General features: G+C 51.7%; 2 protein-coding genes and 2 long non-coding RNA genes across 9 annotated transcripts in view; 3 read left to right on the top strand and 1 right to left on the bottom strand.

Annotated features, from left to right (window-relative positions):
* ARFGAP3 (ARF GTPase activating protein 3) overlaps positions 1-4,551 on the top strand; it is a 53,356-nt gene extending 48,805 nt beyond the window's left edge. For all 3 annotated transcript variants that reach the window (XM_027107879.1, XM_027107880.1, XM_027107878.1), the window contains 2 exons: positions 2,141-2,262; positions 3,466-4,551. In XM_027107879.1, the coding sequence (XP_026963680.1) occupies positions 2,141-2,262; positions 3,466-3,483 (140 nt within the window). In that variant the 3' untranslated portion in view covers positions 3,484-4,551. The remainder of the gene's footprint in view (positions 1-2,140; positions 2,263-3,465) is intronic.
* A 22,492-nt stretch (positions 4,552-27,043) lies between these two features.
* On the top strand, positions 27,044-50,771 carry A4GALT (alpha 1,4-galactosyltransferase (P1PK blood group)). Its single transcript, XM_027107877.1, has 6 exons — positions 27,044-30,569; positions 31,364-33,941; positions 34,237-34,271; positions 39,190-39,350; positions 47,992-48,133; positions 49,550-50,771. The coding sequence occupies exon 6, from the start codon at positions 49,593-49,595 to the stop codon at positions 50,655-50,657; it is 1,065 nt and encodes a 354-aa protein (XP_026963678.1). The 5' UTR covers positions 27,044-30,569; positions 31,364-33,941; positions 34,237-34,271; positions 39,190-39,350; positions 47,992-48,133; positions 49,550-49,592; the 3' UTR covers positions 50,658-50,771.
* A 2,401-nt stretch (positions 50,772-53,172) lies between these two features.
* On the top strand, positions 53,173-55,358 carry LOC113621117 (uncharacterized). The gene is made up of 2 exons (XR_003433035.1): positions 53,173-54,305; positions 55,118-55,358. It is a non-coding gene; the product is annotated as an uncharacterized LOC113621117 (long non-coding RNA).
* A 6,403-nt stretch (positions 55,359-61,761) lies between these two features.
* Positions 61,762-66,392, bottom strand: LOC113621115 (uncharacterized). 4 transcript variants are annotated; one of them, XR_003433033.1, is made up of 4 exons: positions 66,288-66,392; positions 65,974-66,087; positions 65,296-65,426; positions 61,762-62,975 (listed from the first exon to the last, which is right to left on the bottom strand). It is a non-coding gene; the product is annotated as an uncharacterized LOC113621115 (long non-coding RNA). The 4 variants fall into 4 exon arrangements; XR_003433032.1 differs by having other exon boundaries at positions 61,762-62,008; positions 62,845-62,975; positions 65,974-66,336; XR_003433031.1 differs by having other exon boundaries at positions 65,969-66,336.
* Positions 66,393-69,672: the final 3,280 nt, after the last annotated feature.

Here is a 69,672-nt window from a genome sequence, read left to right as displayed (position 1 = left end):
GTCCCTGCCGTCACTCCAGAGCAGGGTCGGTTGGGGGACGGGGGACGGCCATCGCTGGGCACTGCCTCCGAGGGAGCCACTCAGGCTCAGAGGGAACCAGATGACAGAGCAGAGGTGGCTTTGTTCTTTGTTGAGAGCAGTGTCGGAACAGAAGAAGCTGGAAACCCAGCTTGCCCCTCTGGTGCATTTCTTTCCAAAACCTGGTCCTGATCTTTTGAGTCTGAACGGGGCCACCTGGGAAGCCCAGGGCGCTGCGGACGGACACCTCTGTCCGGGCTCGGGGCGCACTGCCCAGGGTCGTAGGGGCTCCTGGCGCGTTTGCTGTTGTCCCTGGGTCTCGAGGCTCCCTGGAGGCACCTCGGCCACTCTCTCCTTTCCTCCTGGCTCTGGCCCGGGGTCCAGGAGCCTGGCCTCTTTGGGCCTGTCGGCCTGCAAAGCACTGACTTCAGTCGGCCGTCGGGCGGTTTTGTTTGGTGATTTGCTGAACATATTTGTCACACGTCACAGCTGTGCGGTGCTGTCGCCAACCAGGTTCAGTTACACAAACCGGAGTCTTGTCAACCTGAGCGAAAAGAAGGGGCGTCTGTGCGCCCGAGTGGAGCAGCCACCGCAGCGCTTTGCCTCCACGTTAAACCTCCTGCCTCAGCTGTGCTCCCTCCTTTCTCAGCGTTTCTCGAGTTGGAAGCCTGTAAGTGGAGGCGCTTCTGCTGAGGTCACGTCCGCTGACCTCTGGGGCACAGCCCCCTCGCCGCTCCGGACCTCGCCACGCCATGGAGCAGCTGTGACTGGCCCTTTGCGCCCAGGATGTCACACTAGCTCTTCATTTCCTCTCAGATTCATCTTACCGGCTGGTAGCACCCACCGTGCTGGGCTTTGAACCCAAGTCCCGTCACTGGGCTGGGCTAGGCTGTCGCTCTGTCATTGGCAAAGGGCTACAAGACTCTAAAATGTCACGAGGGGCAGAGAGGAGAAGCAGCCGCACCTGTGGCCCCTCCCCGAGTGCTGGGCACGGGATGGCGCTGTGGGAAAGACACACTGTCTCTCCGGGGTGGCGTCCGTGCCGGAGGGTAAATGCGTGCCTCCTATTTGGTTCTTGGAAAGGGACCTGGCTTCTGCTGCTGCTTAAGGGGCAGGCGGGTGTAGAGTGACCTGCGGAGCCGAGGGGCAGCTGGGCTGGCTCCCTGGAGGCTCTGCAGGGTTGGCGTTCTCTCACAAAGTCTCTGAGCCCCTCCGGCACCTTTTCACAGCTGTGTGACAAAAGTGCGCCACAGAAGCCCATCTGTCAGCTCTAGGGACCCCTTTATGTGTGACACCTCTGATGCGCTTCACCTGTGTGCAATATGCTGCTGTGCTGGGACAACCAAAACTTCAGCAGCAGAAACCCAGCCCACAGCGGCCTCGGGGAGGGGGAGGGGTCGGCCGGCCCTGCTGAGTCGGCAGACAGCCCCACCCACCCCTCTGCCTTTCCTCCTGGGGTGAGCCTCCTCCCGCACTGCCAGAGGCTTCCTCCTTCCCTCCTTGAGGAGGGAGTGGGAGGGGGACAGCCCTAGTCACAGACAGCTACAGCGTCGCCTCGCCCCCACCACTAACCCCAGAGCAAGCAAACGGCTCCCCTCCCTTGAGAATGCGGGAATCCAGGAAGGCTCTGATTGGCTAGGTCTGGGTCACGTGCCCATGCATGGTTTAGGGGGCTGGGGGAGAGACCTCCCGCAGAGGAGGAGGGCTTTTACCAAAAGGGGGAAGAGATGCTGAGTCCAAAAAACCCACAGATGTCCGCCCATCTGCCATTTACTGAGTACTTCTCTGTCAGGTCTTGTGTTAAGTGCCTGGAGGAAACGGGCCCAGAGAGGGTAAGGAACCTCTCCAAAGGCACACAGCTTGGAAGTGGCAGTGCCAGTATTTGAACCCGTGGTGGTCTTAAGACCTAGTGCTGCATCTTCTCTCACCGTGGGGTCTTGCAGCTGCTTCATGGTAGGGCTGGCGCTGAAACCCACCGCAGGCTCCTTTTCCCTTAACCACAGCTGCTGCTTATGGGCAGCTGGAGGGGAGGGGAGCCGAGTTCTCCAAAGCCATCGGGTCCCTGGGCACTGGCTGTGCCATCCCTGCGGTAGTGACGAGCCAGTGTCTGCTCTGTGTGCAGGAAACTACAACCTCACGAGCATGCTGCCCACGGCCCCCGACATGGCCCAGTTTAAGCAGGGAGTGAGATCCGTTGCTGGAAAGCTCTCCGTCTTTGCTAACGGAGTCATGACTTCGATTCAGGTTAGTGAAACTGGGATGACGTTAACTGAGTTTGATGGTGGGTTCATAGTTTTGAAAATGAGATTCGGACCACTCTTCAACTGCTGGAAAGTCAGATTTTATATTATTGATTTATATGTTTGCTACAGTGTAACCCAGGACACCATGAAAACCAGAAATTATAATTTCATATTTGTTTAAATTTTCTACGTTATGACTCTAGAGGAATTGTTACAGGAATTGTCATGATCATGACCTACTCTTTTCCTCTATTGAAACAGAAATATTAAGAAGAAAATAAAAAATTACCCATAACCCCCCCTCCCAGGGCAGACTTCCGTTAACATTTGGCTTATTCCATGTTGATTCTAGGTTTCTGTGCAGATACCTGTTTAACATTTGTAAAGGATTATCTTGTGTCTGTGGTTTTGCACCCTCTTTTTCCTTCATGATGTTTTGTTATGAGCACTTCCGTGTAGTTAAAAAGTCTTCAGAAACCACATTCTGTTGAGTGAAAATAGATGTAATTTATTTAAATATTCCCCGAGTTGGGTACTTAGATTGTATTTCAGTCTTTTAAATGAGGCAGGAGTGGAACGTGCTCACGTATAATGCTTTAAGGCCGGCTCTGATTATACGAAGGCGACTTTGTGAACCTTCTTGCTTACCTCCCGTTATTTTAGGACGCTATTGATAACGTGAAACATGGCTGTAGGGAGTAGGACCTAATCGACGTGGACTCTGCTGCCGCTAAAGGGGGCTCCCGGGTTGGGGAGGTGCCCCCACTGTGGAGAGCTCCGCGGCCCTGGGGCTCCTGCTGTGGGTGACACAACCTTTGGTTAGAATTCGCAGAGCTCTTTCGCGTCCCTTAGGGCAGCCGAGCCCACACAGTCCTTCCGCGGAGGTGACATCCCTATTTTTTATAAGTGGTCATCCCCAGTTTATGGATTGAAAAACAGAGGCACAGAGAGTTTAAGGTGCTCCTGCAAGATCCCTCCGCTGAACCAGAATTTCAGGGTTCCTCTGTCCCCCCATCACACCTGGCCCCTGGAGGGCTCACCATGGGGCCCTGCAGCCCTCACCGTCCTTCCCACAGCCCAGGGGCCGCAGCGCAGGCGCCAGGAGCTCCCGGTTCCCACTTCCTCGGGTGCGGGTTCCCGTCGCTGCGGCACCCGTTTTGGTGACGCTGATAGTCGTAAACTTTCGTGTTGGTTCTTTCTGTAGGATCGCTATGGTTCTTAATACTGACGTTGCGATATGTATTTCCTGGAGAAATTCCTCTTTAAATGAACCAGTGACCACATCACAGACTGCAGTGAAGACCAGCCAGTTTTGTGGATTGTTTTGCTACTTTTTCACAGGGTATACATACATTCCTGATTTTTAATATTTCTTTTGAGAAATTGTTATTTTTGGTGTAGTAGAAGCTTCCCTGCGATTTCTGTTTTGCGTGACTTCCTGCACACACCTTCCTTCTGGCATATCCGTGCACACCCCTGCTTAATTTCCTTGGACTCTTTGGTTCCAACAGCTGGGGGTCTGGAAACAAGGGCTCCTCCACCTCTCCTCGGGGGCGGGGGTGGGGGGGGGTCTCAGTGCTGTGAGGCTCATGGGCTAAGGGTTACCAGCATCAGCTGATAGGAGGAGGGCCTGGAGAAACAAAATTCACGACATATATTTCATTAAAAAGGGAGCAAAGAATAAAAACAAAAGACCAAAAATGGCTGGTGTCTAATTTGAGATTGCTTCGTTTATATTTCCACATGTTAAGGTGATTTCAAAATCATGTTTAAAGGCGTCTGTCCCTTTGAAATTGTTTATTTTGGATGATCGATAAATTTAAAAATAATTTTCAGTGAGTGCTTTTAACAGCCTAAGCTTCTGCACTGCCAAGCAAATTAATCTTTTGACAAGGCGTTGCTGTTTGAATTTATGAGAAATGTAAGATGAGAACTCCCTAAGTGCATTTATAAATCGTTATAGTGTACAGAAGTAAAAATGAATAAGGTAAGAAGACACACCCACAGAAAATATTCCAGTACATGGGAAAATAATCATTGTAATTGGGTAGTTTTCTTAACATTTTTTATCTTAATCTTGGTTTTCAAAAAATTACAGAATGTGTACAAATGAATAAAAGAAAAATAATTTGGCTGTGTTTTAGACAGCATTAGAATATATTGTTCAGCACATTAAAATATATTTGAAATTTGATGAACCAGAAATGTGGTTTCAACTGAATATTTTGTGAATTTTTCTTAAAAGCTCAAATTTGTAGACTTCTAAATATAATAAACAGTTGTGGCAGATCGTGTTGCCTACTTTTTTTTTTAACGAAAGCTTTCTTGATGAATCATAAATCAGGGCTCGTGGTGTAACATTGGTGCGCACTTGATTAGCTCGTAATTCCAGATGGATCTGTTTTTAGTGTGTGTGTGAGGCCTGAGGTGCAGCTGTCCTGAACTGAGGTGTTGTCCGTAGCGCCGGAGCAGGGCGGGAGCCCTTGTTGGAAGTGAGGTCACCTCCGCTGACCTCTGGGGCACAGCTCCCTCGCCACTCCCTCGCAGAGTGGCATCTTTCAAGCCCAAAACGCTGCTCTAACAAGGTGCCACAGCCCAGGCAGCCTAAACGGTGGAATGTACTTTCTCACAGTCCTGGAGGCGAGAAGTGCAGGCTCAGGGTGGCTTTGGAAGGGACTCTTTCCCGGGCTTGCAGACACCTGCCTTCTCTTCTGTGTCTCATCCGGCCTTTCCTCGGAGAGAGCCAGAGTTCCCTCTGTTGTTTCTTCCCCTTATTATAAGGGCACAGTCCTGTGGGATCTGGGCCCCTTTAACCTTAATTATCTCCTTAAAGGCCCCATCTCCAAATGCAGTCATGTTGAACTTTAGGGGGACACAGTTCCGTCCATAACAGTGTCCATGAGACGTTCCCACACTGAGTTAGCCCTGCTCCAGGCTGGGGCCTGGGCTCAGTCCACCTGCAGGAAAACCTCTGAGCAGGTTATGTTCCCATTTTACGGAGGGAGCGAGTGAGACTCAGTGAAAGGTCCTACCCCCGACTCTGAATGTGGCCTTGCTTTTCTCCATCATTGAACTTCTTCACACGAAGGGCCTCTGGACCGCAGGGCCGGGGCTGGCAGGAGCCCCATCTGGGTGGGCTCGCCCCACGTCACAGCACTACCCGCCCCATGGTGTTTTGTTTCGTAATCAATTTGCATGAGTTCTTCAAATAGTAAAGATGTTAGTTAATAATTGTTCTAACAAATCACATTTGGGATCTATTGATTAAAAAAGAAAATGGTGGGCTTCCCTGGTGGCGCAGCGGTTAAGAATCTGCCTGCCAATCCAGGGGACACGGGTTCAAGCCCTGGTCCGGGAAGACCCCACATGCCGCGGAGCAACTAAGCCTGTGCGCCACAACTACGGAGCCTGCACTCTGGAGCCCGCGAGCCACAACTACTGAGCCTGCGTGCCGCAACTACTGAAGCCCGGCTGCCTGGAGCCCGTGCTCCACAACAAGATAAGCCACCGCAATGAGAAGCCCGCGCACCGCAACGAAGAGTAGCCCCCGCTCGCCACAACTAGAGAAAGCCCGCGCGCAGCAACAAAGACCCAAAGCAGCCAAAAGTAAATTATAATTTTTAAAAAAAGAAAGTAAATGGTGATATGACAGTCCAAGGACCTGAAGGAAACTGGCCGAGACTGGACTGTAGGGTTAAGCAGTGGTGCTTTGTAAAAGATATTTATTATGCTTTTGTTCTTGAGAGCAAAGCCAGTGAGGGCCAGGAATTTCTGTGCAATTGGGAAAAGCAAAGGGAGAGACAGGGGAAGGGGAACGGGATGTTTTACCAGAACAAGCTCTCTGTGAAAATGCAGCATTTTCTGATCACCTTAAAGAGCTGTTGGGAATGTAGGTGCTGCCTGGAGGGGGCTTTCCCAGTGAGCTTGAGCACAACAGTGAGACCATGGGGCTCCCAAGGGGGTGGGGAGCCTGGGGTACCTGGGTGGTGCTGGGGGCCCGAGCAGAGCCTACCCGAAGGCCTCAGACGGATGCCAGGACTCCGGCCAGACTCCCCCCTCCCACTTGCTCACAGGCAGTTTGAGGCTTCAGGACACCTGTGTCCTTCTCGCCTCTGGACGCTCAGCCTGAACACCTGGCTCCAATGTGACTCTCCCCCAAATCGTGCCACGCCACCTCGGGAACCCGGGGTCTCCTCGCTGGCCCCTTCCAGCTGTCAGCGCCTCCCCCAGACCTCCACTGTGCCGGGCCCCTCTCGGACCTGGGCCGGCCTCCTGGGTGCTGGCCAGCGTGCCCCTCCTCCCACCTAAGGCCCCATCCTCAGGTCTTCTTCCTTCTCAGTGACCCCGATCTCCCTTCTAGAGATTGCAGCCCTCCCCCAGACACTTCTGATGCCCCAAGTCCTGCTCTCCTTTCGCCTTTTCCCGTAGTTCCCTCCCTCGTCCTGTTTATTGCTTGTGTCTTCCCAGCACTGGTAGAACACAAGCGCCCTGAGGACAGGGTTGTTGGTCCATCTGGTTCACGGGTTCTGCCAGTGCCTAGAACCGTGGCTGGAACACATTTTGAGGGAACGGATTCCGTCTTCCCAGCCCCGCCCTGCAGAGGGTGATGTGCTAGCGTGACAGGAGATGCTGCAGCAGGAGCTGGGCCGGGCCTCAGGCAGGACGCTGGGGCTCGAACCCTGGACAGACTTAACCCGGCACCACTAACCCTGTGCCGCAGTCCCTCTTTTAGGCACATTTTCCAGCCATCTCTTTCACCACCACTCGTTTTGGTTTGTTCATAACGCTTTACCTGCCCACACCCCCAAGAGCCCGGCGGGCCCACTGCCATAAAAAGCAGGTTGCTAAGGTGGGCAGACGGGTGACAACCGCCCAGGACACACGGCGGGCAGCGGCAGTGGCATAAGAGGATTCGGGAAGCCCGGCGTCAGGGTCTGGGTCTGCCACTGGGACTCAGGGTGACCGTGACCTCCCAGGGTCAGGCCCTGAGGCCCCAGCCCTCCCCCAGCGGTGCTCCTGCGCTCAGGATGTGGTGTCACTGACCTGCCTCCCAGACCCGAAAACTGCTGTGCTCTCTGTGGCTACGTGGCTCAGACACCCTTGTTTGCACTGAGTCACGTGATCCATTTACAAAGCCACCTGTGCTTTCTCCCGTCCCTTCCATTCCGGGTCCATTTTCCTCTATTTGTAGTTCTTATCATTCTGCCCACCCAGGTCATTTGTCTTGCTGAAAACAACAGTGCAGTGGCAGGGGCGCCAGCCATGGGCCCGGCCTGGACAGATGGATGGACAGACGGACAGAGACACCGGTGGTATCTCTGACCACACAGGCTCCTCCCCTGGCCGCCACCCTCTGGGCTGGTCCCTCTCCGGGGCCCGAGGCGCCGGGTCATGGGGGCCCCCTGCCTGCTGCGTGTCCCAGCTTTGCCCTGAGGATTTGGTGCTGACTCCCCACGCCTGGGTCACCCTTTTCCTGCCCCCGTCCCCACCCTGCTGCCCTGCACCAGACATGAGCTCAGTCTGCTGAGCGCCCAGTTCCTCTCTTGCACTCTCTGACCATCCTGTCGGCTGGGTCACTGCGCCCTCGTCTGCCCCACATGCCGCAGGTGTGGGCCCTGGCCTCCCTTTCAGCGGCGCAGACGGCCCCGGGCTGCACGTGGGGCTCAGGCACCCAGGGCCCCGCCTGAGTTTAAGTGAACCCTGCCGGGCATTTGAGTCAACCCTCCTCCCTCACACCGGCCCCTGCGACCCCTCGCCTCCCCAACGCACCCGCACCTGGTCCTCCAAGGACCACCGGGGCCTTGGTGAGAGCCACCTGCCAGGCCCCTGCCCCGCTGCTCTGGCCGCCCTGCCGCCGCTCCCACCTTCCGCGTGCGGAGAGCTAGTGCAGAGCCTCCTTCCCACGTGTGCCCAACCCCACGGCCTCCACCGGAGCTGGCCCCAGCTGGCCCCGGCCGGGGGGACCCTGCAGCCCCGGGGGCCCCTCCTCCAGCTGCTCACTTGCACACAGAGGCCCTGCTGTCCCCCCAGCTCGCGCCCCCCGCCAGCTCCCTCAGAGTGGTCCACAGACCCCTCGGGTCACCCCCCTGTCAGCCCCCCGCGGGCCCAGGGGCAGCCAGGCTCTGTCTCTCCTCCGGGCCTTTCCCCAGCGGCGGCCTCTGCTGGGAATAACCCTCAGGGGTGGTGGTTAAGAGCTCGTTCAGGAGGTTAACAGGCTACGAGGGGCGATGACAGTTTCACCGCTTCATCGTCCAAATGGGGACGAGAGCAGGGCCCACCACCTCGCGGTGGGAGGAACGATGGGAGGAACCACAGGAAGTGCATGAGGCGCCTAGTGGGGCCCCCCTGCACACAGTAGGCCTGCGGCTTGGGCCCTTGGGTGAGGCCCCCGAAGGTAGGTAAGGCATCCCTGCCTTTCTTCACGGAGAAAGCATGGAGGCACGGAGTGTGCCCAGGATGTGCTCAGGTCACATGGGTAAATGCGGGTATGGGGGGGTGCCAGCCTGGGGTCCCCCTCTGCGGGGCGGCCTCACTGAAGTGGTCTCACTCCTTCCTTCACTGAAGCCCCCGCCGTGTGCTCTCAGCACACACCCGAGTGACCATCACCCAGCACCCAGCAGGCTCCCTGTGCCCTTTCTGTCCCTGTTCAGGCCTCTGTCCTGCCCCCTCCCCGAGTTCCTCAGGCTTTGGAGGGGAGGCTGAGAGAGGCCCAACCTGGCTTCAGTGTAGTAAGTATAGGGGCGGGAAAATTCTTTTTCCTTCTACCCTCCTAGGTTCTCTGGCTGGGGCCCTGTAGAATTAGACTGACTAAAGGCAGATTAACAAGAGAAAAGCAAACACAAGTGTGTTAACACGTGTATCGCACATACACATGGGAGCACCCGTGGTTAGGACCAAGGTTTCTATAGCATCTTTTTTTTTTTTTTAATAAATTTATTTTATTTATTTATTTTTGGCTGTGTTGGGTCTTGGTTATGCGCGCAGGCTTTCTCTGGTTGTGGCGAGCGGAGGCTACTCTTCGTTGAGCTGTGGAGGCTTCTCATTGCAGTGGCTTCTCTTGTTGCGGAGCACGGGCTCTAGGCGTGTGGGCTTCAGTAGTTGTGGCGCGAGGGCTTAGTTGCTTCGCGGCATGTGGGATCTTCCCGGACCAGGGCTCAAACCCGTGTTCCCTGCATTGGCAGGCAGATTCTTAACCACTGCACCACCAGGGAAGTCCTGGATTAGTGTTTGATCGAATAGCTGGGTGCTATAGCCCAGCCACATTGACATAAGACTGACCATTGCAGGTTCCAGTCAACCCCGATGGCCTATCGAATTTTCCAGTTTAGTAGCAATGAAGAATCGGGAACCAACATGATCTAAGGCTTGATATGCATCGTAAATCTGGGGAAAAATGCATTTAGGAAAAGCTGTCAACCCGTCAGCTTTCTCCTGGGGACAGGATCTGGAGTTGGTTTTTAAATTATTACGGTTTCTTTTTTAAAGTAAGTTCTCGAATTAAGTATTCCATGACTACAAAGATACACACAGCAGACTGGATTTTCACAAGTGATGCCCCCATAAAACCAGCACCAGAAAGTCTCCTTGGGCCCTTCCCAGTCACTGTCTCCCATCGTGAGGTCTTCTCAAACCGCAGTCAGCGCTGCTTGCTTTGTTCCTTTTTGTGGGTCTGCATTTTCTCACTCAATATTGTCTTGGTGGCTTTGTCCACGCGGTTGTTGTGATTTGCTCATTTTCAGCGCTACTTTTCCATTTTGTGAATCCACCACGGGTGTGTATCCGTTCTCTTGTTGAGACTTCTGAGTTGTTTCTGGTTTGGGGTTATTATGAATGAAGCTGCTATGAACGTTCAGGTATGAGATTTGGGGGGGAACATCTGTGCACTTTCTGTCGTATGTACGTAGGGGTGGAACTGCTAGGTCATAGGGTGTGTGTCTTCGGAAGATATTGCCAAAATGTTTTCCAAAGAGGCTGTAACCATGGGCACACTCACCAGCAGCGTGGGTGTCCCAGTTCCTCCCCCTCCACAGTCTCGCCGGCAGTGAGTGGCATCTGTCTTTTCACTCGAAACCTGCTGGCAGGTGAACAGTGCTATGATATCGCAACACACCTTTAACCTCATTCCTTGATGACTAACATCTGCACGTCCACGCTTTTATTACTGACCTTTTCCAGATCCTCTTCTGTGAAGTCATTCGCTCCTGTTTTGATCTTCTTTATCATATTGACTTGTAGGAGTTTCCTATATATTCTAGATACAGACCTTTGTCATAAATTTATATTGCAAATATCTTTTTTCTTAATTTATTTATTTATTTTTGGCTGTGCTGGGTCTTTTTTGCTGCACGTGGGCTTTCTCTAGTTGCAGCGAGCAGGGTAGTGCTAGTCTTTGTTGCGGTGCACGGGATTCTCATTGCAGTGGATTCTCTTGTTGCGGAGAACTGGCTTTAGTTGCGTGAGCTTCAGTAGTTTGGCACACGGGCTCAGTAGTTGTGGCTCACAGGCTTAGTTGCTCTGCAGCATGTGAGATCTTCCTGGACCAGGGATCAAACCTGTGTCCCCTGCACTGGCAGGCGGATTCTTAACCACTGTGCCACCAGGGAAGTCCTGTGTTGCAAATATCTTTTCCCACTCTGTCTGTTACCTTTTTCTCTCTCTTAATGAACAGAAATTCTTAATTTTAGTGTAGCCTAATTTATCAATCATTTCATTTATGGTTAGCGCTTTTTGTGTCCTCTTCAAGAAGGCTTTGCATAACCCAATAAAGATATACCCTTGTTTTCTTCTAGAAGCTTTGTTCGCTTTTCTCATTGCTTGATTCTCAATACACTGGGAGTTGATTTTTATGTATGGTATTGGTGTTACCAAATTCAGGTTTGGCTGCTCGTTGCTCAAGAATCCAATACTGATGGGACTTCCCTGGTGGTCCAGTGGTTAAGAATCTGAGCTTCCAGTACAGGGGGCATGTGTTTGATCCCTGGTTGGGGAACTAAGATCCCACATGCCACACGGGCACAGCCCCCCCACAAAAAAAAGAAGAAAGAAAGAATCCAATACTTAGAGACAAGTGTTGCATAAAAGGAAAGCAAGCTTTATTGAGGAAACTTGGAATGCTGGGGAGAAGGTGAAGTCATGTCCCAAAGAACTAACTACCCTTTGTTGATCAAGGGGCAAGAGTTTTTTTGTTTTGTTTTGTTTTTTAAATATTTTTATGTATTTGGTTGTGCTGGGTCTTAGTTGCGGCAGGCGGGCTTCTTAGTTGTGGCATGCAAACTCTTAGTGGCGGCATTCATGTGGGATCTAGTTCCCTGACCAGGGATCCAACCTGGGCCCCCTGCATTGGGAGTGCGGAGTCTTAACCACTGTGCCACCAGGGAAGTCCCGAGGGGCAAGAGTTTTTAAAGGGGAATTTCAGGGGTGCATAGGCAGGGGTGTAAGGAGGCTACATGCAGAACAGCACAGTTAGCTCTGAAAATCATCTTAAAATTGGTCGTATGGTAGTCTGATCAGGGTCATCTTGATTATTTTAAATACAGTTAATCTTCAGTTCCAAGGTCGGTCTGTTCTCATTTCCTTGAGGCCAGTTCCCTGAATTGTGTAAGATGGAGCAGCTCATGTCATGGCTACAGCCTGGCCATCACGTAGTTAACTCCTTCCACCTGGTGGGGGTTTCAGTGCCTATAAAAGAGCACAAAGGATGCGGCTCAGAATATTATCTAAAGCCCTTGAGGAGGAACTAAAGGTCCTTGACTTTGTTTAATGACTAAACTATTATTATTTTGTCTTGTTTGACTATTTTCCTTTGTTTCTGTATTTTTTCATTTTTCTGATTAAATGTATTGTTTGACTAAAGTTTTTCTACAGACAAGAGGCAGGCAGAGGACTTTGCAGGGGTGGTTCTGTCCTAGGAAGTCCCCATAGGGTCCTGCTCCTTTATATGGGGAATGGTGTTGAAACTCACTTATATCCATATGGATATCCCATTGACTCAACACCATTTATTAAAGCCGTATGTTATTGTTACAATTGTTAGTTTTTGAACTCTTACATGTTATTTCTCTTATTTCAACAATTGTGAGGGCTTCCCTGGTGGCGCAGTGGTTAAGAATCCTCCTGCCAATGCAGGGGACACGGGTTCAAGCCCTAGTCCAGGAAGATGCCACATGCCATGGAGCAACTAAGCCCATGAGCCACAACTACTGAGCCTGCGTGCCGCAACTACTGAAACCCACGCACCTAGAGCCCGTGCTCCACAACAAGAGAAGACACGGCAATGAGAAGCCCACGCACCGCAACGAAGAGTAGCCTCTGCTCGCCACAACTAGAGAAAGCCCGCGTGCAGCAACGGAGACCCGGTGCAGCCAAACGTAAACAAATAAAAATAAATAAATAAATTTATTTAAAAAACACACACACAATTGTGAATCTTCTTAAAATTTTCCTTAGAACTGAAGGACCACACCTGTGCTGGAAGGACAAGCAGGGGCCAGGCAGCTGCTCCCCTGAAATCGGCCCCATTTGCTGAGCCCTGTGGTGTGGCTGGCCCTACCCGGGCCTTGGCTATGATTCACTATCATCCCCATTCTGCTGGGGAGGAGACTGAGGCCCGGGAGCCAGGGGACTTGCCCACAGCACACAGGTCGTGCTCACACGGTAGAGCTGGAATTTGAATCCAGACACATCCAGCTCCATGGCTGTTTTGAAGGAGAATGGTGATGACAACGACGAGCATTTGAGGTGACTTTGCAGTTCTCAGAGCATCCTGCAACCAGAGAGGAGCTGTGACTCTGGTCCATTGCTCCTGGCTGGCTCCAGCTGGAGGACAGGGTCTCGGAGCCCAAAGAGAAAGGCAAACCCACCTGAGGAGGGGACATATTTCAGGGTGGCTGTAGCTGAGACATTCCTGGGGCTTCCTGGAGGAGATGCAGACAGGGTTTGAAGGGTAGGGGTAGTGGTGGTAAGAGAGCCTCCCTGGAACTCACCCAGAAGACCGAAGGCGCTTCGGAAATGGCAGGAGTCTGCCTCGATGATTTCTTCCTCTTACTCAGAAAAATACCACATCAGGCCAGGAAAACCCAGCCATGGATCCTGGAGACATAATTGGTATTTAATCCGCTTGTCTTATCCATTTGGAGAGTGGAACAGCAAGGGAATCTGCCAGAACTGGAGCCAGATGCCCAGATAATATGGTTAGGGCCAAAGCTGTGTGGACAGACAGCCTGACAAGTGTCCTGGGAGGACGAGGGAGTGAGGCCACGGACCACAGAAGCACAAGCCCCTCATGGCGAGAGGGTTACCCTGTCCACCTCCATGGTGCCCTCCCTGCCCAGGCCCTCAGGTAGCCGGTACTTCACTCTGAACCTGGGAGGGAAGGATGAATATTATTTCTAGTTTGAGGATGAGGAAACTGACGCTCTGAATGGCCCACAATCTCCTGGAGGATGAACAGCTGGGTGACACCCAAGGAAGCCCAAGGCGGGTGGACCGTGGGGTGTGTGGTGGGGAGTCTGGTGTGGCCTCTGGCCCCTTCCTCCTCTGGCCTAGAGGGACTGGGGGCCCTGGCGTTTCTGCCCCTCCTCTCTCCCCTTGCCCCGCAGGGGGACCCAGGGACAATGGCTCTCAATGCCGCCTGAGTACCAGGAACGCCTGTCACCCCCTCCCACATGTGTCTGTGATACGAAGGACAATTTAAAGTCCTCTCTTGGTTCCTAAATGGTTGGCACATTCTGGGCAGCAACTGTCCTGCTTTTCTGGGGAACCATTTTTAAGTCGATTAGGGGACTTTTTCTTTTTTTTTTTGGCCATGCCTCGTGGCCTGCGGGACCCCAGTTCCCCCAGGGATTGAAGCCGGGTCACGGCAGTGAAAGCCCGGAATCCTAACCACTAGACCACCAGGGAACTCCTCAGGGGACTATTTTTATATCCTGTTTGGCTTTACTACAAATAACAGGTCTTAAAGCGGGGTAGTCAGAGAGAGAAAGTTAGATCCCACCCAGGCGCAGCCTCATCCTGCCGACTTGTGAGACAGCCAGAGCCCCGTGGAGCTGTGGGCCCAGCCTCAGGCCCCCCACAAAGACTAACCGGGCTCTGAGCTCGGGCAGCAGGGCGGGGGCCAGCGGGTGTGCACAGCTGGCATGGCCCTCGCTCTCCACTCACCCTGGCCTCGCCCTTTGGGAGGCCTCACCTCCACGGGAGCAATTTTTCTAGTGAAATGTTGGCCGTGGGGGACGTTGCCTTGGCCCTGCTGTGTCTGGGCCCAGTGCCTAAGGATGAAGGTTAAGAAGAAGGCCTGGCTCTTGGCTTTCTCAGAGCCCCGGGGTCCTGGGGCCCAGCTCCAAAGTCCGACTCAGCCCCGGCTGCCGGCCCCTTGCTGGCTGCGGTCCCCCTTCTCTTCCTCCGGTCCCACCTCTCAAGGCTCGGGGAGGGCGAAGCGACCTGGTCGTCACGCTCCCTCCCCGTGTGTGTTCCTGATTTTGTCTTTTGTTTGGGGAACAGAGGCCCAGAAGGCCCTGGAGCCGAGCCAGCCCCGCGGTGGGTGCTCAGAGGACGGGCAGCCAGAGCTCTGGCTGATGGGAAAGCAGAACCCACGGGGCTGTAGTTTATAACGATGAAATGAAGTTCCAGTAATACAGCAAGATGAGAAAAATTTAAATATAAACCTTTTCTTTGTCCGTTTGGGCCTCCTCCCTCCCCTTTCCTGTATATTGTGTGTCTGCCTTAATCAGACCTTCTTAGGAGAAAACATTCCTTCTTAATCTCACCAAAGGTCAAAACCCCTTAGGAGACAACCTTCCTTAAGCTTGTAAGAGGCCACGACGACCTATGACTTGCCTTCCACACGTAGTTCTGGAGTGTGTAAACTGTCAGTAACATGTCATTTGACGTCATTTGACGTATAACCCTTTGTCTCAAATACTTATGTCACTGTTCCTTGACCTCTCACAGGCAGAGCAGTCCTCAGAGCTTTCTGAAGGACTGTCTCCTGGGTTATAATCCTCAGGTTGGCTCGAATAAAATGTTCCATTTCTGTCTTAGATCGACTATTGCTTAATTTGTCATCAACAGTCGTGAGGAACGACCTGGGCCCAGGCTGAGGCCACTGGTCATCGGCCAACCGTGGACCTACACTCAGGGTGACGAGAGGCCTGGCTGGATCTATGCCTAGCCTTTAACAGGGGCAGTTGGGCACCTGGAGAAACCACCCAGCAAGATGGGGCATGCTGGGGACACATCCGTCATCCCAAAAAGTGGGGATGGAGGGGCGGGCAGGACCTTCGGTGCCCAGGACGCTCACCATCATGCTTGGTCCCGATGCCACCTCCACACACACAGGGGACCTGGAAATGACAGTTGCAGGGACACTCGGGCAGCCCTCAGGTGCAATCAGGCCGCATCTGAGCTTTACAAGATGATCCCGTCTTGTTAAGAGCAATTACTACGAGGGACATACTCTAAGGAAGCAAACAAGCAATACAAGCTCTACCTTGTGCTGAGCTCCTGCTGTGAGCAGGTGTTCCCGTCCACCCTGAGAGTGCGCTGTGCAGCAGTAATTACGCTTGTTTCTGCTTCAGAGAGATGACGTGTTTCACCCAAGGTCCCATGGGGACGGTGGGGCCCAGTGGACACTGGAAGGAAACGCAGGCCAGACGTTCTTCCCACAGCCAAGCCCCAGCCTACTAGAACTCAGGAGAGCACAGGGTAGGAAGGGAGATGTTTTAAGCCCCACAGGAGGGCTCAGGACCCTCACCCACGGAAGAATCCAAACCTCGCTCCAGGGTGAGCTGCACCCTGCGCGGCCATGGCTTTTCCTGCTGCTGGGGCAGGGATCCTCCTTCCATCTTCAAGAGGAAAAAGCTGAGGCCCAGAGAAGGCCAGGGGCTTAGCCAGGACCACACAGGCTCCGTGGCTGACCCAGGCCTCCTGAGGCTGAGGACGGAGAGCCTGCAGGAACGGGCCCAGCCAGGCCAGGTGACCAGGCAGTGATGCAGGGGCACCACGACCTGGCTCGGGGGGTGGTGAGGGCCAGCCACCGGGCCCACAAGGCTGGGGAGGGTGGGGAGCAGCTCTCAGGAGAGGAAGGGGCTGGGGGAGCAGCAGAGTGGCACGTCCCTGAAAGTCTATGAGCCCACATCCTGCCCAGCTGTGAAGCCAGGGGAGCTGACTTTGAGGCAGCAGCACGGTGTGTGCAGGGGCCACGGGAGCTCAGAGGAGGTGTCTGAACTTTGCAGTTTCGTGAAAATGACATCGAATGGGACCCTGTGGGGCTCCCGGGAACAGAGACCTTTTTTGTCCCCCATTTTTTTTTTTTTTTTTTTTTTTCTTTTTGCGGTACGCGGGCCTCTCACTGTTGTGGCCTCTCCCGTTGCAGAGCACAGGCTCCAGACGCGCAGGCCCAGCGGCCATGGCTCACGGGCCCAGCTGCTCCGTGGCATGTGGGATCTTCCCAGACCGGGGCACGAACTGCATCGGCAAGCGGACTCTGAACCACTGCGCCACCAGGGAAGCCCTATTTGTAGCCTTTTAAATGATGGCCATCCTGACCAGTGTGAGGTGTACCTCATTGTAGTTTTGATTTGCCTTTCTCTAATAATTAGTAATGTTGAGGATCTTTTCATGTGCCTGTTGGCCATTTGTATGTCTTCTTTGGAGAAATGTCTAGTTAGGTCTTCTGCCGATTGTTTTGATTGGGTTGTTTGTTTTTTTGATATTGAGCTGTATGAACTGTATAATTGCCCTTTCTTATAATGTCTTCATCTGGTTTTGGTATTAGGGTAATGCTGACCTCATAGAATGTTAGGAAAGTGTCTCCTTTGCTTCTGTGTCATTTCTTCTTCAAATGTTTGGTAGAAGCCACCAGCGAAACCATCTGGGCCTGGTGCTTTCTGTTTTGGAAGGTTATGAAGGAGAAACATTCTATAATCTTATAATTAAATCTTCATGGCTGCTGTCATTGTTTTCTTCTTTTTCAATAAATTTATTTATTTATTTATGGCTGTGTTGGGCTGCACGCGGGCTTTCTCTAGTTGCAGCGAGCGGGGGCTACTCTTCGTTTGCAGTACGCAGGCTTCTCATTGCGGTGGCTTCTCTTGTTCTGGAGCATGGGCTTCAGTAGTTGTGGCACGCGGGCTCAGTAGTTGTGGCACATGGGCTTAGTTGCTCCGTGGCATGTGGGATCTTCCCGGACCAGGGATCGAACCCGTGTCCCCTGAATTGGCAGGTGGATTCTTAACCACTGCGCCACCAGGGAAGTCTGCTGTCATTTTTTTTCAGTGGGCCAGAGTCCCCGGGCTGTGAATTTCAGAGGAGCTTATTAGCCTTTTTTTTCTTTCCTATGTAGGATCAGAAATCCAGGGTGGATGGAATTGACTAATTTCCCTTTCCCAGGTGGGTTAAGGCGCTAGGAAGGTCCTTTCCCTTAAGGGCTGGCCTTGTTACCGAAGGGGTTCAGGATATCCCCCCAAACATGCCACTGTGGCATGTTATTTTGACTTCAAAGCACTTGAGAAACAGCATAGGGATGAAGGGCACACTCTGACTTTCCTTTTCTTTCTGAAAGCAGGAGATAAAATTTCTACATGAAAGGTGCCCTCTCTGTACTAGGAGGAAATAACATTCCTATCACCAGAGGGAGGGAGGTAAAGCCAAGAGATATCCATACAAACAGGCTTTGTTTCAATAACTCTTATCTCCCTATAGACCTCCCATGTAATTTAGTTACTTGTCCACAATTGCTAACCCCAATTGTTTTTTTTAATTAATTAATTTATTTATGATTTTGGCTGCGTTGCTGCGCGGGGGCTTTCTCTAGTTGCAGAGCGCGGGCTCTAGGCGTGCAGGCTTCAGTAGTTGTGGCACACGGGCTCAGTAGTTGTGGCTCACAGGCTCTAGAGCACAAACTCAGTAGTTGTGGCGCACGGGTTTAGTTACTCCGCGGCATGTGGGATCTTCCCGGACCAGGGATCAAACCTGTGTCCCCTGCATTGGCAGGGGGATTCTTAACCACTGCGCCACCAGGGAAGTCCCAGCTAACCCTAACTGTTAATTCACTTGGGTCTCAGTCACTTCTCTGGGTCTTTGTTTTTGTTGTGAGGGCTCCCACTTATACGTAAATAAAGTCCGTATGCTTTTCTGCTGTTAATCTCTTTTATGTCAGTCCCAGCTGGAAACCCTAAGAGGGTAGAGAACAATTTTTATTGCCCTTACATTACAGAGAACAGAATGCTCATGACGTATTTCCAAATAATTGGTTTCCCCTCTCCCTGCCCAAAGCGTGAAAGTTTGGGGTCCCCTTACGTTTTTAACTCTCAGGCTAATCTACGCTGGAGTCCCCGGCAATTGTCACCCGCCGTATGAGTGTCCTGCCAGCGCTGGCTCTAGCTGTGGGCTTCTGCTCTGCCTCCACCTCTCGCTCCAGTTTTCAGGCCACTGATTTGCCCTGTGACCTCAGTTCTCTGAGGGATCTGAGAAGAGTTATTGATTTTCAGTTTGTTCAGATTTTTTTCTTTTTGGGAGAATGGGAGTGATGACTTTCAAGTTCTTTACGTGCTGGACCGGAAACTGGAAGTTCTCATTATTTTTAAGAGAAAAAAAAAACCCCACCCTGATAGTGGACATCTGGCGACTCTCCTGATGGGTTTTTGAACACTGGCGCCCCTCAGAGCTCTGTCCAGGTGTCCATCACTCTGAGCCAATGACCTCCAACTGTGTATCTCCAGCTCAGATCTGTGTTTGGAGATCCAGCTCCAATGCCCGTCTGCCTTTGACCGCCCACCTGGCTGGCCCAGGTGCCTCAAATGCATATCACACACACGTAACTTGAATTCACCATCTTTTCCCCCAAAACTAACCCACAGCCCAGGTGTCCTGTCTCAAATGACTGGCATCCAGGTGCCCAAGCTTCCTTCTAGACGCTTGCCTCTCTCCCCACCCCACAGTACCCGTCAGCCAGGGTTTCATGGAGTTTGCAGGGGGCTGGTTCACCCACAGCCAGCCCCCGGCAGCTGTCTTAGAGCCATCAGCATCTCTTCCGTGGGTTGTCTCAGTGGCCTCCTCGTCGGGCCCTCTCAGCCATCCTCTACTCCTTCCCACTGCCAGCAGGGAGATCTTCCCCCCAAACGTTCACTTGTGTCCCTCTCCTGCATGCAAACCACCACTGGCCTCCAAGCGTATGCAGGGTAAACTCTGTTTCTCCCAGGTGAACACACAAGGTCAGGTGACCACATAAGGTCAGGTGACCCTTGTACCCGCTCTGTCCTCCAACTAGAATCCCTTCTGCACTCCTAGCATTCTTCTCTTCTAAACCATTTGCTTCCTTTCTAGGATAGACCACTTGCTCACTTTTTGTGAGACTTAAGCAGACAGGTAGAATGTTCTAGGTGAAGGCAACACCTGTCCACCCGCCCACCCCCGACCCATCCTGCCAGGCTCAGCTCAGAAGTCATCTTCTCCAGGAGGCTGTCTCTACGGCCGAGAATTGGGTGAGCTGCAATGGTGTGCTGGCTAATGTTTAACCACTTGCTTTGCAGGAAGGAAGCCCTGATCTGTAGCATTTGCCAACTTCCGTGGCGTAAATACTCCCAGCGTAGCCAATTTCATGCTACCAGTGTGATGTCACTTAACATGAGTTGGGAAGAGATGGCCACCATCGGCTCTCTCCAGCTGACATGAGTCAGCTCAAGCACATAACAGGTGGTGGAGCCTCCTCTGGGCTCACATCACACCATGGATATCCCTCCATCGAAGTATGGCTCACAAGGAAATGCTAAGAACAAGCAAAACTCTGGTGACCCAACAGAAGGATAGAGTGAAAGGCTTAGCTCTAGTCTCCACCCAGTGCCTTCCTGGCTGTGTGACCTGAAGTAAGTGACCAAGCCTCTCTGAGCCTCAGATTTGTCATCTACAAAATGGTCAAAATAATATGTTCTTCCTAAGCTTGCACAGAAATTAAATAAATGTAAACACTTTAAAATTCTGTTAAGAAGTTAGAGGGTCAGTCAAGGAGTTGGGAAGGACATTCTTAGGCTGAGGAGACCAGAGAAGCAACAGGGAAGGGATGTTTCTTCTTGGTTGGAGCAAACCTGTGAATCCTAGGCCGGAAGGCAGTGGAGAAGTCCAGGAAGGTGGCCTTTGGAGGGCAATGTAAAAGAGCTGGACCTCATCCTTAACCCTGGCAGCTTCGGGAAGTTCTGAAAGAAAAATTAGATGAGGTATCTTAGAAGCAGGGGACCGTTCCGGAGCTGCCGGTGCAGGAGCACAGGGCTGGCCAGGCAAAAGCCTTTTCAGAGGCGGGGGTGGATGCAGTGAGAGAGGAAGGGGTTGAAGGCAGTGTTGTTTGTTTTTTTCTCCAGAGATGGGGTGAAAGCCTTGGGCATCTTAATTACCAAGCTCAGGAGGCAAGAGGCTCACTCAGCATCATGGGAAATTCCCTGATCCAGCCAAGAATAGCAGAAGAGCCCTGTCCTAGGGAAGATGATTTGATGAAAGAAACCAGCGTCTATTGCATTGGCTCTGGAGAAGGACTTAACGTCATTTGGGTCAAAAGACCCCTCCCTCCTGGCTCTTCCATGGCCCTCTGCCCATTCTGTTTGGCAAGACTCAAAACCCTTGTGTAATCTAGGACCTTGGTACTCGAAGAGTGGGCCTGGGACCACCACCAGCAGCAGCAGCACCTGGGAGCCTCTTAGAAATGCAGAGTCACAGGCCCCAGCTCAGACCTGTAGCATCAAAATCTGCATTTTAACCAGTCCCCCGGGACTGGTGTGCACGGTAAAGCTTGAGACGTGCTGGCTTAGGCTCCGAATGGCAGGCCCTGGTCCGCCTTGTGTTTCTAGGACCTTCACATTGTGAGTTGTCAGAAAGTACCGAGTGATGGATTGATGGCTAGCTGAGGGCTGCTGTAAGGAGACAGAAAGGAGAAGGCGTGTTTGAGAGAGTGAGAAGGTGAAATTGGCAGGATTGGTGGTTGATTGGGTAAGGGAGTGGGAGAGATGAGGGCCCAGGAGCGTTGATGCTGCCATTTCAGGAGGTAGCTCTGGACACCTGCAACCCCTCTGCGGGCTGGACAAGGTTTCAGCTTTGGAAGGAGGCCAGGCCACAGGTACAGGAGACACATGGGGAATGTGCACGGCAAGGAGAGAGGGGGCCGGCAAAGGGCCTGAGGACTCCTGTGTGCGGCACAGGTAGGTTGAGAAGGAAGAGTCCACTAGAGGATGACCAGGCAGAGGGTCAGGAGGCCAAGGGCACAGAGAGTTCATGGTCAACTGTCAGATGCCAGCAGGAGAATCAGAGAGGCAGCCTATAAACGGCCGCTGCATTTGCTGGCAGAGCTGTTGCTATCGAGACTTCTCAGTCCCTAGAACTATGTGGACCCTAAAGCTCTTCTACCTCATAAATAAAACTTAAAAATCCAATTTTTCTCGAGTATTCCAACCTTGATTACAAACTTGAATAAGTAAATCCCTGTCAATTTAAACTGCAATTACAGATTTCTTATGGCTGCATCCAAGAACAACACTGTCATAACATTTACACTTAAAACTCTTGTAAAACGTCAAGACAGTGAGCATCACTTCCAACTTGGCTTTTATTTCTTCTTAGGGATTTTGCTGTATTTGTTGTGGTTTCTCCCTGGGGCTTTGTTGATGGAATTTGGATACCCTCTCATGTTTGTGATAATCTCCCAAGATAAGCTGAGGTCACTGCATCTGTATGTTTGACCTTGGTCCTTGGCTAGGAAACAGGGCTTTACTGTCTCTCCTGGGGTGACACTTGGCTAGTTAATCATTGTGGACATTTTCTGTGAACGCTCCTTCTCCTGGACAGCCGAGGGTGACCCCACACTGCGTACCTGAAGGAGCCTCATCAAGCCGATGGTCCTGTGAGACCACCACAAGTCAGCCTTTCCTTTCGTGGTGCAGTTTCTGCCTGCCCCCAGCCTCCAGCCCAGGGCTGTGAGTTTACTCTTTTCTGATTACACAGCTAAAGCAAACATGTCTCTCTAATTAGTTAACACCAATAAAAGAGACAAGATAGATACACAGACTAACACATCCCAACTTAATAAGTTCCATAAAAATTCAAACAAGTCATACGGCAGTCGTCTTTCTTATACTACAACCCTCTCTGAAGGCATTATGGTAACGTTTCACTTTTGAGTATCATTATAGCCATGGCCTTTCACAGAGTGAATTTATTCAAATGAACTATATTTCCATGACCAACTTCTGATGCCTGTATTGTTGTGGGTTGGCCAGCACTGGGGGAGACTTTTGATGGTTCCATCATCTTTCCCCTGCTTTCCTGGTATTTCTGAGGGTGGCCTTACTTCCTGGCCACAACAGGACATTCTGGACTGTCCCCCCACTCCAAACTTTTTTTTAATGTTCCGAGGAACCCTGTTTTCCTTTGGTGAAGAAGGTCTTAGAAACCAAAGTCTGGGCACTGGAGTGTCCCTGAGACTTGGGAGTGGCAGACCAAAGGTTGCTGTGGCTTTTGGGCCTCTCTTGGAGAAACAAAGCTGGAAGTACTGATATTTTTAAGGTTTTAAGTTTACAGTCAATTCTTTCAGTCCGTTGTTTTGTTAACAAAGGTTAACAATACTGTTGTTTATCCTATATTGATGGGATTTGGCCATAGTCAGGTCGCTATGACACTGGCAAAAGCCTCCATTCCCAGTAGGGGACAGGAAGCAGATGACAACAGGCAAGGGGACCTAGGAAGGGAAGGATCAGAAGCGACACGTGGCGGTGACTCTTTGGAGAAACCTGGTTGAAGGCGGGAGAGAACTGGAGGTGATGGGGTGAAGGCGGGGACTTTGCTTTACTGTTTTCTTATCTTTTTCATGAAAATGGGAGAGGTTCCATCTTGCTTATAGGTGGAGCAGAAAGTGCTATAGTAAAAATTGTATCAATTAGGATTCTTCTTTGCACAGGGAAAAAGAATCCAGCTCATCTGGTTAAACCAAACTTTATAATGGGGAAGCCGAGGGCCAGTCAGATCAAGCCCGGAGGGCCACAGAGGCTCCAGTGATGTCAAGTTCCGCTGCATGTGTCTTGGCCTCCCTGGGGGATGGGCTCTGTTCTGAGATGGGTCGTCCCTTCATCTGGTGGTGGCGAGGCACCGTAAAGCTCTGGTCTACACAATCCTCACTCCTCGTCCAGAACAAAGAGGGCACACCCAGTGCCCACACAGAAGAAAGAGGATACCCTTCCCTCCCAGAGTTCAACAAGAGTCCCTGGTGGCCAGGCTGTGCTTCCCAGGCAGCACTTTACAGATGGGTAAACTGAGGCCAGAGCAGGGCTGGCACCTGGGTGCTTCCATCCCCGTTATCGCCTCCCCCGAAACTGCCCCGACAGCCAGGCCAGGTCAGCCTAGAAGGGCTTTGGCCCCAGAGTCTGACAAGCGCTCCAATTCTAGTCTCTGCCCGTCTAACATATTGGCTCTGTGAGTTCGGGCCAGTTCCCATCTCAGCGTCAGACTCCTCCCCTGTAAATGAGGCTGATGACAGCATGATCTCAGGATTGTTGTGAGATTAATTAAGCTGCAAGGAGGCAGATTCCCTGGGGATATCAGAGCACAGCCCAAGAGATGGCTCCCAGAAGAAAGCCATTGCCTTCTCAATTCTGGATTTGTTTTTTATTTCTTTACGTTCTCTGCTCAGGTCCAGGGGCAGGTCTCTGCTAGGTGCTGGCCTGTCTTTACTGCCTCTGTATATCTTGTGAATCTCACTTCCTCACAGGGAGAAAGCAGGAGCGGGCTCAGCCCTTCGATAGGCCATGGGGTCCCCAGAGCCTTCGAGCGTTTGCTTTGTTCTCATTTTCACTGTTTCCTTCTATTCTAGGCTAGTGGTAGTGGTGCCTCCTCCAGGGCAGTAATATAAAGTTTCCTTTTAAAATATATTTATTGGAATGAAAAAGCCAATATACAGAAAAAGTATTGTGAATATTACCAGCGGTGAAAGGGTACAGGTTTATCCATTCCACACATGTTGGTTGGGTGCCCAGTTACTGTTCCAGACACCGTTCCAGGAGGGAGTCACAGCAGTGAACAGGTCAGCAGGAACCCCCTGTCCTGTGGAGCTCACATTCTAGGGCAGGGGATTGGCAATAAAATAAATGCCTAAGAGAAACGCGAAGCAGGTCACATGGTGATGCTGATAGGTGTACGGGGGCGGGGGGTGGGGGGAAATCGAGGAGGGAAGGCATCAGGGTGTGAATGGAGGTCAGGGAAGCCTCAGAGAGAAGCTGACATTGAAGCTTGAACCTGAAGGAAGTGACAGAAGTAGCTAAGCAGGTATGTAGTCACGGCTGTTCCAGGCAGACGAGTGGAAAGAACAAAGGCCTTGGAGTGGGTGGGAGCCAGCAGGGAGGCCAGTGTGGCTGGGCAGGGTCTGGCTGATGGAAAAGAAGGGGATGTGGTCAGAGGGCAGAGGTGGGGCTTCTGAGCTCAATGAGGAACCACTGGAGGGGGTGGGGCGGAGGAGGGATGTGATCTGGACCTAGTTCTACCATCATCTCTCTGGCTGCCGTTTGGACAGGGGTTTGGGGGAGGCAGGGATAGAGTGAGAAGAGGTCTCCGCACTCAGCCTGTGGAGGGGCTGCTGGCTTGGACAAGAGGGTGGGGTGAGAAATGTCAGATTCTGGGTATATTTTCAAGGTGGAGCAGATGGGATTTGCTCTTGGAGTGGATGTGGGGTATGCAGATTGTGGGCAGAGAGAGGAATCCAGGTTTAGGGCCTGAGGACCTAGAACGTGGAGTTTTCGTTAACTGAGATGGGGTGGATTCAGGAGGACGGTTTTGGGGGAGATCAGGACGTTGGACGGCATGAGATAAGGGAGGTCTCCGGCACACAGTTAGATACGTGAGTTTAGGCAGAGGTCCAGGCTGCAGGCCACATTTGGTGTCATCCACAGCTAGAAGCCTCCAAAGCCACAGGTTGGGGTGACATTTAGAAGTTGGGGGGCTGCTACAAAAGAGAATGGGGGGTCACCAAGGAGGAAGAGGAGAACCAGGCAATGTGGTGTCTGGGAAGCCAAGAGAAGAAGGTGCATCAGAGGGGAGGAAGTGGGCAGCGGTGAGAAATACTGCTGGAGGGACCAGTAAGACAAAGACAGAGACTCAGCACTGCACCCAGCAACATGAACATCACTGGGGCCCCCAAATGACAGATCTGGGGATTAGTGGGGAGAGGGGCAAGAGCCTGATTACATGGGTTTTAAAGGAGAATGGGGGAGAGAGACTGCAGACAGCCTGGAGAAACAACCCTTGGAGGACTTGCTGTAAAGGGAAGGGGAAAATGAGGCAGCCGTAGCTGGAGGGGGCAGAGGGGCTTCGTAAGAGTGTTTTGTTCTTGTTGTTTTTCCTCTCTGGTTTTAGTTTTAGGATAGAAGAAGTAACAGCGTGTGAGTTGACAGGAATGATTGAGGAGAGGGGAGAGAGGACAGAATCACTGGATCAGTGTTGGCTTGAAGGGTGGGATCTTGTGGACAAGTGGAGGGGGCTTCCGGGCCAGCTGGGCCAGTTCAGCCTGGTCCCCAGAGGGAAGGGGAGGTTGGGCACCATCTCAGGAGGTGGACGGATGGGTGGTGGAAGCTGGTGGGAATTTTCTTCTGAGTCGTTCATTCAACGGCACATACTGAGGCAGACTGTTCCCGGGGCTGGGATGCAGACTGTTCCCGTGGCCTGGGCGCTGGTCATCAGCTGAGTGAGAGGACGGAAGAGGAGGAAGTGAAGACAACACAGCAAGTGTGCAGTGGACCAGGAGGAGAGTGAAGGGGGAAAGGACAGAGCGGCGAAGGTAAAACACTGGGGGATGCAGGCAAAACGTTTAGCACGGGTCACGCTGTGAGGAGGTACAGTAGCGTCAGGCGGGCCCGAGTTCAAATACCGATACTGCCCCTTCTCAGCTGTTTGAAGTTGAGTTACTTAACAGCTCTGAGCCTCGTTTTTCTCACCTGTTAAATAGGGGAAATGGGATTATAAACCCATAGAACAGGCAGCAGGGAGGCACGGCGAGCGCACCATACCTGCTGGCCCGCGGCTTGGTGATGGTCCAGCCCTGGACGCCGGGAGCGGTGAAGATGCAAGGGACCCCCTCAGGGGCGGGGCGGGGCTGACCACGCCCCGGGCCTGAGGGGCGGTGCTCCCGCCCGCCGGGCTCTGGGCACTTCCCTCCCACCGCCTCGCCGACGGCCCGCTGGGACCAGTTGGCCGCCTCCCGGAGCCACGGGAGCCTGAGGTATGAGGGGCTCTGCGGAGGGTGCAGCTGGGCGGGCTCCGGGACACTGACCTGGGGGCTCCCCGGGCACAGGTGGGGAGGAGCGCTCCGAGAAGGAAGGGGAAGGGACAGGGGCTGCGGAGGGGTGGGGAGGGCTCGGCCGCCGCCCGCCCGGGCCACCTGTCCCGGAGGGACCCTTGTGTGCGCACCGACTGGGCGCCCTGGTCCCCCGGCCGCCGCCTCCATCCCAGCTGCGCCCCAAGTTGAGCGCGGCGGCTGGGCCAGGAGCCCGGCCCGCGGAGGGAGGGCGCACCCTGCCCGGGAGCCCTCCGGGCAGCGCCGCCCGGCCCGGGGTCCCTCGGCGGGAGAGAGGGCCCGCGGGGGCGAGAAGCCCGGGTCCGAGTGCGGGCTCCGCCGGCCCGCGCTGCATCCTTGGTCGAGTCACGCCGCTCTGTCTGGGGGCACGGAATCGCCCCGGGAGGCCTCACCGCCCGCTGCGCTCGCCCCTGGCCCGGGAGGGGGCGCCGCTGGGGAGAGGGGTGGGGAGCGGCCGTCTGAAGGGAGACTGCGGGGGATGCGAGGCGTCCCCCCCGGGCCTTTAGGGATGTTGAGGCTTTGGACCGCCGACAAGGGGGAAGGGCTCTCCAGATGGAGGGACGGCCTGGGTAGGATCCGGGAAGCGGGGAAAGTCGGGCCTAAGCGCTCGCTCTCAGGGATCCGGAACCTCAGACCACTCCCTCTTTCGGGCGTGCTTGTCTCCCTCCCTCTCCTCCAGATGGGAAACATTGAGTCCCAGTGGGAGCACTGGTGTGCTTGGGCGAGGCTCTGGCTCGGAGGTCCAGTCGCAGAGTCCACTCCCCTTCGTGCTAGGGGAGTCCCCTGGCCTCAGTTTCCGCATCTGACACCTGCGGGCAGAAGTTCCCACCTCCTCGTCAGACTCAGCTAAGCCTCTAGCTCTGAGAGGGTTAAAAGCCACCCTTCTCTCAGAAGGACACCCTTTTGGTCTCCCCCAAATGCTGAGTGATTGACCGCTCTGTGGAAGCCCCTTGGGGTCTCCGAAATCGATCTGTGCCCTCCTTAAACAAACACCCAGGAACACCTGGTATGCTCCGGCTCTGGCGCTCCCCACCCCCCCGCCCCCGCCCCTGCCTCCACTCCAGCTGTCCAAGGACTTCCCCTTTGTTACCTCCTCCCAATGAAGGAGTCGTCGTCCTGCTCAGGGTGACAAAGCAAGGCCCAGGCTAGCGGGGACTACCCCCTCAGTGCCCACAGCCAGGTCCCCTAGGGGACTCCCCAGATCAGGCCCAAATAAAAACAGGAAAAAAAGAAAAGGAGGGTTGAGATGGAACCCTCTCAGTTGTTCATTTTCCTCCCAAACATGTTTCTAGTGCCTCTGGTGCCCATCCCTCCTTGTCTGCTAGGGTCACGCGATAGATACCAGAGGACAAACACCGAAGTGGAAATTCTGTAAAATGTGTTTTGCTTCCCTGTACCCATCGAAGCCCTATAGCTGCCTAGGCTAGTGGACTTGCTCCTGCTGTGTGCAAGGGTCCCAGGTCCCCAGTGTGTGCAGGGTTGGCAGAATCTTTCAAGGTGACTTACTTGGAACATCAGAAGGTTGTGACTCACCACATTACCTAATCAGCCCCAGCCAGCAGCTCCCAAACCCACGCGGTCATGGCGGTCCAGATCTTCAAGGACCCGGGGCAGCAGGGGATGCAGGTCCCCTCGGGTCTGAGTTGGTACCAGGGCAGAGCGAGACAAGGTGGCTGCCAGGGACATTCTTAACAAGAAGGGGTGGATGAGAAAAGGGAAGCTTGACGTGTGAAAACGGCTCTTCCCCACCACAGCTCGCCCACCCCGCAGCTGCTGCACCTCCAGGTGGGTAGAGGGGATGGTTCCACCTTTGACCTGGCTACCCAGGCTGTGCTCAGGCAGTGCTCTCTGGAATGCACTTCCTTCCAGCCAGGCGCCTCTTAGGTGTGCCCTCACCTCCCGTTGAGCCTTACCCCTTCTCTCCAGATTGGAAGCTCCTGGAGGGAGGAAGCTTGCCTGAAGCCCGGTGCCGGACCTGACACACAGTAGGCATTCACTACATTTTCCTTGAATGAATTAACTGAAAGAAGTAGGGAAAAAATTCCGCATTCACGTCACTTGGATATAACTATTGTTAAAAGTTGCCCTTTTTGCCAGACTTCTTAAAAAACACATTGGTACATATTTGAGTGTCTTGTTTATACAAGCATCTCAAATGCCTCACCTTTCTCAAATTATTTTTTTATATTTTTCAGTGCTTAGATATTGTTACATCTTATTTAGTTAATGGACCTCATTTGACATTTATGTTTTGTTGTTTTTTTTTAAAAATATTTGGCTCTTTTAGATGTTACATTGAGTTCATACATAAATTTATACATTGCCAGATTTTTTTCTGGAAAGGGAATTACTTGGTAGTCACTGGATATGAACCTCTCGGATGGTTATACCTAGAACCAGCAGGCTCTCCAAAGGGACTGTTCCATTGCCCACTTCCTTAGGCTATGAGTGTGCGTTTCTTGTTATTTCCTGGAAATGAAATTACTGGGTGAAAGAGTATGAACATCTAGGATCTTTGTGTGTTTCTTAATCATTTGTTTGAGTTCATCAATGAGATGTTTGCCCCTTGTCTGGTCTCTTTGCGGCAAAGATCTTCTCCCAGGTTGTCATTCGGCTTCTGTTTTTGCTGCTGATGGTGTGTGTATTTGAGCAGCAGTTTTTATTTTACTTTATCTGTGTGTGTGCTTTTCAATAAGGTAGACTTGACTGTACTTACAAGCTGATGGGAAAGAGCCAGAAGAGGGAGTGGCTGCAGCCCCTGGAGAAGGAGGGGCAGGTCGGTAGAATGAGGTCCCAGAGGACGCAGGAGGTGGGAGGGGTCTGGAACTGGTCCAGAGGGATCTTCTGAGCTGATGAGGACAGGAGGTGGGAAGGAGGGGGCTGGGAGGACATCTTATGAATCGGCTCAGATCTTCCTAGAGAAGGAGGTAGAAAAAGCATCAGTGGAAAGAGGGTTCTGCACCCGAGGTCCCCAGCTCCCTGTTGCTGTTTGCCCCCCCATTCCCTTGAGTCCTCCCTGCTTCCCTGGGAGGTAGCAGGTGTTATCACCCCCACTGACAAACTCCAGAGGGAGGGGAAGTGCCTTGCTTAGGGTCAGTCAGCTGATGAATGGCAGGGCTGGATTCAAAGAAGGCTCTCCCTGCACTAACCACATGCCCTTGAGAATCGCTTTCCTCTCCGAGCCTCCATCTCTAGTGGATATCGGAAGCGGTGCCCATCTGACTCTGTCCGGTGCTTGGTGAGTGAGTGTCCCTTCCTCCCCTGTCTACCTCTGTTTGTCTTCTCTCTGGAAAGACCCCAGTGAGTCCAGGGGCTTCCAGCTCCACAGGGCTGGCCACAGGGCTAGGAGGGCCCCTTCCCCTTCCCTTCCTTGTGGGTGCCTGCACAGTCACCCCTGCGCCCACACGCTCACCCAGCAGGAGCACACAGCCTTCTGGATGTCACACCTGTGCAAAGTCTGAGTTGCTGGGTGAACGTGAGAAAATGGGAAAAGAGATCTTTATGTTCTGTGAGCAGGCTCGATTTGAAAGCACAGAAGCCATTGTCCCAGATACAGATAAGGAGCCCAGAGAGGCACCCCTCCCCTCCCAGTTGTCTTAAGTCTTCAATTGCTTCTTCCCACAGGCCTCCAAGGCAATCGCCTGAGTTGAGGGCAGGCTTCCATGAACTGAGCCCCCTCTAGGTGCCAGACGCTTTGTTACCTGGTCTTTTTTAAACCCTCTCAGCCATCCTGTGCTGTCAGCCCCATTTTACAGATGAGGGAACTGGGATTCAGACTCAAGCGCCTCTTCTTTACCACAGTGAGATCTGAGCCCCTGGCCGTGGTGCAGCCCCAGGTGAACTTGGCTCCTTTCACCTGGCAGAGGGTGTTTGAATCCCAGCTGTGCTTCGTTTCCAACTCAAGCTGTAATTGATTATAAGAGGACCTGCCTGGCAGCTAATTGGGAGGATTAAACGAGTTACTGAAGGAAAACTGCTTTGACCTTTGGCTGTGCATGGTAAGCCCTCAGGAAATATACACTCTTGTTATTATTAAACCACATAGCTCCATGCTTGACCGGGAGCTTTTAAAAAATGTTAACTCAGCCACGCCCATCCCTTCCTGCAGTGAGAGGATAGGAAGGTGGGCACGCCCTGACACCGGAGAGAACTTGGACTTTTTAAAACCCTTCCGGAGACAAGTGAATGATCTGTATCTAAAACATTAAATTACATTTCCTTTGACCCAAGCAGCTCATTTCTAGGAGCCAGTCCTATAGAGGTAATTAAGGATGTGTTCAAATATGTAAGTGCTAAGAAACTCACCACAGAGTTGTCTATAAAAGCAAAAAGGAAGAAGCCACATTTCCAGTAGTCAAAGTAGTCAAGATGGGATACAGATGATGAGATACAATGTAGCCCTGGAAAGTTAGGGCATGGAGCTGTGTTTACTGACATAATGGGAAGGCATAGCATATATTTCCAAACAGTTTGCCTGCCAATGCAGGGGGCGCGGGTTTGTGCCCCGGTCCGGGAGGGTCCTGCGTGCCGCGGGGCAGCTGGGCCCGGGAGCCATGGCCGCTGGGCCTGTGCGTCCAGAGCCTGAGCTTCGCGGCGGGAGAGGCCGCAGCGGTGAGAGGCCTGCGTACCGCAAAAAAAAAAAAAAAAAAGAAGAAGTGGGTCTGGTTATGTAACTACCACCACCACCTAGTTTTAGAAGACAGGGGCCCCACATATTTTTAAGTGAAAAATAAAACCAGGTGTAAAACAGTGGGTGTAATAGGATCACTTTTTGTGCGTCTCCTGTCCACAGCTCTGTGTAAACACTGCTCCTTGTGAGTGGAGGCGTCAGAAAAGGACTAGAAAGGGTATAACCAAAATGCTGACATGTCATGTGCCCACACCTCAAGTCTTCAAGATAAAGAGCAAAGCAGGAGGTGTCACTGCAGGGTGGTGACTGGACATCCGCTGCACCTCCACCATGTGCGCGTGCGCGCGCACACACACACACACACACACACACACACACACACACTCTAGAAAGACTGGAAGCCCCACCCCCTGTGATCCCACCGTTGGCGAAGTGTCTGTGCATGCATGCTGTGGAAATACAGAGGCAGTACCCAAAGGTATGAAGAGAACAGGGACAGCAATTGTGGCGGATTCTTGGCAAATGGCTCTCATCTTACCTATGATGGTTAGGAGGTTGCCGGGCAGGGGAAGGTGGAGGGACATTTTGGGAAGAGGGAGGAGCATGTTTCAGAAACTTGGAATTCCCAGTTTGAGCAATAGAGAGGAGTTGGTTTTCCTTTCAAGGTTTTGCCATCGTTTTCAAAGGCATTAAGGGTACCAGATGGCTCTCCTGTATCCCTCACCACTCAACCAGTCATCACGCATTTGTGGTGCGTCTGCTATGTGCCAGGCCCTCCCTAATTTAATGTCATTTACAGTCTCCGGCACGGTGAGCCACATCTGGCTCATTGCCCACTTTCCTCTGATCCCAGTTCACTCCAAGGCCAAATTCACCCTGGCCCCTCCCCAGAGGACTTACCCACCCGCGGGCTCTGAAGGTCTGCCGCTGGTCTAGGCTGTGGGCGAAGCACAGGGTTTGGAGTGAGGGCTGCTTACACACATGCTCCTTTGGAAGGTAGCCACGAGCTCCTACTGTGTGCTGGGGTGTGCAGCACCGGGGACCCAGCCCACGGGCCACAGTGAGTGAGTGCCAAAATCCAGGTGGCTTCCTGGAGGTGGTGGCTCTACTCAACCTAGGTCAGGAGAGACCGAGGAAGGAAGGCCTGAGACTGGGGAGCAGACACTCCTGGGTGGGTGCAAATCCTGCCTCCCACCTTTACTAGCCGGGTAGCCCCTTTCCTCTGTACCTTAGTTTTGTCGTTTGTAAAAGGGGCCACCGTGGTGGACATGAAGACACAGGACGAGCGGTGCTTGGTAGGGTGCCTGACAAGCGGCGTGTTCTTGGCAAGTGGCAAACTTCCTACCTCTTCTGCTCCGGAAGTTCCTGGGCAGGGGAGTGGGGAGGGACATTTTGGGAAGAGGGAAGAGCACGTTGCAGAAGCCTGGAATTCCCAGAGCCTGATGGTTTGAGCAAAATGGCAGATGCCAGCTTGGCTGGTCTGGAGGTCGTGGGCCTGGAGAGGGGCAGCGCTGAGGGGAAGTGCCCGCAAGGTCTCGGTATTGTGGGGTCTGTAGACCTTCTTGGGGCTGAGGCAGGAAGCCAGGGAGGAGGCTGGGGTAGTGGGTCCCCCGACAGAGACAGAGAGACGACGGGGAGAGCTGAGCTGGGCTGTGGCCACGGCACTGACGGGGCAGGGAGAGGCCTGGGGGAATCTGTTCAGAGAAGCTCTCCCCCTCCTTTCCTGTCTACGCTCCCTCTCCCCTGGATTATCACAAGAGTCCCATAACTGCTTTCCTGTTGCCGCACGTCCCCTGGGGTTTAGTCTTAAAAAGCACCCAGATCTTAAAGATTTCTTTAATACATAAGTCACACTAGGGAATTCCCTGGCGGTCCAGTGGTTAGGACTCCGCGCTCTCACTGCCGAGGGCCTGGGTTCAATCCCTGGTCAGGGAACTAGGATCCCACAAGCCGCAGGGTGCCGCAAAAAAAAAAAAAAAAGAAAAAGGCATGAGTCACACTATAAGCCTTTCCTCCTCAAAATCTCCCAAAGGCAGCCCCTCCCTCAAGGGCCCCTCCCCCCCATGGCCCAGTGTCCCCTTGTCCTTCTGGCCTCCTCTCCTGGTGCCCTCATCCTCCCACCTTGCTACTCTGGCAGCACCTCAGGCGCACATGCCTCGGGGCCTTTGCACTCACTGATTTTCCTCCCTGGACACGCTTTCCCCAGACATCCATACAGCGTGTGCCTCGCCTCCTCTGGTCTCTGCACAAATGTCAGCTTTTCAGAGAGGTCATCCCTAACCATTCTGCATAAAGTGACACCCCAGCCCCCAGTCTTCCCAGTCCAGTTTCCCTGAGAGCAAATGTGTGGGTGTCCAGATTCATGGTGTCTTATACCTCCCTGAACTGCGCAGAAAGTGACTCCATCCTGCTCATGAGAAGCTGGCCCCAGGCGGCCTGACCTTCAGCCCAGGGAGGGAGGGATGGCCTCCGGGAAGAGAGGAGGTCCGAGACTTGGAGGCAGCCATACCTGAAGCAAACCCTACTCCGCCTCCCCCGTTTACTAACCATGCTGAGCTGGGAAGGTCACCTTTTCTCTCCTGGGACAGGTGAGTACTCAGGTACTTCAATATTAAGGGACACAGCCTCTGACCTTATTTTGTACCCTCAGATGGAGAGGCAGAACGTACCAATTACACTTTCCAGCAGTTGTAATCTGCACCCGCTCATGGTTTCCAGTTTGCAGATGCCACTCCCCTAGGTTGGTTACCTCATTCGATCCTGGCTTTCTGGGCAGTTTAGGGATCATTTACTCATTCTTTCAAAAAATATGTATTAAGCACCTATTACATGCTAGGGTCTGTGCTGGCCATGTGGGACCAGACTAATGAGTAGAAGTGGCCTTGGTCCCTGCCCGCTGGGAGCAGACATTGTTTTTCATGGTGTCAGTGTCACTGAGTATTTAATCAGTCCCTTCAAGAAAGACCTTGGGTTGTTTCTAAGCGTTTGCAGTTGCAAACAAACCTGTGACCAACACAAATATCACTTATCCGTAGGATAAATTCACAGACTGGGATGGCGTGGCGAAAGGGTACGTGTATGTTTAACTTTGTTTTTTTAATTTTATTTATTTTTCTATGTGTTGGGTCTTTGTTGCTGCACGCGGGCTTTCTCTAGTTATGGCGAGTGGGGGCTACTCTTCGTTGCGGTGCGCGGGCTTCTCATTGCGGTGGCTTTTCTTGTCGTGGAGCACGGGCTCTAGGCGCGTGGGCTTCAGTAGTTGCAGCATGTGGGCTCTAGAGCGCAGGCTCAGTAGTTGTGGCGCACGGGCTTATTTGCTCCGCGGCATGTGGGATCTTCCTGGACCAGGGATTGAGCCTGCGTCCCTTGCATTGGCAGGCGGATTCTTAACCACTGCGCCACCAGGGAAGTCCCACATGTATGTGTAATTTTGATAGAGGTTGTTCACTTGCCCTCTGCCCCTGAAACAGGACCATTTGGCTTGCCTGCCAGCACTGTGCAGGGGATGGGGGGCGGCCTGTTTCCTCACAGCCTTGCCAGAAAAATGTGTTGTCAAAGGTTTGGATTCATGCACATCTTATTTGCTGAGTGTTCTGACTTGCATTTCTCTTACTTACAAAAAGCTCCCCTGTCTTGCTTACCTGTTTAAGCATCATTGTGTGTGTGTGTGTGTGTGTGAACTGTCCTTGGCCCATTTTCTCTTGAATTGTTGGGTTTTTTTCTCCTTGATTTCTGGGATCTCTCTATAACAGAAAAATTAGACTTCTGGGATCTGAGGGACACAGAAGTCATTCCCAAGTTGTCACTTGTATTTTTGACTTTCTTGGTATTTGGCGAAAGGTTTGGGGAAGTTTTGTTTTTTTTTTTCCAAGGAGTCAAGTTTATCCTTTTTTTTTTTTTTTATGGCTTTTGGATTTCGCACATAATTAAGAAAACCTTTCCAACTCTAAGGTTATAAAGGAATTCACCCATGTTTTGTTCGAAACATTTATTATTTTATATTTGGGGTTTATCCTAGGGCACATTCTGAGGTATGAATTCATCTGGTTCTTTTCCCCTAGTGGCTTCTCTGCTTGCCCAACACCTGTATTAAAAGATCCATTTTTGGGGCTTCCCTGGTGGCGCAGTGGTTGAGAGTCTGCCTGCCGATGCGGGGGACACGGGTTCGTGCCCCGGTCCGGGAGGATCCCACGTGCCGCGGAGCGGCTGGGCCCGTGAGCCATGGCCGCTGAGCCTGCGCGTCCGGAGCCTGTGCTCCGCAGCGGGAGAGGCCACAACAGAGAGAGGCCCGCGTACCGCAAAAAAAAAAAAAAAAAAAAAAAAGATCCATTTTTGCTTTACTGATTGGAAACACTGCCCTTACTGGATATGCAAGTACCGTATTATTGGAATGGCCAAAATTTCATTCGGGGTTTTCTGTAACATCTTATGGAAAACCTGAACGAACGTTTTGGCCAATCCAGTATTTCTGTGATTTCTTTTGTTTCATTTGCCCTGTCTGTCCGTGTGCTGAGACTGGTTGTTTTAATTATTGGTACTTTGTGTTGTAATCTCTCTCGTAAAGGCCCGCCCTTCCTCGTGGTCCCTCCTCAGAGCTTTCCTGTAGGTTCTTGCTTGTTTATTTTTCTAGATGAATTTTAGAGTCAACTTGTTGAATTCCAGAATCGCGTGCAATTTATAAATTGGCTTAGAGAAAGTCGACATTTTTATGAAGCTGAATCTTCTATCCAAAAACATAGTGCAACTTTCCACTTGTTCAACTGTATTTTGTGTTGTCAGCGGCTTTAAAATTTTGCTCACATAAATTTTGAACATCTTTTGTTAAGTTTAACCCTGAGTATTGTGGTGGCTGTAGGTGGGAGTCTTTTCTTTCATTATATCTTCTGCTTCTCTCTGCTTGTGTGTGTGTGTGTGTGTGTGTGTGTCTCCTACCACCTTACAGTATTCTTTTGTTAGTAGTAGTTTTTCAATAGTTTCTCTTGACTTTTCCAGGTATACAGCAGTATCATATGAAAATAATAATTGTTTCAACTTTTTCTTTTCAGGTTTGCTTTTTGTTTTTTTTCCTATTCAGTTTTTATAGCTCTAATTTCTTTCTCTTATCAAATTGCTTTGATGAAAACCTCCAGTGCCCGTGATGGTGCTGGGCACCTTTGTTTTTCTCCTGTCTTCAACAGGAGTTCCCTCATGTGTGAAGCTGGGTACTCATACCCCCCTATGAAGCTGGCTCTTGGCTTTGATGGTGATATATATAATTTTGTTAAGGAAGTATCCATTGATTCCTAATTTATCCAGAAAGAGTGTTGGAAATTTTATCAAGTTTTTTTAGCATTTCTGGGGATGACAGTATGATTTTTCTCCTTAGATCTATGGAATAGGATGAATTATATTAATGATATCCTAATATGGAACCACCCTTGCATTCCAAGAATAAACCCCACTTGGTTTTGTTTTGTTTTTATAAATTTATTTATTGTATTTATTTTTGGCTGTGTTGGGTCTTTGTTGCTGTGCGCTGGCTTTCTCTAGTTGCAGAGAGCAGGGGCTACTCTTCGTTGTGGTGTGCGGGCTTCTCATTGCGTTGGCTTCTCTTGTTTCAGAGCACGGGCTCTAGGTACATGGGCTTTGGCAGTTGCAGCACGCGGGCTCAGTAGCAGTGGCTCGCGGGCTCTAGAGCGCAGACTCAGTAATCGTGGCGCCCGGGCTTAGTTGCTCCGCGGAATGTGGGATCTTCCCAGACCAGGGCTCGAACCCACGTGCCCTGCACTGGCAGGCAGATTCTTAACCACTGCACCACCAGGGAAGACCCCGCACTTGGTTTTGATGTTTCGTTCTTTTGATGTGCTGCTGAATTCTATTTGCTTGTCTTAGGATTTTTACCATAATATTCATAAGCAATATCGGTCAGTAGGGTATCTTGTGCAATCTTTGTGAGGTTTTGGTGTCTATGTTATACTTCAAAATTTTTTTTAAGTGTTCCTTCATATATTTTGCTATTTAACACTTTTGAAAGCATTGGAATTTTCTGTTATTTAAGTTTGTAAAATTCCTCTCTAAAAATGTCCTGCCGGTTGCTTTTGTTTCTTAATGATCTTGTGTAATTCTATTTCTTATGTGAAAGTTGGCCTGTCTAGACTATCTGTTCCAGGCACAGGCTTGACTTATTACATTTGTCTAGAAATTATTTTTTTCCGGTTTTAAATTTTATTTGCAAAGTACTATCTTATGATTTAAAAAAAAGTTTTCCTCTGCTTCTTTGGTTACTCTCCCATTTGGCATGTCTCAGTTTGCATTGAGTGCTCTCTCATCCCTTTCACTTTCTGTTTTCCTTAATTCGGTTAATGGTGATTTATATATTTTATTGAATTTTTTCCAAAGAGCCAGTTTTTGGCCCTATTTCTTAGTTCTACTGCTTATCTGCTTCCTAACTTTTTCTACTGTAATCTTTCTTTCCTTATTCTTTCTGTTTATTTGTGGTTCTTTTTCTAACATTTTTAGCCTGGTGCTTGCTTTCTTTCTTTTAAACTGTCCTGTTTTACTTGTCACATGTATTGGAGGCTGTAAATATTCTTTTGAGTATTTCTGCAGCTGTATCGTATAGATTCAGATTCATGATATTTTGATTATGGTTGTTTTCTAGAAATCCTATAAATTCAGTTTGTATTTTCCCTTTTGACTGAAGAATTGTCCAAGAGAGGTTTTTTTTTTTAATTTCCTGACTTTTAAATTAATTTCTAGTCATTCTGCCTTGTGATGATAAAATGTCTGCATTTTTTATGTTTATGGGTGTTGCTAAGGTTTTCAATTTTCATAAATATTCCATCAGCTCTTGAAAAGAAAGTGAATCGAGAGTTTGATACAGAGTAGTACCTTCTGATTATTTTGTAGGTCTTCTGAATTCTTATTTGTGTTTCTTGGGCTGAGAGAGGTGAATTAAAGTCTGTTATTAGTGTGTTTCAATCTAGCTATTCTGATATCCCTGTAGTTTCTTCTTCCTGAAAATTGCTGCAGTGTTTTTGGTGCATATTGTAAATGATACCACTTAGCGTTATAAATGGCCCTTCTTTGTCCCATTCAGTGATGTGTGGCTTTAGCTCCCATTGTCAGATACTAAGATTATGGCCCCAGCTTGGTTTTTGTTTCTATGTGTCTTTAAACCTTTGCTCATTCTTTTACTTGTAACCTTCTAAATCACGTTTTTTGATGTTTGTCTCTCAAGTACAGGATAGAGTTTGGTTTTGCTTGAGATCTAAACTAAAAATCTTTTTCTGTGTAAAGATAAGTGAGTTAAATCTATTTATATTTATTGATATGACTGATGTCTGTTATCCACCCCCACCCCCCCACCCCCCGTGCTGTGAGCGGTATGTGTGTCTGTGTCTTTGTGCATGTGGGAGGGCTATATTCTTTATTCTTTGACTGTGTGGTCTGTTTTCTTTGATTTAAAAATAGTCTGATATTTAGGAAAGCTTGTATTTTTGTTCTAGTGGCTGCATTTATATTTATCCTTTATATAATACTCTTAGGGACTTCCCTGGTGGTCCAGTGGTTGAGAATCCGCCTTCCAATGCAGGGGACGTGGGTTCAATCCATGGTCAGGGATCCCACATGCCGCGGGGCAACTAAGCCCATGCACCGCAACTACGGAGTCTGCACACCACAACTAGAGAGCCCACGTGCCGCAACTACGGAGCTCATATGCTCTGGAGCCCATGTGCCACAGCTAGAGAGAAGACTGCGCGTTGCAAAGAGCCTGCCTGCCGGAACAAAAGATCCCACATGCCGCAACTAAGACCCGATGCAGCCAAAAGATTAAAAAAAAAAAAATAACCTCTTGTTCCTTCTTTCTTTAGATAGTATCTATTATTTGTCTTCTATGAACAACATTAAATTTAACTTGTTTCTTCATCCTCTCCTTTCTCTTGTCACTCCCGTGTTTCAGCTGATACTGTATTGAGTGAGTAAGGCATATATTGTTTCCATCCCAGTGCCTCTGGAAGCTCTCAGTCAGGTGGTGTTCATGACAGTTACCACTTCCTGCACATGCAGTGACATGACAACCTGAAGAGGTGTCCACAGCTCAGAAGAAAATTCTGGAGACAAGAGTGAAGCACTCTTTTAAGAGGTGTTGTATCACCCACACTTGATGGTAAGTGTGGCCAGAAATTAATACATGGTTGTCCCTTGGTATCCACGCAGGGAATTGGTTCTAGGACCCTCACAGCTACCCAAATCCTCAGATGCTCAAGTCCATTGTGTAAACTGGACTTGATGGTACCATGTGGGAAAACACAGACATCAGTGACACCGAGTTGAAGTCATTCAGAAGATTCAGGTCTTACGTGTGGTGAAGTTTCAGGAACACCCTACTAAATTTATTTCACTTATTTTCCTTCTTATGTGTGCACAGGTGTGATAGGTGATTTAAAAATATGACTAAGGGACTTCCGTGGTGGTCCAGTGGTTAAGACTCTGCCCTTCCAATGCAAGGATGCAGGGAGTGAGGGTTTGATCCCTGGCCGGGGAACTAGGATCCCACGTGCTGTGTGGTGCAGCCAAAAATGAAAAAAACAAACGCTAAAAAATCTGACTAAAACATTCTTGCAAAAGAAAAATTCTGCATAATAAGAAAGCAAAGTAACATTGCTTAATTGGCAGCATTTTAATTTCTTAGTGTTATATGACATAATGATGTATCTTATTCGATGCAATATAATTGGGTAGTGTTATCCTTCTCACTATCACCTTTGTACTTTAAATATGCTTAAACTTTTACTAGTTTAGCTTTTACACCTGGCAGTTAAAGATAAGGCAACCACTGAGCTTGTTCTACTTTCTACCTTCTTTCTGCCTGCCCTACCAACTTTTTTAGTTGTATCATTTTTACATTGCCTGACTAGATAACATTGTCATTCCATTATGTCATCCTTATTCCTACCATCTCTTTTTTGGAGGGCTTGCTAAAGTTATTCGAATCACCGTTTGGTTGGCTGTGCTTATTCCTCAGTTTTCCTCATAATACATTATTGCCTAAGTCTTTATATTTTGAAACTATTGGTGTGTAACCTTTATTTTATTTTAATATTTAACATCTTTATTGGAGTATAATTGCTTTACAATGTTCTGTTAGTTTCTGCTGTATAACAAAGTGAATCAGCTATACGTACACATATATCCCCATATTCCCTCCCTCTTGCGTCTCCCTCCCGCCCTCCCTATCCCACCCCTCTAGGTGGTCACAAAGCACCGAGCTGATCTCCCTGTGCTGTGCGGCTGCTTCCCACTAGCTATCTGTTTTACATTTGGTAGCATATGTATGTCCATGCCACTCTCTCACCTCGTCCCAGCTTACCCTTCTCCCTCCCCGTGTCCTCAAGTCCATTCTCTATGTCTGCGTCTTTATTCCTGTCCTGCCCCTAGGTTCATCAGTACCATTTTTTTTTTTTTAGATTCCATATATATGTGTTAGCATACGGTATTTGTTTTTCTCTTTCTGACTGACTTCACTCTGTATGACAGACTCTAGGTCCATCCACCTCACTACAAATAACTCAATTTTGTTTCTTTTTATGGCTGAGTAATATGCCATTGTATATACGTGCCACATCTTTATCCATTCATCTGTCGATGGACACTTAGGTTGCTTCCATGTCCTGGCTATTGCAAATAGTGCTGCAGTGAACATTGTGGTACATGACTCTTTTTGAATTATGGTTTTCTCAGGGTATATACCCAGTAGTGGGATTGCTGAGTCATATGGTAGTTCTGTTTTTAGTTTTTTAAGGAACGTCCATACTGTTCTCCATAGTGGCTATTGGTTGCGCCAGGTCTTAGTTGCAGCAGGTGGGTTCCTTAGTTGCGGCTCGCTGGCTCCTTAGTTGTGGCATGCGAACTCTTAGTTGAGGCATGCATGTGGGATCTAGTTCCCTGACCAGGGATGGAACCCGGACGCCCTGCACTGGGAGCGTGTAGTCTTAACCACTGCGCCACCAGGGAAGTCCCTCTAACCTTTGTATTAAAGAACAGCTTGGCTGTACACTCAGCCCTCCATATCTGTGGATTCCACATTCACAGATTCAACCAACTGTGGGTAGAAAATATTAAAAGGAAAAGAAATTCTAGGACATTCCAAAAAGCAAAACTTGAATTTGCTGCACACATGCAACTATTTATGTAGCATGTTTATCAGTTCTCACCTATCATCCTCATATCTCTTTTTTAAATTTTTATTTGCTTATTTATTTTTTTTTGGCTGCGTTGGGTCTTCGTTGCTGTGCACAGGCTTTCTCTAGCTGCGGCAAGCGGGGGCTACTCTTCGTTGCGGTGCGTGGGCTTCTCGTTGTGGTGGCTTCTCGTTGTGGAGCGTGGGCTCTAGGTGCTTGGGCTTCAGTAGTTGGGGCACGAGGACTCAGTAATTGTGGTGCATGGGCTTAGTTGCTCCGTGGCATGTGGGATCTTCCAGGACCAGGGCTTGAACCCGTGTCCCCTGCATTGGCAGGCGGATTCTCAACCGCTGCGCCACCAGGGAAGTCCCTATCCTCATATCTTGCCATCTCTCTTTCTGTCCATTTCTTCTCCAGTTCTTGTATTTCTGCTTTCTGGTCTTTCTTCAAGCCGGAATTACTCTTCTCAAGGTTTTTATTTTGACTGTTTTAAATCCTGCTGCAATTTTGAATTAGACTTTTTATTTGTTTTGTGGCAATATTTGTATAGTGAATCTTTTTTATACATGAGGGAACATCAGTGTTCCTTTCCCTCTTCACTCACGTAGCTTATTTGTATGGATGTTGTGTTTATGCCTTTAACAATTTTTTTTTCTCTCTATTTGAATGAGTTGAATTTTCCTGGACTAGCAACTAACAGGAGGTTTTGGTGGAAATTGGGAGAGAGGCCAGGATTGTTCTCTAGATTTCTCTGCTGAAAGGCTCCCTCCTCTGTTTTTACATGAACGGATTATTCCTTTAAAATATGGCCTTTGTCTGCATCCACGCTTCTGTTGCCTCTCAGAACCCAACCTGATTCATGAGGCTACTGCCGGGGACTTCCCTGGAGGTCCAGTGGTTAAGACTCTGTACTTACACTGCAGGGGGCATGGGTTCGATCCCTGGTCTGGGAACTAAGATGCCACATGCAGCATGGCATGGCCAAAAAAAATAATAAAATAAAAAAATAAAATAAAACTGCCATTATTTAAAGAACAGAGGCCACTGCCTCCAACCTTGACCCCCGGCTCATTGAGCCCCCGGCTCCTGCCTTGTTCATCTTCCTTTTGTTTATTCATCTAGGTTTTTGGCCGAGCCGGGTCTTAGTTGCAGCGCACGGGATCCATAGCTGCGGCACGTGGGATCTAGTTCCCTGACCAGGGATCGAACCTGGGCCCCCTGCATTGGGAGCGCGGATTCTTAGCCACTGGACCACCAGGGAAGTCTCCCTCTTCCTTTATTTCTGCAATCTTGCGCTACTGGGCGCCCCCTGCGCCCCGTTCTTCCCCCCCCCCCCCCCCACTCACTGCTGTATCTGCTGGCCTCATGTGCTTTGTGCCACACTTACATGTAACTTGGAGTTGAGGGGTTTTTCCTGCTCCTGATTTCCCTAATGTTGTAGCTTGTGTTTTATTTTTTCTTTGCCCTGTCGCTCTGTCTGACATCAGTAGAAGAGGGAAGATTCAGAACTAAGAATCTGCCTTATTCCTATTGGAAAAAGAGGTCTCCACCTCTCTAATTTTTCTGTTTGTATATCCCCCAAAGAGCAAGCCATTGTCTGCTTGATTTCTGACTTTGGAATACCTTACAGGCTTTGGAGGGAGAACATTTTATAACCTCTGCTCTGAAAACAGCCACTTTTTTTTTTTTAATAAGTTTATTTATTTTATTTTATTTTTATTTTTGGCTGCGTTGGGTCCTCGTTGCTGCACACGGGCCCTCTCTAGCTGCCACGAGCGGGGCCTACTCTTCGCTGCAGTGCGTGGGCTTCCCATTGCAGTGGCTTCTCTCGTTGCGGAGCACAGGCTGTAGTTATACAGGCTTCAGTAGTTGCGGCACGCAGGCTCAGTAGTTGTGGCTCGCAGGCTCTAGAGCACAGGCTCAGTAGTTGTGGCACACGGGCTTAGCTGCTCTGCAGCATGTGGGATCTTCCCGGACCAGGGCTCGAACCCGTATCCCCTGCATTGGCAGGTGGATTCCCAACCACTGCGCCACCAGGGAAGCCCCAAAACAGCCACTTTTACAAGGATCACTGACATCTAGTAACTGTCACTCTTAATTCTTGAGCAGAAATCATTTATTTATGCCCTGAAAGAGCGGGGGTAGACAGGACAGCAGACCCTTCAAGTAGGGTTTGGAAGCTCTAAGTATTGATTTTTCACACCCAGGAGGGTCTGAGTTCTAAGACCAAAGAGCCCACCCCCCTTAGCTTTGTGGATGAAAAGGATATGGGGCAGGCACAGGCCCAAGGTCACATAGCCAATTAGTGGCAGAACAGAAGCTGTCAGGAGGGACCTGGGTTTGAATTCTATGCTCCATTTCCTGGCCCGGTGACCTTCCCCTGGATACCTCAATGTATAGCCTCAGGTATCTTATCAAAATGTTAACTTATCAAGGAAGTTGATCAGCACATGCCCTGTGTCCCCACCATTAGAACGTTTGGTTAGCTTTGTTCTCCCCTCCTCATTGTGCAGAAGGAATCTGAGGCCCAGAAAGGGAAAGTAATTTGCCTAAGGTCACACAGCAAATTCAGCAGGGTTGGGTAGACCTGGAAGCAGACTCCAGCCCCAGTGCCACTAGCCATGGTCCCTTGGACAAGTCACCTAAATTTTCTGAAAGTTAAACAGGGGAGCGGGGGCTGCGATTAGCTGGAATAATAGCTGCACCCCTCACTGGTGGTCAGGCTGAACTGAGAAACACACTGACCCCAGCTAAAGCCGGGCCAGGGCCTCCTGACCCCATGAGATGCTTCCTCATCGAGCAGAAGGATGCAGCAGGCTCCCTGTCTCCTCTGTCACCCACTGCATCGCCCCTGGGTCCCCAGCCCCAAACCTCCCAGTACATAATTAATCCTGGTTTCTTCGGCTTGGCATGGGGCACAGGTGCCAGCTGGGGCCTTCGTGTCCCTCGCTCGGGGAGCAGCTTACTTGGGGCGAGGGGAGAGGCAGCTGCCCCTCCAGGTCCTTTCCATCCTGTCAACCTGGTCTCTGGCCGCTGTCTCTCTCTGTGTCTTTCCATTGCAACTCTGCCCCCGATGTGGTGTCGTGGGATCAGGAACCAAACAAAGGCATCGCAGGGTTGGCTGAGAGGGAGAGAGATGGAGGGAGAGACAGACAGACAGACCTGGAGGGGCAACAGGGAGAGGAAGAGGTGTGAGGGACCGAGAGAGAGACCAGGGACAGAAAGCAGGAAGAGAGGTCGAGACGGGGTGGGGTTAGGGCACTGATTAATTGCTGATTGATTGACTGATTGGAGAAATCTTCAGAAGGTGTGATCATTTGCTTTGAGGCTCTCCTCTCCTCTCAGGTTGGGGTCCACCCTCCATTTCAGAGGACAGGGTCCCATCAGCTGCTATCTCCTCAGTCCTGTGGGCCTCCAGGAAGAGAAGGACCCTCTGGCAGTGCCTCTTCTGCCCTTCCTATGCATATCTGCCCACAGGCTTTGGTTTCCAAACTGCCCCCCGCCCCCCAACCAACAGCAGAACCAGCAAGGTCCAAGTGCAGGTAGAAGTGCACACAGTACCTAGGGCAGACACTGCGCGCCCCTTCCACCGGTGAGGAAACTGAGGCCCCTGGCATTACGTGACCTGTCCCAGAAGTAGAGGACAGGCAGTTGCCTGCATCCCCTGAGGCCACATCCAGAGCTGGTTCCCAGCCTCCAGGGCCCGTGGGAGGGAAACACTGGAGAATTCACAACCCCGATATCCAGTCGCACCTGTGCTGGTGTGAGAGCTGGGTTCTAGTCCCGCCTCGGCTGTGATTCTGTGTGGGTTTGAGCATATCTGAGCCTCAATTTCACCCCCTCTAGCATGAGAGCTTGGGCAGGTTGTCTCTAGTTTGGGATAGCTCGCGGCTCCTAAACGCAGTTACTGCCAGAGGGCTTTTGTCTTGTGTTCACTTGGTCCTGTGCACGTCCTCTCCCGGTGAGCAGGTCACCAGCATCCATGGCACCTTCTAATCTCCGAAGGTAGAGGGTGGGGCCGGGCACTGCGGCTGGAGGAACACGACACAGGCAGTAGCCAGACCTGAATCACGGGGCCACCCCAGAGTTGGGAGTGGACTCTGTGGGGCAGGGGTGGTTCCCCAAAGGAAATTGGGGTGCTGTTATCAGAAGTGGGAATGAGGACTTCCCTGGCGGTCCAGTGGTTAAGACTTTGCCTTCCAAGGCAGGGGGTGCGGGTTCGATCCCTGGTCGGGGAGCTAAGATCCCACATGCCTCCCGGCCAAAAAACCGGAACATAAAACAGAAGCAATATTGTAACAAATTCAGTAAAGACTTTAAAAATGGTCCACATCAAAAAAAAAAAAGAAAAAGAAAAAGAAAAACTTAAAAAAAAAAAAAGAAGTGGGACTGGATGGTGGGCAAGCAAAACCAGCAGACCGCCTCCCCATCTCCCCTGGGAACCCCAGTTACACGTGACTTACAACCCTTTTCTCCTGCCCTGGGCGGGACACAGGAGCCCACCTAGGGTCAGGGGTGGAGCGCCCCTGCTGTGGGGCAGAGGTGGGTGCAGGCCATGAAGGGGTGATGAGCGCCCAGTACGGGAGCCTTTTCTAGGCGCCTGAGCCTGGCCCCTGTGCTCCCAAAGTGGGGTCCACAGAGCTGGTGCCGAGGGCCAGGTCAACAGGGCTCTGGCCAGACCTTTAGCCCTCTGTCTCCACCAGCCATGCCCTTACTTCCAACCTGAGATGGATCACAGGGGATCTTGATGACAGGGAGTCACAGAAGGAGTTAGAGCAGAGATGTGACCACAGTTCTGTGCTAACTGGGAATGGCCTCCCCAGTGCAGGGCTAGAAGTGGTAGGCAGGGAGACAGGACGTGGCAGGAACATGCCAGGCTCAACTGACAAAGGCCAGGACTTGGGCTGCAGCTGGGAGGCCCATTTAGGGGACCAGGAGAATGCTTTGGGCCTGAGGTCACACGGGTATTGGGCTGCGGCCAACTTAGCCCCATACACAGTTTCTATTCCCGGGTCTTGGGCTCCAGCACCAAATACGGTGCTGCTGGCGTCTGTCCCCCTCAACCACGGTCGGCCAGGGCTCCCGCCTCCCTGACAGCCTGCTACTGCCCACACACTGGCAGAGCCAGGTCACTCCTGCGCTGTGCACTCATCGGTGTGGTTCATAGTGGATTAAAAATACTCAGGACCGAAATAGCCTCTCTCCCTGCAGGGGAAAACCAGGGCCAGGGGAACACAAGGTTCTTGGTTTACATCATGGCTCTGCCACTCACGACCCTGGCTGCGGGATCCCAGGCAGCTCACCCTCCCTGTGACCCGCAGTTTCCTCACTCACATGCTTACTGGCTCATTTCATGACTCGCTGATTCGCTAACTCATTCATTTTTTCATTCATTAATTCTCTGATCACTCATAAATCTGCTCACTCCTTCATTCACTCACTTGGTCCACACGCTGAGACACTCACTCACTCAATATTTATTTACTACATACCAAGACCCAGGCACTATTCTGGAGGCTAAACAAAACACACCAAACACAAAAAACGACCTGTCCTAAGGTTATGTTCCAAATAAATAACCCAAACAAACAAGTACAAAAACGTACAGTATGTTAGCATAAGTACTAGGGAGAATAAACTAAAGGGGGAGGCTATGAAGTGGTGGGGGAGCTGGAGTCTTGGAGGGGCTGGGGAGGGCCCGTGGGAAGATGATTCTTGAGTGAAGACCAAAGGGAGATGAAGGAATGAGCCGTGTGAACACCTGCAGGAAGAGCGTTCCAAGCAGAGGGAACGGCAGGTGCGGAGGCCCTGGGACAGCAGCGTGGGGGGATGGGTTTGAAAGAGCAAGGAGGCCAGGCGGTGATGGGGAGAGAAGTGGGTGTGAGGTCAGGGTATGGGGACACGCAGCACCTCGTGGACTGGGCCTCCCACGTCACTCAGGGTCTGAGCAGAGGAGCTACCTGGCCGGACTTGTGGGTTTTTTTATTTTTTTTGTTTTTTGTTTTCTTTTTGTGGTATGCAGGCCTCTCGCTGCTGTGGTCTCTCCCGTTGCGGAGCACAGGCTCCGGACGCGCAGGCTCAGCGGCCATGGCTCACGGACCCAGCCGCTCCGCGGCATGTGGGATCTTCCCGGACCGGGGCACGAACCCGTGTCCCCTGCGCTGGCAGGCGGACTCTCAAACACTGCGCCACCAGGGAAGCCCCCGACTCGTGTTTTTAAAGCGGCCCTCTGGCTGCTGAGTGAGTGAATCAGACAGCGAGTCCGTTTCCTGTGTGGCTGCTGTGTCCCGGGCACTGAGCCGGGTCCTGGGGAGAGAGGTGTGCAGGCCCCCACGGCGCTCATGGAGGCCCATCTGGCTAATTCCCTTCTCGTCCAGCCACCTTCTCCCGCTCTGCTGGTCCCTGTGCTCCATTCAGCCATCATCTAGTTTATTGTCCTTGTCTCTCTCCAAATGGTCTCCCCTTAGGCTGAGCGCTCCTCCAGGGCAGGGCTGCACCTAACTCTTCTCTTCTCACAAGCATGTTCCCTAAGGGGCCGAGGGGCCCAGAGAGTGGAGGAATCAATGAACAGCAGAGCCGCAGGCCCAGCCTGCCCGGCCTCACTCTGTCTCTCGCCATCTTTTGCAGATGGATTTGCGGGCATGGAGAGCGTGTGGAAGGACCGAGTCCTTGTTGGCAGAGGAGGTTGGCTGCTGAGCCAGGGCGTGTCTCCAGGAGGCCTTCCAGGCTGCCTGGATCCCCACCTCGCCACCATGGGCCGGCCAGGCTGGTCAGTTTCCAGCCCATGACGTGGTCACGGTTCCCTGCCGCAGCCTTGGGGAGCAAGTCGCGGGCTCCCGGCACCACCCTCGGGCCGCAAGACGCCTCTGTCCTGGGAGGGGTAGACTCCGGCCCCCCTGGGCCCCCAGGCTGCACCCAGTCCCCCACCGCTTTGCACCCAAGCTTTCTGGCCTCTGAAGGGGTAACTGTGCAGCTGTCCCCTGGGGTTACAGTAAATGGCGGCCAGGACTCTCTTAATAGCGAGCACTGTCCAGGTCAGTGTGTACTGAGTCCCCAGGTGCCAGGAGCATTCACACGTGGCAAGCTCTGTCTGCCGGGCAGGATGGCGTAGTGGAGAGAACACAGACTTTGGAGCCAGGCGGCCTGGGTTCAAATCCCGCCCTGCCACTTGCTGGCCAGAGGAGTCTGCATGAGTTACCAGACTTCCGTGCCTCAGTTTCCTCACCACAGGGTGGCTGCGAGTGTCTAATGAGTTAATATGTGTGAAATGCTGAGAAGGTTGCCTGACACGTGCATGGTGGGTAGTCAGTATTCACTGAATGAATGAATATAACCCTCGCTCCAGTATTACCGTCTTGCTGCTGGTTCAGGCAGACCTGGGGCCCCTCATGTCCCAGGCATTCACACAGTCCCACCGCAAGCCTCTCTTGTTCCTCCCGGCCTCTTGCAAGGCGCCCGAGAATGTTCCTGCTCCTGGCCAGCAGCAGCCTGGGCATCACGAGAGAATGAGAGTCCAAGGGCAGTGGCACTAGTCAAGTCACAGACTATATATAGCACAACCTCCCTGTCCCTTTCCCTCTAGGCAGGGGCTGGGGAAGCCAGGGGCCCAGGACACCCCGTCATGTCTTGCCCAAGGGCTTCAGGACCCGGCCAGCATGCCCACGTGCCTAGGGTCCACCCGGCCTGCGCCTGAGCGAGCTTGGCTGCCAGCACCCAGGCCCCCCAGAGCCCCAGGCCTCCTGCTAAAAGTCCCTGTGGCTGCTGGCATTTCTTCCTCTTGGACCAGCTCTAGGCCCGGCTGGTGGAACTGAATGGGACCTAGAGGTGCATGCACTGGGCCTCAGATCATAGGCTACCAGCCTGGTAGTTCAAAGGGGACAGGCCTTGCCAGGCCGAGAGGCCAGACCCTGCCCTGGGCCCACGTTGGCCGCACGTCGTAGGTGGTGCTGGCCCAGCCCTTGGGGAGCTCACAGGTATGTCACAGAGTGAAAGGGACCCTGCTCAGACCTCAGTCCATGGCCCGCTGCCCCCATTTTACAGATGAGGACGGAGGTGGCGCTCTGACCACCTGGCAGGCCCGTGGGCTCTGGAAGCCGGCGCCGGCTGTGGCTGGGTTTGTAGGAAGTGTCTTTCTTGGGTCAGGGGTGCCAGTGGCCGGCCCGAATGCGGTGCTCTTCTCTTACAGACCAGCCAGTTCCTGCTGGAGTCTCCTGATATCATCTGGGGAGATGACATCCAGGCCCCCCGACTGCCTACTGCAGCTGCTCCGGGGTGCCCAGAGGCAGTGGGTCTGCACCCTGTTCATCATCGGCTTCAAGTGCATGTTTTTGGTCTCCGTCATGGTCTACTGGCACATTGTGGGAGAGCCCGGGGACCAAGGACAGTTCTCTAACCTGCCTGCTGACGTACCCTGCCCGCACTTGGTCCCGCACACACCGCCCTCCAGCACCCCACCTCCCGGCAACATCTTCTTCCTGGAGACTTCTGACCGGACGGACCCCAACTTCCTGTTCATGTGCTCCGTGGAGTCAGCAGCCAGGGCCCAGCCTGAGTCCCGGGTGGCGGTCCTGATGAAGGGGCTGCCCGGCGGGAACGCCTCCTTGCCCCGGCACCTGGGCCTCTCGCTTCTGGGCTGCTTCCCCAACGTCCAGATGCTCCCGCTGGACCTGGAGGAGCTGTTTCGGGACACGCCCCTGGCAGCCTGGTACACGGCCCTGCAGCAGCGGTGGGAGCCCTACGTGCTGCCTGTGCTCTCCGATGCCTCCAGGATTGCGCTCATGTGGAAGTTTGGAGGCATCTACCTGGACACGGACTTCATCGTCCTCAAGAACCTGGGGAACCTGACCAACGCGCTGGGCACCCAGTCCCGCTATGTCCTCAACGGCGCCTTCCTGGCCTTCGAGCGCCACCACGAGTTCATGGCGCTGTGCATGCGTGACTTCGTGGCCCACTACAACGGCTGGATCTGGGGCCACCAGGGCCCGCAGCTGCTCACGCGGGTCTTCAAGAAGTGGTGCTCCATCCGCAGCCTGGGCGAGAGCCACACCTGCCGCGGCGTCACCACCCTGCCCTACGAGGCGTTCTACCCCATCCCCTGGCAGAACTGGAAGAAGTACTTCGAAGACGTCAGCCCCGAGGAGCTGTCCCGGCTGCTCAATGCCACCTATGCTGTCCACGTGTGGAACAAGAAGAGCCAGGGCACGCGCTTCAAGGCCACTTCCAGGGCACTGCTGGCCCAGCTCCATGCCCGCTACTGCCCCACGACGCACAAGGTCATGAAGCTTTACTTGTGAGGGGCCTGCCTGCCTGGCTCCCTCCCTGCGCCCGGCGTTTGGAAGGAAAGGGCTCGGCCCCCCTTCCTGGGGAGACCGGAGCTGCTGCAGCGCGGGATCTGGGGCAGGCAGCAGGGAGGGCGGGGAACTGTCGGCCCAAGAGCTGTTACTGGAAGGCGTGCTGCTCCCTTCAAGCTAGCAGGAGGCTGGTGGGGTCTTGCAGACAGCAGGCAAGCCTGGCAAGTGTGAAAGCATCTTCCAGGGCAGCGCGGGAAGCAGGCAGGCTGGGGCTGAAATGCCCACGAGGGGAGCACAGAGAAGCCCAAGGAAAGGGGCTGGGAAGGACGGAGAGGAGGCCGCTTGTGGGGTAGCCGGGATGCACACCCAGCTTCGTGAGCCCAAGTGGGGGCTGCTTCTGGGGTTTGGGTTTCTTTTCCAGGGGGGCCGAGGCCGGCAGAGCCGGCCTGGGGAGCTCTTTGGGGGAGGGCCTGCCTGCCCACCTCATCCTTCTTTCCAGAAATGTTGCAGGAGTGACATGTGCCAGCTGCCCACTCACAGGCAGGGGCCCTGGAGTTCTTGTGGCTCAGGAAAAGCATTTTAAAGGAAACACCCCCTACCCGGCCCGCGATAAACACAATAAAAGTGAGAATAATAAATACAGTAAAGGCGACTCCCCAGCATCTAGTGCTTTTTGCTTGATGATACAAATCCATTCGCACCGTGAGCCCCACCCTGCGGCTGAGGAGGCAGCTGGGGCTGTCGGCGGTGGGGGGGGGGGACGTGCCTGAGGTCACGCAGCCTGCCTAGGTCGGGGGGCCCGGGGACCTGGCCACTGGGCAGGCTCACAGCCGCGGTGCGGGAGAGCGACTGCGGTAGGGAATGGGAGAAGCCTGCTTCCCGCCTCACTTTTCAGGGCTCACAGACAGCCTCAGTCAGGCCTCATGCCCACCCCCACCCCATCATGCGCCTGAATCTGTTCTAAACTGAGCCAAATAAGGAGCCCACCACCAGCCTGGGGGCACGTACCTCCCAGCTTAGAGGAGGCCCAGGCAGGGCCTCACGACGCACAAGGCCCTGAAGCTTTGCCGGGAGCTGCTGCTGGCGGAATCCAGAGGCCTCAACACCTCCCCGGGGGCGGGGGGGTGGGGGGTGTGAGGCCTCTGGGGTCTCTCCCGCCTCACCCTGGCTGTCTGGCTGAGAACCTAGGAGAGACAGAAGTACCATGCTGGCAGCCCCAGGGATGGGCAGAGGAAGATCTGCTCCTTGCAGGGTGAGGCCCCAGCTGGTCTGTGTTGAGGACGGAAGCTGCCTGTAAGAGCTGGACGTTCCGCCGGGCTGGAGAGACCCTCCCTGTAGGAAGCTAGGATGGGGGATGCTGTCAGGAACTCTGGGGCTCAGCGGGCTGCTCTGTGGCAGCTGAGCGGGAGGTGTTCAGAGGCCTCTGGATTCTGCCAGCAGAAGGTCTCGGGCAGGACTGCCCTGGTGGCGCAGTGGTTAAGAATCCGCTTGCCGGGCTTCCCTGGTGGCGCGGTGGTTGAGAGTCCGCCTGCCGATGCAGGGGACACGGGTTCGTGCCCCGGTCCGGGAGGATCCCACATGCCGCGGAGCGGCTGGGCCCCTGAGCCATGGCCGCTGAGCCTGCGCGTCCGGAGCCTGTGCTCCGCAACGGGAGAGGCCACAGCAGTGAGAGGCCCACGTACCGCAAAAAAAAAAAAAAAAATCTGCTTGCCAACCCAGGGGACACGGGTTTGAGCCCTGGCTCGGGAAGATCACACATGCCACAGAGCAACTAAGCCTATGCGCCACAACTACTGAGCCCTGCGCTCTAGAGACCGCGAGACACAACTACTGAGCCCGCGCGCCACGACTACTGAAGCTTGCGCGCCTAGAGCCTATGCTCCGCAACAAGAGAAGCCACGACAATGAGAAGCCCGCGCACCACAACAAAGACCCAGCACAGCCAAAAAAATAATAAAATTAATTAATTAATTATTTTAAAAAGGTCTTGGGCAGCCTGGTAGGGAGGTGAGATCCATGGCTTTAGGGGTATTCAAGAGCAGGTAATGTTTTTGATGAAAACCATGAATACTGTGTCAGTTATTTCTCCAACCGCAACATCACCTCACCTATCTTTTAAAATTTTTTTAGAATGAGTAGGTTTTACTTTAATAATACAAACAATCTCTCTCTCTCTCTCTCTCTCTCTCTCTCTCTCTATATATATATATATATATATATATAGTCGAGCAAGTGGGATGACCTCTTAGTGTGAAACATTGTTTTTGTTTTTTTTTATAAATGTATTTATTTTTGGCTGCATTGGGTCTTCGTTGCTGTGCTCGGGCTTTCTCTAATTGCGGCGAGCGGGGGCTACTCTTTGCGGTGCACAGGCTTCTCATTGCGGTAGCTTCTCTTGTTGCAGAGCACAGGCTCTAGGTGCACGGGCTTCAGTAGTTGCAGCATGCGGGCACAGTAGTTGTGGCTCGAGGGCTCTAGAGCACAGGCTCAGTAGTTGTGGCTCACGGGCTTAGTTGTTCCACGGCATGTCAGATATTCCCGGATCAGGGCTCAAACCCATGTCCCCTGCATTGGCAGGCGGATTCTTAACCACTGTGCCACCAGGGAAGTCCCGAAGCATTGTTTAGTCACTTGGCCATCATATCACGAGTGCCTACTAAGTGGTCACGTACAGAGATGAAACAGACATGTCACTCCCTCACCCTAAACTCTTCCATGGCTCCCTGTTGCCTAGAGAACAAAGCCGAACTCCTGGGCCCAGCATTCAAGACCCTCCATAATCTGGCCCAGCCTCTCTTTCCAGCCTTGAGCATTGCCTTCCATTGGCATTAAACCACATTCTTGACTCCCGTCCCCACCCTAATGGCCATGTGTTGGTGTTCTCTATGCTGCTTGCCTGCAGTGCCTTCCAAGCACCTTCACCAACAAACTCCTGTTCTTTTCCATAAGGCTGAGGTCCCCTCTAGGAAGCCTTCCCTGACTGCCCCCTCCTCCACCCCCACAGCTTTCAGGCATCCTCCATGACCATTGGAGTCTTGGCTCGTCCCTCCAAAGGTGTGAAGGGCAGAGCCATGTCAAGCCTCTCTCAGGGTCTTTCCTGAGGTTGGGCTCAGGCTCATGGCAGGGGGACATCCATGTGGCTTTGCAGAGGCCTCAAGAAGTTCCCATGAGTCCATGCAGAGCTGAGGGCCCAGAGGGACCAGCTCTGTACCCCTCTCTCTGGGAGCATCAGTTAGGGATCCCTGGACCCTCGGCCACCCTGGACACCTTCTAACCCAAAGAATCAGGCCGGGCCAGAGCAGCTTCAGCCAGCTCTGCAGGAGTGCAGGTGTACAGGCCTTCTCAGAGGACCCCACCCTGGCATGGTGGTCAGGGCCCTCCAAGGATGGGAGAACGCTCAGATGTTCCTGGCATCCTTGTCTCCGAGAAGGTGGGCAGGGAGGGACAGAGAGGGGACACAGAGGTTTGGGGTTGACTTTTTTCTCTTTCACATTCTAGTAAGGACCCTCCATGCATTGGCCAGGATGGTTGTGGGCTGTACCTCGCTGAGCCCTCCCCTCACTAAGGCTGCCCCACACCCAGCCTCTTAATGCAGCAAGCTCTACACCAGGCAGGATCCACCAGCCAGAAATAACAGGAGCATCCTCGAGGGTGGGTACAGGCGGAGCCGAGGTAACAGGAGAAAGGCTGATTCATCTCCAGGCTGTGAGGCCAGACGGTGCCCCTTGCTGCCCTCACCCCCTAGCCTGGAGGCCCCCAGCCTCGCCTGTCCTGGTGCTGTGTTCTGGTACCTCCTCTGGGCTGGGAGGAACCGTCCTAATGCCCAGGGCAGGGCAGGGCAGGGGGGCCCAAAGGTCACCCTTCCCTGCTTCCTGGCCCTGGCCAGAGCTGTACCTGTGGCCTCTTTTGCAAAGAGAAGACAGACGGTACCCACTCCTAGCCTGCTTGTGACGATCACATGAGCCAGCACAGCGCCTTGGCATGGAGCACGTTATATACAACACACCTCCGTTTCTACGTGGGGAAACAGGCTCAGCCAGTGCTGTGATTTGAACCCAGGCCTTGGCTGTCCTAAGGAAAGAGCTCAGGGCAGGAAGGAGGCTGGCTGGGGGGCTAGAGAGGGCTCTAGTGCCAGCCTGGGGCGGGAGCTTGTAATCCTCACCACCTCCTTTGTGCAACGCCCACGGACCGGAGCCCAGAGCCCTCCCTGGGCCCCTCTGCCTGGACCAGACACCCTGTGCTTCCTTCTGCCCCATCCCAAGTTCACAGTCAGCCTGATGCCTGGCAGCCTCAGGCTGCCCACCCCACGCCCCACCCCCACCTTTGGAGTAGGACTGGAACATTTGTTGGGCATTTGTTCTTAAGTTCTGGGAAAGGAGAAGGAAGGGAGGGGCGGGCTTCGGGGAAGGCTGCCCTGGGGACAGTAATCAGATCCTGGGAACCATGTGATTTGTTTCTGGCAGATGTGTTTAGAGATGTTTTTGTCCGGAGGCTGGGGAAGAAGATGAGGACCCATTCCTTTATTGGGGGGCAGCAAGTGGCGCAGCAGGAGCACAAGGCAGGTTTGCTATCAGTTATTTAATGAACCTTCCTGGCTGGCCAGGCACAGGCGAGCAAGGCAGTAGCTTTTCCAGCAGCTCTGGGGTGGGGGAATGATTCCCCCTTGCTGCTGTATCAATATTCAGCTTCTTGTTTACATGTTCAGTTGGAATGTCCTCTATCTGAGAACGAGGATGAGGTAACTTAGGACCATATTCCTGGAAGTCTGGTTTCATGGTTTACTTGTTCCTAAATCTGTTTGTCCTAAAGTGGACCAGCCAGTGCAAGGCATGCTGGGAAGTTTGCTGTGAGGTGGAGGGGTCAGGACTGGACACGGCTTCGGGGCCTGACAACTGACTGTGGACTCAAGTGTGATGTAGGCTCTGCGGTGGGGTGTGGGGAGGGCATCTACCTCCCTGGGCCGGAAGCAGCAGCGGGAGGGAACCAAGGTGGTGGGTGGGACTGAACTCAGTGGGGCGGGGGGAGGAGACACCCCCAAACAGGAAGACGTTCCTTGTAGCCACATAGTCCACCGTCAGTGAAAATCAGAACACAGCCCCAGCCCCCATCAACTTCCAAGGAGAGAAAATGCAGAGAGGAAGTCCTGGCTGCTAGAAACAACTCAGGTGGCTGAAATCAGGAGGGCCTTTATTATCCCACATGATATATTGGCTAAGGTACTCGGGAAGCGGCTGGTAACAAAAAGACCCCAAAGTAAAGTCACTTAAATAAGGTAGAAGACTGTTTCTCTCTCACATCACAGCCCCAAGGTGAGTGCCCCAAGGTGAGTGCTCCAGTGGGACCACTGTCATCTCCAGGATGGGGCTTCCAAAGGGCTCCAGCTGCTGCTGTTTTTCAGCGAGTGAGAAGAGGGGAAGAGAGTGACCAAGGCAAACATCTTTGAGAAGATGATCCAGAATTTGCAATGGGATGTTCTGCTCACATCCCATCGGCCCGGACTCAGTCACATGGCCACACTCAGCTGCCCAAGGGTGCTTGGAAGTGTAGTCTGCAACTGCGGGGGCGGGGGGGCAGCACATGTCCAGCTAAAACTCAGTAGGTTCTATTACTAAAAGGATGACAGGAAGAATGGACACTAGAGGACCGTTAACAGTGCCTGCCACAAGCAACAAGGAGTCTGGTGGTAGGGTACCTCTAGGGTTGATTAATTCAGTAGCTCACCAACGTATTCATGTCTTCAGGGATCCAGTGTATTGACTTTTAGTCTCAGGCTGGTCCCCTCGTGGCCTCAAGATGGCTGCCAGCACTATAGCATCACACCCTTAGGCACTAATACAAAAAGGCAGAAAAGAGAATGTTCCTCCCTTGTGTCTATGAAAACTTTCTCAGAAGCCCCCTTCTCCAACTGACTTCCCCTAACTCTCCTTGGCCAGAATAGCATCATGTGTCCATTCCTGCTCCAATTACTAGCAAAGGCAGTGGAATGACCAGGATTGGCTTGGGTCGATTGAGAATAACCCCCCAGGGCATGTGATAGTTCTATGTCATTTTATTTATAAGAACTTAGAGGTAGGTCTGCAGCTGAGATGGCCTTGCAGAGCTGTCCTGAGCTGGGGCAAGGAGCTGGATCCTCACAGGTCACATTGATCAATCTCTGGATACAGGCTGTCTCTGGAAGAAGAAATGACCTTGGATGAGCCAGTTTCTTCAGCCCAGGCAAATGCTGCTCCCCTGGTGTTGCTGCCTCAGGAGCTTGAAGAAAGGATCCCACTGAGCCAGCCCCAGGCCTCTGAGGATGGGGTGACAGTCAGCTGGTGCCAGAGTCTCTGAGAGGGTGGGATGCAGAGTGTGGAAAAAAATCTAAAACTGGGACTAAGTGCCAATGCTGCCTGAAGAGCCCAGAAACAAACCCTTACACTTATGGTCAACTGATTTTTTTCTAAGACAATTCAATGGGGAAAAAATAGTTTTTTCAACATATGGTGCTAGAAAACTGGATATCCACATGCAAAGGAATGAAGTTGGACGCCCCTTCTCACACCATATATGAAAACCAATTCAAAATGTATCAAAGATCTCAATGTAAGAGCTAAAACCGTAAAACTCTTAGAAGAAAACAGAGGATTCATTCGTTACAATTTTGGATTAGGCGATGGTTTCTTAAACATGACACCAAAAGCACAAATAACTAAAGAAAAAAATAGTTAAATTGGACTTCATTAAAATTAAAATTGGGGGGGAATTCCCTGGCAGTCCAGTGGTTCGGGCTCTGCACTTTCACTGCCAAGGGCCAGGGTTCAACCTCTGGTCGGGGAACTAAAATCCCGCAGGCCGCACAGCGCAGCCAAAAAAAATAAAAAAACTTAAGTGTTTTTTTTAATGTTTCAAAGGACACCATCAAGAAAGTGAAAAGAGAACCCACAGAATGGAATCAATGATTTATCAATCGTATATCTGATAAGGGACTTAATACCTGGAATATATAAAGAATTCTTACAACAAAAAAATTTAAAAATGGACAGTGGATTTGAAAGGCATTTCTCCAGGAAAGATATACAATGACCAAAAAGCACATTAAAAGATGTTCAACAGGGCTTTCCTGGTGGCGCAGTGGTTGAGAGTCCGCCTGCAGATGCAGGGGATGCGGGTTCGTGCCCTGGTCCGGGAAGATCCCAAATGCCGCGGAGCGGCTGGGCCCGTGAGCCATGGCCGCTGAGCCTGCGCGTCCGGAGCCTGTGCTCCGCAACGGGAGAGGCCACAGCAGTGAGAGGCCCGCGTACCAACAAAAAAAAAAAAAAGATGTTCAACATCATTAATCACCAAAGCCACAGTGAGATACCACTTCACACCCACTAAGATGGCTATAATCAGAAAGACGGACAATGACAAGTGTCAGAGAGATGTCATACATTGCTGGGGGAACGTAAAAACGGTGCAGCGGCTTTGGAAAACAGTCTGTCAATTCCTCAAACAGCTAAGCATAGAGTTACCGCATGACCCAGAAATTCCCTTCCCAGTTATACACCCAAGAGAACTGAAAACACATATCCACGTAAAAATATGTACGTGAATGTTCATAGCAGTACTATTATTATAGCCAAAGGCTTTAACAACCCACATATCCATCAGCTGATGCATGGATAGATCCATACAATGGAATATTATGCAGCAATAAAAGGGAGTGGGGTACTGACACGTGCTACAACATGGGTGAACCTTGAAAACATGCTGAGTGAAAAAAGCCAGACAGAAAAAGCCACATATCATATGATTCCATTTATATGGAGTGTCCAGAACAGGCAAATCCATAGAGACAGAAACTAGATGAGTGGCTGCCAGGGGCTCAGGGAGGAGGGAATGGGAGTGACCGCTGATAGGAATGGCAGCTCTTTTTGGAATGATGGAAATGTTCTAAAATTAGTGATGACGGTTGCCTAATTCTGTGAATATACTAAAAAAAAATCACTGGGCAAATGTTATGGTGATAATAATATTATTTTAAATATATAATTTAGATTTTATATATTATATATATATTTACTTTAGTTATTTATTTTGGTCCCATGGATAAGGGGCCTAACACGGTCCCCTGGCAGTCCCAGCTTCCAATTCAGTGGAACCATTGTTCTGTCCACTGTTGGAAGCATTTCCCCTTGCAAGTTTCAGGAACAGGAAACAAAAATTCCATGAGTGATTACTGGGTGTAGTCATGGTTCCTCACTGTGTGTTCTGTTGCGGGATATGCTGGCCTCTGATTCAGCACATACGCTTTATCCTCTAAGTGAGGACCCCATTTTTCAGGTGTTGCCTCCCAACTAGGGACATACCTTGAGTCTTCAGTAGGTCACGCCCCATATTCTTGGACCAGCTGTTTCTGGGTGGTGAAGTACCTTAGAGACAATAGCTTAATAAAGGCTCACTCTGCCCTGGAGGATCCCTTGCTGGGTTGTGGCTGAAGTGTGCCCAGCTGTGCTCTCCAATGCTGCTGAGAAGGGCCCATGGCAGAGGAAGGGCAGGGGGAGCAGCAGCTTTGACCCCAGCTTGGTCTAAAGTCACGAGATGTGACGCTCACCCCACTCCCAGCTGAAATTTTCAGGAAGAGTTCATTTTACTGGAGTCTGGGAGGAAACGACAAGGATTGAATAGTGAAGGCTGAGAGAGAGATCATTTTACCACCAAGATCCTGCAAGATAATATTCAAAGTGAAAATAATGAGGACTTCCCTGGTGGTCCAGTAGCTAAGGCTCCGCGCTCCCAATGCAGGGGGCCCGGCTTCGATCCCTGGTCAGGGAACTAGATCCCACATACTGCAACTAAACATCCCACGTGCTGCAACTAAACATCCCGCATGCCGCAACTAAAGTTCTATAAAAAACGAAATAAATTAATTAAAAAGAAAAAAGAGGGCTTCCCTGGTGGCGCAGCGGTTGAGAATCTGCCTGCCAATGCAGGGGACACGGGTTCGAGCTCGGGTCCGGGAAGATCCCACATGCCGCGGAGCAACTAAGCCAGTGCGCCACAACTACTGAGCCTGCGCTCTAGAGCCCGCGAGCCACAACTACTGAGCCCACGCACCGCAACTACTGAAGCCTGCGCACCTAGAGCCCATGCTCCGCAACGAGAAGCCACCGCAACGAGAAGCCCACGCACCGCAAGAAGAGTAGCCCCCGCTCACTGCAACTAGAGAAAGCCCGCGTGCAGCAACAAAGACCCAATGCAGCCAAAAATAAATAAATAAATAATTTTTTAAAAAATGGTTGAAAGGATACATTTTATGTTATGTATATTTTACCACAACCAATTTTTTGTTTTTGCTTTGTCTTTTTTTTGGGCCACGCCACGCGGCATGCAAGATCTTAGTTCCCCGACCAGGGATGGAACCCGCGCCCCCTGCAATGGAAGCACAGATTCTTAACCACTGGACAGCCAGGGTAGTCCCCACAATTAATTTTTGTAAATCATAATAGAAAGGAGATGGGAAATGTGAGGCAAGTTCAGGAAGCACTATGGCGAAGTCAGTGGCTGAACTTGAAAGCCATGCAAAAGATGTGTGTCAAGTTTGTGCTTAAAAGATAGAAATCCCGGGCTTCCCTGGTGGCGCAGCGGTTGAGAGTCCGCCTGCCAATGCAGGGGACACGGGTTCGTGCCCCGGTCCGGGAAGATCCCACATGCCGTGGAGCGGCTGGGCCCGTGAGCCATGGCCGCTGAGCCTGTGCATCCGGAGCCTGTGCTCTGCAACGGGAGAGGCCACAACAGTGAGAGGCCCGCATACCGCAAAAAAAAAAGGATAGAAGTCCTGAACCTAAATTTCCTCAAATTTCAGGGAAATCGAAGCACCTCCTTATTTGCCTTTAGCAATCCACTGTTTTAATAGCAGCATGGAACTCTCTTATAACAAAACCTTTCTTGGTTTGAAAGAACACAGCTGACTCCAGTGAATAATTTTCTATTAAATGGAGGAGGGGTGATGATGATGACGATGGTGATGATTCATTTTCCAGCCCTTATTCTCAGCCAGGCACTCTCATAAGCACTTTATACATGTTAACTCATCTAATCCTCACACTCACCCTTTGAGGAAGGGTGTATATTGACCCCACTTTGCAAGATCTGGAAGCACCTTCTAAGTCAGGATAATTCATTTGTAGTCAATGCCATTTTTACATTGGTCTTTAACCAATTTCCACTTCCTCCATGTTTGGCTAGTCTGACTCCTGACAAGCCATGCCAGGTGTGCCCGTCCGATACAAGCACCCCATCAGAAAGAGGCCAGCATGGGGACTGTGCCCCTGGAAACAGCTACCTGGCTTCCCTGCCCTCAGACCTCTGTCCTCAGCCGATGCTGCCCTGTCACCCTCTCCTCCATTTCTGCCACTGCCTGAGCCTCGCCATGGCTAGGGCTCCAGGCTCCATGCCCTGGTAACCCCACCTCCCCTCTCACTTCTGATGTCATCTCCGGTAAGCCCTGGGCCTCCCCATTCTGTTCCCTGTCCCAGGAAAGTCTCTACATGCCCAAAAACCTCAGACAAGCCAAATATACCTGAATATTTCTTCACCAGGAAACTCCACATCCTAACCACGCTGGATAAAAAAGCTTTTTTTTTTTTTTTAAAATCAGAGTTCATAAAACCCCCAATGACTCTGCGATGTTTTGGTAGAGAAAAAAACAAACAAAAAGCAACATTTCACAAAATGGATTTCTGGCCATTGCAAAATGATGATAAACTGTCCCAACTTCCCAGAAAGACTGAAAGGAAGATTCATCTGCAATCAGCTTCTTACTTTCCATTTGGGTTTTAAATGCAGTCCCACCCCCAGTTTGATTACAGAAATTCAGAACTGAGATTGAGGGAGAATATTCACACGAAGAAGAAAAAGAGATGAGCATCCAACGCAGAGCCAAGAAACTGCTGGAAGCCCTCAGCCCAGCCCAACCCTTTCCCATCACAAAGCCACAGAATTTCAGGGCTGGGAGGAACTGTAGACCTACCGGCCCAGCTGTTACATCCCTGGATAAGCACTTGCCCTTCCATTTGGATTGTCTATAAATTACTGTACAATCTGAGAGGCGGAAACAAACACTGAAATTAACAATGACTTAAAGAAGGTAGAATTTTAGTTCTCTCTTAGGTAAGAGGCCAGAGGTGTGGGGGGGGGGCGGTCAGGGCTCAAGGATTTAGCTGCTCCCCAAAGTCATTCAAACACCTCAGGCTTCTGCTGCCCTGTCTGTCCCTCCACACTCAGCTTTCATCTCATGGTCCAAAGCAGTCGCTCCAGCTCCGGCCATTGCACCCATAGTCAGCCAGCAGACCTGACCCAGAGATCACTCCCATCACTTCTGTTCTGAAGGGGAGCTGGGGAAAAAAAAAAAAAAGCAGTTGTTATTTGGGAAGCCAGGTGCCCAGCTAAAATGTCTACTGCTACATAAGATAGAGAAATGGGTATTGGGGAGGGACTGGCCACGTCTGCCGCAGAGGGCTCCTAGGGGAAAATGCAAGTCATTCTGTGGCACAAATTTCCAGAATGAGTTGTGCTGAAACATAATGAATGTCACATTTTGTTTTATTTGGAACTCGCTAGCATCTTGGGCACAGTTCCACTTTGTTGTTAATGTGAAAATTGCATCTCAAGAAAAACTGTAATGACTAGTGGATTTTGCTGCTAGTTCAGAGGGTGGGCTCTGGAGGCAGACTGCTCAGGTTTGATTCTGGGCCCTCTTCCTACAAGCCAAATGGCTTTGGGCAAATTACCTACCTGTTTGTGACTCAGTTTACACATCTGTAAAATGGGGATGATCATTGTTCCTGCCTTACTTGACTGTTGTGAGATTGCATGTGGGCCAGCACCATACTGTGAGATTGCATGTGGGCCCAGCACCATACTGGGGACATAGGAAAAGCTTGATAAATGCTAGTTGTGGTAGTTAGTCTCCAAAGATGACTCCAAACAACCCCTACCCTCTCTGTACACATATGCCCCTCCTCCATCAAGATGTGGAGCTTACCTGTAACCCCTTGAGTCTGGGTTGGGACTAGGACCCAGTGGAAGTGACGGCCACTCTGGGCCTGACCTTTAAGGAAACAGGCAGCTTTCACTTCCTCCCTCTTGGAACCCAGATGCCATGCTGTGAGGAAGCCCAAGCAGCTGCATGGATAGGCCCACATGGAAGGCAACTAGGCTCCCAGCTCACCCACAGTCTCCACTGAGATCCCAGCCTTGTGAGTGAGCCATCTGGGAAGTGGATCTTCCAGGTAGTCAGCTATCCCAGCTGATGCCATGTGCAGCTGAGAGATGATCCTGCCGAGCCTATGCAATTGCAAACTGTGAGCAAAGAAATGACTGTTGTTTTAAGCTACTAAATTTGGGGGGGGGGTGTGTTTTATGCAGTGATAGATGACCAGAAGGCAATTTGATATGTAGAAGTAGGATGCTATTGAAATAAAAACTTTAGGGACTTCCCTGGTGGCGTAGTAGTTAAGAATCTGCCTGCCAACGCAGGGGACATAGGTTCGATCCCTGGTACGGGAAGATCCCACATGCCCTGGAGCAACTAAGCCCGTGCGCCACAACTACTGAGCCTGCACTCTAGAGCCCGAGAGCCACAACTACTGAGCCTGAATGCCACAACTACTGAAGCCTGTGCACCTAGAGCCCATGCTCCACAACAAGAGAAGCCACTGCAATGAGAAGCCCGCGCACCTCAATGAAGAGTAGCCCCTGCTCGCCACAACTAGAGAAAGCCCGTGTGCAGCAATGAAGACCCAATGCAGCCAAAATTAATTAATTAATTAATTAATTAATTTAATTAAATTAAAACTTTAAACGTGTGGCATTAGTTTGGGAACCAGATGGCAGGAAGGGCCTAGAGGAAACTGTGAAAGCTTAAAGAAGAGTGAGGAGAGTGCTATTGGATGATGAAGAAAATAGGACCCCAGTTATGTAGCTGAAGTGGGATAAAAGCAGACGCTTGTTTTAATCCCCTCCTATTCACCTCTTTGGTGAGAGAGGGATCCCCCACCTGAAGGTGGTGGGAATGGCTGAAAACACAACACCCAACACTGGACAGATGAGACAGCAATCTGTTTATGCATCATATATACTCACAGCCCAGGGAAAGAGGACACTGCACACCATGCAGACCCACACCTAACTTGCCCTCAGGAACAGTGTGAACAACCAGGGGCGGGAAAGCCAGGCTCTGTAGTATCAAGAGGGTGAGGTGCCTCTGGTTCCCATGGGCGGATGTGATGGGGTTTGTTGGTATAATTCCTCGGGCTGCCAGGGGGCTGAAACCCGCTTCACGGGGATAAGCAGGAATTGTACCAGGTCCGTGGGACAAGGTGGGTTGTTTAGCTAGGGGACCTTATCCACAGGAGCAGAGTTCCTGTGCAGGGACTTGCTGTCAGGCCATTTGAGGTTCTCCCAATTTCACCAGAAGTCAAGGCTGAACATAATACGGGGCCTAAATTTTAGTCTTTATACCACAATGCTTAGCAAAACCGGTGGCTGTGGTGATGTGAAAGATAGAAAAAGTGTCCAGTGACCATGTAGGTCTGGTTAAAGTGACTACCAGGCAGAATGTTGAAAATGCCCGGTATCCTCTTCAAACTATTATGTATTTCATTTCTTTAGGAATGAGGTTGTCAGGATGAACATTTTCAAAACAATCCTGGCTGTCTTTGAGCCGAGGACAGAGCCTGGCATGCTGCTTATCTGCCTTATTATTTGAACGAATGCATTCTGATGCCTCTGTCCTGCCACAGGTCCTGTGTCAGTTTCAGCAAGTTCTTCACCTGCAAATAGTCTGCTTCTGTGAACAGTTTATTTAAGCAGAGCAAGTGACCGGAGCAATAAGCAGGGCACCTGGGGAGCCGAGATGACCAAAAGGTACCAGAAGGTAGTTTTTCCCAGGGAAAGTTAATTTTTTCTGCTTCACCTGCCATAATATTGTTTCCCAGAGGAAACGGTCAGTGATGTCAAATAGGGGACGCAGAGGGCTCAGGGGCTGGTCGCTCTGAGGTTCCTCCAGGGAGCCAGTGGGCATGCAGGAAGTGGGCAGGTGAGGCTGCCACAGGTCCAGTTCACTATGCAGGTTTTCTCACCCACGTTTTCTTGTTTAAGTCACACACCCACCTTACTAAGTTGTCATAAACATTCCCATTTTAGAGATGAGGTTATTGAGGCTCAGAGAGGTCATCAAGATTTGAACTCCTGTCTCTCTGGGAATAAAACTCATGCTCTTCCAACGACACCAGGGAGTCCCAAGCTGTCTCCCAAAGACCCTGCCCTGTGACTACCCAGGGGGCCCACCAGAGTCCCCGATCTCAGATAGGGATGAAAACAGACTACGTGGCAGATCCCATCCTTTGCGTGTTACAGTGCACAAACCTGCAAAGCTCATCTGTGTCAACGAGCAGGGGGTGGGGTGTGGACACCCCCAGACCCCACTCGGACTTGGGCCAGACCCTCTCTTCACAGGGCACTTTTGCAGTGTCACTCATTCAACTATATCGTGGACTACCATGCACCAGTCCCTGCCTAGGGCCAGACCGCCTGGGCCTGAATCACATGCAGCTGTGTGATGCTGAGTAGGTGGCCTCAGTTTCCTCATCTGTGGAATGGTGGTAATACAGACACCTACCTCCCAGAGTGGTCGGAAGGAATGGATGATTTAAGGTGTATTGCACGGTGTCAGGCATATAGCAAGCACTCTCCTTTCATTATCATCATCATCATCATCTGATGAATAGATGAATGGAATTCATTGTAAAACTGTAAGATAGACAGGAAAGGCTATAATTAACCCCGTTTTATAGGTGAGAAAATTGAAGCTCAGAAGCATTAAAAAGGTTGCAGAGACAGAATGGGTACAATTATTCTTATTTTACAGATGAGGAAACTGAGGCTCAGGGAGATAAGTAACAAGTTCAAGGTCAAAGTCAGTGTCAAAGGCAGGCCTAAATGCTCTGGCCCAGGCTCCCCCTCTGGCCTCAGCCCTCAGGGGCTGCCCTCAGCCCCTCTTTGGAATTCTGTACTAACACAGCAGGATTTCACAGAGGGCACAGGTAGCCCTCGTCATCAATGGCCAAGAGGACAGGTGGCCTGAGATGGTGTAGGTCCTTCAGTAGCTTGTATCTTCCAGCCAAATCTGCCCGTGGCCTCACCCGTTCAGGTCTCACCTGCTCAGGTGCTGCAGGAAGTCCCCTGGAAGATGTTGGCTCAGGAACCCCCCTCCCCCTCTCCCACTGGGCTCAGCACCTGTGCCTGCCCAGGTGGATGGAGACAGGGGGGCTGGACTTGGAGACCCGCAGTACCTCACCCTCAGCTGGCTGGATCAGAGGGCCCTGGCGCTCTGCCTGAACTGCACCATTATTGCTTCCTTTGGGTTTAAGGTGGTATGTAGCCGGAACTTCCTCACGAAGCAGAAATTACCCTGAGGGGAGACAATTAAGAGTTCTTAAAGAAAGGGAGGGGCTGGGTGTGTTTCTCGATTTTTAGTGAAAGGAAGTAATTTGTTTTGAAGGGAGGGTAGTGGAAAGGGATGGAAGAAAGTTCCAGAGTGTGGAAGTTGGAGGGGGCGTTGACTGGCACTTATGAGAGGTTTGGGGGAGACTGCTGTTAAGAAGCGCTCACGTGGATTAAGCATGTTCTTTTGCTAGGCTCTGTCCTCAGCCCAGACCTGCGCGACCTCATTGAACCCGCCAGGTGGAGACGCCTAGCGTTGAGCCCTCCACACGGCCCGCCCCGCGGACGCCAACTCGGCCTCCATTCAAGCGCTTCATCCAACAACCTCTGGAGCCCCTGGGGCGCAGGAGAACTGGAGGGACAGGGCTAGAAATGCTGAGTGCAGCGGGGAATAAACCGGAGAAACGAAGGCGAGGGAAGGAGCTGGAGACACAGAGGATTATCGTGAGCGCTGGAGGCTCGGTGCTGCCGCCTTGAGGCTGCGCGGGGGACCCAGACGGAGGGCCCGGAGGCTCCAGGGGACACCCGCCGCCCCCCGGGGAGTCTGCGGGCGCCCTCGACCACAGCCACGGGGGTGGGGACGCAGGTCTCGGCAGGCGGACCCCCGACCCCTCACCAGAGCCCCGGCCGGCCTCTCCCACCCTGGGTTTTCGGCGCTCCCAGCATCCCCAGCTCTCCCACCTCCGGGCGCTTGTTCCAGCTGTGCCCTCTGCCTGAAACACTTCCTCCAAGCATTAAGCTCCTCGTCCTCCCAGGCCTCCCCAGGCAGCCCCCCTGGCCGTGAACCCCGCCCCTGGCCAGAATTTCTGCTCCTGCCTCCAGTTTCCCCGGAGCCCCACAGCCCTCGGGTACAGCGTCCTCTCCTCCCCACCGAGGGGTCCGCAGGGCTCCGATGGACAGACGCCGAATGAACTGGAATATCTGGAGCAGCGGAGACGCAGGGCGTGGTGGATAAGCGCCAGCGGACTCGCACACCCGCCTCCCAGGGCCGGCTACGTGGCTGAAGGGACAGCAGGACCTGGCGCGGGCGCAGGGAGCCTTTTCCTGGCCCGAGGGCGCCCCCTGGGGGCCGGAGCCTCCCAGCAGGTACGTTCCCTGGCTCGGCGCGCCCCCGCGTCTGATCCTCGACCCCCGGCGCCTCTGAGAGCCTCCCCCCACCTCTCCCCAGGGTCCTCCTGGTTTGGGAGGACCGACTGTATCGATAGATCTGTGAGTCAGAGGGTGCGCCTCCTCTATGAATACCCGCGCGACGAGAAGGAGCGGGCGGGAGGGCAGATCCGAATCAGCACCGACCCGGCCTTTCGCCCCGGACTCCCGCCCCGGACTCCCCCTCCTCTGGGTGACACGCGCACACTGTGCGCACACACGCACGCTCCGGGTGCACACGCTTGAGGCACGGCCTACCCCACACATGCGCTCACTTGTGCACACACTGACACACACGACACTCGCGTGCACACACGTAGACACACCGCCCTTTCTGTAAGTGTGGTCCACCCTTCTGCCCACCTCACCTCGCGGGGGTCATCACCAGATGGTGCTCCCCAGGCCTTGCCGCCCCCCCATCCCTCATGCTGCTCAGGTTAGTTGCAGGGCTGGGGCGGTATCCCCCAGCTTCCCAGAATCCCCGGGTGGTGCCCACCTTCCAGACCAGGCCCTTCAACTCCCCACTCATTCATGATCCACTCATGTGCCGGACCCCCCCACCCCACCCCGGAACAGAGTACGGGATAAGCTAGGCCTGTTGTGAGAGTGGTGTTGACAATGACTAGCGTGACTGCACCTTAACCCAGAGTGAGGAGCTGTGGTGGTGGAATTTTAGGTCATGGGACAGGCGGGCGGAGGGCTCTCAGCAGTCTCCCCCAGCCTCCTTATTGACTATTCATCATTCCCCCTCCTCAATTTGAGGTGCCACCTTTATACTTAGGTCTATTTCCGGACTCCAAAGGGTTCCATTGATGTCTACCCTGCATTGCACAGAACCAATTATTCTCGTATAAGGATAGCAATAGGACTTTCCGTGGGGTGGGGGCCTCCTCTCACGGCCTGCTTCCGCTTCTGTTTCCCTGTGTAGGGCAGGAAAACTTCCTGCTACCCTCTTAGGTTCTGTGGCTGAGAATTAACTGACATAAGACAGATTACCAGGAGAAAAGCATATAAACTTATTTAGTATCTTCAGGTGTACAACATGGGAGTCTTCAGAAGAAAAATGAAGACCCAAAGAAGCCATTGGGCCCCAAAGCTTATATACCTTTTTACATAAAGAAGACACTTCGTGGGGATGTGACAGGATGAAGGGGCTGGGGCCCGGGCAGTAAGTTGTAGGACAGTGGCAAGGAAATACGTGGGGAAAACTAATAGAAAATCAGGGGTATTTAATTAATTAATTAATTAATTATCTATTTAGCTGCACCAGGTCTTTGTTACCACCTGTGGGATCTAGTTCCCTGACCAGGGATTGAACCCCGGGCCCCCTGCATTGGGAGCGAGGAGTCTTAACCGCTGGACCACCAGGGAAGTCCCAATTGGGGTAATTTTAGCAGTTTGTACAGATCCCCTTCAGCATCGCCCCCCCAGTCTCTGGTGATAAGAATGTTCTCTTCCTGGTGCAGGGAGGGCACCTTTCTCTTGGGAAATGTATGACCTGCTTTTAGGTAGAAAGGGGAGGGCAGAGAGTCCCTCCTGCATCTTCTGTTTCTCAAGTACCTTCAGCTCAAAGTAATCAGTATTCCAAAGCAGCATATTCTGAGGTGGGATGTTCTGAACCCTTTTACCTGGAAGGGATTTTTTCCCAACACTTAGATCTCTGATGGTTACGTCACCATCAGAGCATTAGATTTGTTCAAATTGATGACCTAATGTTCATACACTATTATTTACAAAAGTCCACCATTTACATTAGAGTCCATGCTTGGTGTTGCGCGGTGCTATGAGCCTTGACAAATGTATAACGTCACAGATCCACCATTACGGTATCACACAGAATAATTTCACTGCTCTGAAAATCCACTGTGCTCCACCTATCCATCCTTCTCCCCACTCCCCCAGAACCCCAGGTGTTGATCTTTTTACTGTCTCTATAGTTTTGCCTTTTCCAGAATGTCATATAGTTGGAATCATATAGTATATAGCCTTTCCAGACTGGCCTCTTTAACTAATCAATAGCATTTAAAGCTACTCCGTGTCTTTTTATGGCTTGTTAGCTCATTTCTTTTTAGCACTGAATAATATTCTGTTGTATGGATGTATACTCCACTATCCATTCACCTAGGAAAGGACATCACTGTTGCTTTCAGGTTTGAGCAATTATGACTAAAACTGCTATAAACACCCACGTGCAGGTTTTTGTGTGGACATAAGTTTTCAAGTCAGTTGGGTAAATACCTAGGAGTGTGATTGCTGGATCCTATGGTAAGGTCGTGTTTAGCTTTGTGAGAAACCATCAAACTGTCTTCCAAAGTGGCTGTTTTGCATTTCCCCCAGCAGTGAATGAGAGTTGCTGTTGTTCCACCTCCACGTCGGTATGTGGAGTTTTGTTTGTTGTTTGTTTGTT

The sequence above is a fragment of the Aethalodelphis obliquidens genome, unplaced genomic scaffold (assembly GCF_003676395.1).
Source record: "Aethalodelphis obliquidens isolate GAN/ISIS:26980383/991018 unplaced genomic scaffold, ASM367639v1 scaffold8, whole genome shotgun sequence".
Lineage (NCBI taxonomy): Eukaryota > Metazoa > Chordata > Mammalia > Artiodactyla > Delphinidae > Aethalodelphis > Aethalodelphis obliquidens.
The sequence above is the reverse complement of the archived record's forward strand: the minus strand, read 5'-3'. Positions and strand labels throughout refer to the sequence as shown.

Excerpts from the sequence above, each read along its gene's own strand:
- A4GALT (XM_027107877.1), top strand. The coding sequence starts at position 49,593 with ATGACATCCAGGCCCCCCGACTGCCTACTGCAGCTGCTCCGGGGTGCC.